The following is a 72,089-nucleotide window of genomic DNA, read 5'->3' as shown; positions in this document are numbered from 1 at the left end:
TGCCAGTCCTGGGCCTCGGACTCAGGGCCTGAGCACTGTCCCTGGCTTCTTTTTTTGCTCAAGGCTAGCGCTCTGCCACTTAGCCACTTCTTCAACGGCCACTTCTGGCCGTTTTCTGTATATGTGGTGCTGGGGAATTGAACCCAGGGCCTCATGTATATGAGGCAAGCACTCTTGCCACTAGGCCATATCCCCAGCCCTCTCTGGAGTTTTTAATGAAGAACTTAATAAAGAGAGGGGTTGATTTAAGTCTCCTTGAGGCCAGGACTGTGGTAGAGGACATATAATAAGAAGAAGTACAAGTAACCTTACATTCTTGAAGTTTATTCTGGAGCAGCACTCCTCCCATGATTGTGTTTCTGAATCCTCTGGGATCACCAGCTAAGGTGTGTGAAACATGTGCTGCACTGTGCGAGGCCTGGGTGTGCAGCACACAGCGTGGACAATATTTGTGGAGAGGAGACCTGAATCCATCATGTCCCGAGCTCTCCAGTCCCAGAGTGACTACAATAGAGAAGCAACTGCAGGCTGAAACCTTAAAATTATAGCTAAGGTAAGCATTACCCACTTGTATGTTGTCTTAGGTGTTTTGTCACAGTAACAGAAAGCTAATTAAGATAATACAAAAAACCACATCTAACACAGTCATATTTTATAACACTTTGAACTACTATAATATGGCTTATTGTTTTTCTAATGATAGGAATCTTTTGATGACAGGTATCTTTTTTGTGCCCGTACTGGGGTTTGAACTCAGGGCTTCAGTGATGTTTCTTAGCTTTTCCCCTGAAGGTTAGTGTGTTATCACTTGAGCCACACTGGCTTGTTAGATAGTTAATTGGAAATAAGAGTCACTGACTTTGCTCCCCAGGCTGGCTTTGAACTGGGATTCTCAGATCTCAGCTTCCTGAGAAGCTAGGATTACTGGTGTGAGCCACCAGCACTTTGTATCTTCAGGAGTCTTACAGAAATGCTTCAAGCCTTGTAGAGTCCTCAAAAGATTAAAAACACCATCCCTTCCCAGTACAGCAACAAGTACTATGGTCATTTAATCTTTTTTTTGTAATTTATTTATTAATTAAACAAAATTTTTTTGACAAGGTGTTGTGCAAAAAGGGTACAGTTACATAGTAGGGCAGTGTGTACATTTCTTGTGATGTCTTACACCCTGTTTTTCTTTCCCTTCTCTAGGTCAGGTAGACATATATACAATACACAATGTACCAAGAACATATACAGTAGCCACGTGGCCTATGCCCAAGAAAATTCGCCTAGGGCTTTAAATGAAATGTCGACATTAGGCAGTATGTCGACAGTAGTCTTATATGAATGTACATACACAGCTTTTGAGCTATTGTGATCCACTGAGAGGTCAATTTTTGACCTTTATATGTTGAGTAGTTGTTTGGTTTTAGTTACATAACGTTGGGTCGCTGACCCAATCCTGTGGGAAATACAAGCAGTTTTTGGTTTCACAGACCTGTTCTCTACTGTCTCTCTGTCACCCCATCTTAACAGTCATATATCAGGGAGATCATGCCCCTTTGTTTTCTGTGTTCAAGGCTTGTCTCGCTCAACATTATTTGTTCAAGTTCTGACCATTTCCCTGCGAATAACAGTATTTCACCATTCCTAATCGCTATGTAGTATTCCATTGTGTATAGGTACCATATTTTTGGGATCCATTCATCTGTGGAGGGGCATCTGGGTTGTTTCCATATTTTGGCTATTGTGAATTGTGCAGTGATAAACATGGAAGTGCAGATGTCTTTTTGATATCTTGGGACCTGTTGTTCAGGATAGATGCCTAGGAGTGGTATGGCTGGGTCATTGGGTAGGTCTATGTTGAGCTTTTTGAGGAACCTCTATACTGTTCTCCAAAGTGGTTGTACTAATTTGCTCTCCCACCAACAATGGAGAAGGGTTCCTCTTTCCCCGCACCCCCTCCAGCATTTGTTGTTGCCTGAGTTCAGAGTATAGGCCATTCTAACTGGAGTGAGGTGGTATCTCAGGGTTGTTTTTATTTGCATTTCCTTTACTACCAGGGATGTTGAGCATTTCCTCATATGTTTCTTTGCCATTTTTATCTCTTCTCTTGTGAAATCTCTCTTTAGCTCCTTTGCCCATTTCCTAATTGGTTTATTGGGCTTGGAGGGACTTAGTTTTTTTGAGTTCTCTGTAGATGACAGATATTAGGCCTTTGTTGCTGTGCTGGTAAAGATCCTTTCCCATATGGTTGGCTGTCTTTCTATTTTGGTGGCTATGTCCTTAGCTGTGCAGAAACTTGTTAATTTGTAGTAGTCCCATTTGTTGAGTCTCTCCCCTATTTGTTGTGCCCCTGGGACTATATTCAGGAAGTTCCTTCCTGTGCTTATAACTTCTAGCGTCTTTCCTACTCTGTCCTTCAGTAGAGGTCCTTGATCCATTTTAAGTTGATCTTGGTGCATGGTGACAGGCTTGGGTCTACTTTGAGTTTTCTGCAAATGGCTGCCCAGTTCTCCCAGCACCAGTAGTTGAAGAGGCTATGTTTATTCCATTGTATGTCTTTAGCCCCTTTGTCGAATATCAGCTGACTGTAAGAGTGCAGTTTTACTTCTGGATCTTCAATTCTAATCCATTGGTCCTCTTGTCTGTTTTCATACCAATACCAGGCTGTTTTTGTTATGATGGCCCTATAGTAGAGCATGAAGTCTGGTATTGTGATACCTCCTGCACTGTTTTTTTTTTTTTTTCCCCTAGAATTGCTTTGGCTATTCTAGGTCTTTTGCTGTTCCATATGAATTTATGGATTGCTTTCTCTATTTCAGTGAAGAATGTAACTGGGATTTTGATAGGGATTGCATTGAATTTGTATAACAATTTGGGCAATATGGCCATTTTCACTATATTGATTCTGCCTACCCATGAGCATGGGAGGTCTTTCCATCTCCTTGTGTCTTCTTTGATTTCCCTTATTAGATTTTTATAGTTCTCATTAAATAGGTCCATCACGTCCTTGGTTTGGTTGATCCCTAGGTACTTTATTCTTTTTTTGGCTACTGTAAATGGAATTGTTTCCATAATTCCCTTTTCTGCTTGTACATTGCTGGTGTACAGAAAAGCTGCTGACTTTTGTGGATTGATTTTGTATCCTGCTACTTTGCCAAATTGGTTTATTAGGTGTAGAAGTTTGGGTACTGAGTTTTTTGGGTCCTTCAGATATAAGATCATGTCGTCTGCGAATAGGGATAACTTGATTTCTTCCTTGCCGATGTGGATCCCTTTGATGTCCTCCTCTTGCCTTATTGCTATGGCTAGGGATTCCAGCACTATGTTGAAAAGAAGTGGGGAGAGTGGGCATCCTTGTCTTGTTCCTGAGTTTAGGGGGAATGATTTAAGTCTCTCTCCATTTAATATGATGTTAGCAGTTGGTCTGCTGTATATAGCTTTTATTGTTTTGAGGAATGTTCCATCTATTCCTGTTCTCTCCAGAGCTTTTATTTATTTATTTTTTTATTTTTTTTTTTGGCCAGTCCTGGGCCTTGGACTCAGGGCCTGAGCACTGTCCCTGGCTTCTTCCCGCTCAAGGCTAGCACTCTGCCACTTGAGCCACAGCGCCGCTTCTGGCCGTTTTCTGCATATGTGGTGCTGGGGAATCGAACCTAGGGCCTCGTGTATCCGAGGCAGGCACTCTTGCCACTAGGCTATATCCCCAGCCCTCTCCAGAGCTTTTAATAAGTATGGATGTTGTATTTTGTCAAAGGCTTTTTGGGCATCGCCTGAGATAACAATGTGATTCTTGATTTTAGTTCTGTTGATGTGGTGAATTACATTGATTGATTTACAGATGTTGTGACTGTGGGATGAAGCCTACTTGGTCATGATGTATAATTTTCTTGATCAGTTTCTGGATCCTGTTAGCTAATATTTTATTGAGGAGCTTTGCATCTGTGTTCATTAGTGATATTGGTCTGTAGTTCTCTTTTTTTGTTGGGTCTTTGCCTGGTTTGGGAATGAGTATGATATTAGCTTCATAGAATGAGTTTGGGATTTCTCCCTCTGTTTCTATTTCATGAAAGAGTTTGAGGAGTATTGGTATTAGTTCCTCACTAAAGGTTTTATAGAATTCGTTGGTGAATCCATCTGGGCCTGGGCTTTTCTTTGTTGGGAGGTTCTTGATTACCCCCTGTATCTCGCTGTAAGTTATTGGTTTATTTACCTGATATATTTCTTCTTGGTTCAGTTTGAGCAGTTTATACTTCTCTAAGAATTGACCCATTTCTGTAAAATTATTGTTTTTTAGTGAGTAGAGCTTCTGGAAATAGTTCCTTATGATTATTTGAATATCGTGTGTACTTGTTGTAATTTTTCCGGTGGAGTCCCTGATTTTACGTATGTGAGTCTCTTCTCTTCTTTTTTTTTTGTAAGTCTTGCAAGACGTCTGTCAATTTTATTTATTTTCTCAAAGAACCAGCTTTTAGTCTTATTTATTTGTTGAATGGTCTTTCTATTTTCAATCAGATTTATCTCTTCTTTAATCTTTGTGATCTCTCTCCTCCTAGTCATTTTAGATTTGATCAATTCTTGTTTCTCCAGTTGTTTTAGTTTCATCGTGAGGTTATTCACCTGCTCTGCTTCCATTCTTTTAATGTGAGTGCTGAGGGCGATGATCTTGTCCCTCAGTACTGCCTTAGCTGTATCCCATAGGTTTCTTTGTGATGTATTTTCATTGTCATTGTGGCTTATGAATTCGTTGATTTCATTTTTGATTTGGTCTGTGGCCCAAGTGTTGGATAACAGTGTGGGGTTTAGCCTCCAAGAATGTGTATAGCCTCTGTGGTAATTGTTATTGAGGGTTACCTTTAATCCACTTTGGTCAGATATAATGCATGGGGTGACGTCAATACTTTTGTATTTGCTGAGGTTCTTTGTGTGGGCTATGACATGGTCTATTTTGGAGTATGATCCATGGGCTGCTGAGAAGAAGGTGTATTGGGTCTCTATAGGGTGGAAGATTCTGTATAGATCTGTCAGATCCATTTGGGATATGGTGTTACTTAGGTCCTCAGCTCCCTTGCTAATCCTCTGGGTGTTGGATCTGTCTCTTGGAGAGAGTGGGGTATTAAAGTCACCCACTATGATTGTGTTTGGGTGTATCTTGTTCTGTAGTTCTGTGAGAATTTGCTTGACATATGTAGGGCCTCTTTTGTTCGGTGAGTATACATTTATCACCATGATGTCTTGATTCTGGATTTTTCCTTGTATTAAAATGTAGTGATCGTCTTTGTCTTTTTGAGTTGATTTTAATGAGAAGTTCAGCTTGTCTGAGATCAGGATGGCTACTCCTGCCGTTTTGGTAGGTGCATTTGCTTGGAAGATCTTGCTCCATCCTTTCATTTGGAGCCTGTTTTTATCCCTTGCTGTAAGGTGGGTCTCTTGTAGACAACAGATGGCAACTTTTTGTTTGCGGATCCATTCTGCCAGTCTGCTCCTCTTTATCGGAGAGCTTATACCGTTTATATTCAAAGAGATCAAGGATATGAGTGTTTTTTCTCCTTCCATTTTCTTGTTGGGCTGTTTTTCCTATTTTTCTTTCCTTGTCTTTAGTGAGCTGCTCTTTCTGTTCGACTCTGGCTATTGTAGTTTCTTTTTCTTTCTGTTTCTGTCTGTGTGTCCTGTACGATTTCTGTTGGGTGGGAGTCCCCTCTTAGAATTCACTGTAGGGCTGGTTTTTTATTCACATACTCCCTTAGATCCTCTTTGCTATGGAAATATCTGGTTTTCCCCTCGAATATGAACTCCAGCTTCACTGAATATTTTATTCTAGGTTGGCACTTGTTGGCCTGTAGAACTTGGATGGTGTTCTTCCATTCTTTTCATGCGTGGTATGTTTGTGTGGAGAGGTCTGCTGTTATTCGGATCCTGTTCCCATTGTAATAGATTTCTTTCTTTGCTTTGGCTGCATTCAAAATTTGCTCTTTATTCCTGAGATCTGAAGTCTTGAATATTATGTGCCTTGGCATGACTTTTCTGGGGTCTGGTCTTCCAGGTGTCCTATAGGCTTCGGTTACCTGGATGGGGTCCCTTGTGAGATTGGGGAAGTTTTCTGCAATAACTTTATTGAAAATATATTGAAACCCTCTGCTCTGGTATTCGGCTCCTTCTTCTGTTCCAATTATGCGCAGATTATATCTCTTGTCTTTGTCCACTAGCTCCTGGATTAGTCTTCCCTGGAGCTTTACTGTTTCTTGGAGTGTGGTAATTTTCTGGTTCTTATCAGCTGCATCATCGTCCAAGAGAGAGACTCTGGATGCAATATGGTCAATTCTTTGTGCTGTGGATTCAATTGCGGAGTTTATGGATGTCAGAGAGCTATTTATAGTTACCAGACCAGCTCTGATCGTGGAAATTTCCTCCTTTAAAGAGTTGTATTTTAAATCTATTTTTTCATGCATTTCACTTCTCAGGATGTTAAGGTCTTCTTTAACGGAGGTTTGCCCTGTAGCCATTTTTGCTTCCATTTCTTTCTTGGCTTCCTGGATGTCCTTCAAGACTTCCACTCTAAAATCCTGGAATTGTTTTCTGATTTCGTTTTTGAGACTTTCCATCATTTCTGCTAACATAGCCTCAGTTGATTTTTTATTCTCCATCTCCTCTACAGTCGTGCTGCTTTTTGGAGCTGGCGAATTGGCTTGCCCTTTGATGAAATGTTTTATATTTCTTTGTGATTTGCACATCTGGAGATCTGTGGGTAGCTTTCCTGGTTTGGCTTTGTGCTGGTTCCCACTGGTCCGTCAGTGGGAGACTTGTGACCTGGCTCTGGGTTTGAGTTTGGTTGTTGAACCTTACTGCCCAATGGGTGAGTGTGACCTTCTCGGTTGTTGCCGGGGTGGTCACCCTCACTGCACTTGGGGGTCGGTAGGTTCTGTGTCTTTCTCTGTGGGACAGTGTCCTGCCACTGTGTTGTGCTGACCCTAGCGTGCCCCTGGTGGGGGTTTGCTGGTCGCTGATTCAGCGTGGCGTGGAGGCTTATCTCTTCTTTGGTTCTTTTTTCCACTCTGTATCTTGGTCAGAGGAACTCACCTCTCAGGCAGTTCGCCCTCCTGTGTAGACCGCTCCGGGGCCGGTGTTCTTGAGGGGTGGCCCACCCACTTATGTGAAATGCGCCAAACTGAGTGAGCGCTGCCGCTGGGGGGCTCTGCCCTCTTGTGCAGGTGCGCCTATCAGAGCAGGCATTGTCACCGGGGCCCCGCCCACCTATGCGATGTGCGCCCACCACAGTGGGTGCTGCCGCTGGGGCCCCTGCCCACCTGTGTGGGGTACGCCTACCAGAGCGGGCCTTGGGTTGTTGGGGTGTGCTTGTGCCCTCCCGTGAGTCCACTGTGGGGGGCGGTATGTGTGGGCCCCAGTGGGATCAAGTGTCTGGGCGCGGGTTGGTGCCCACAGACTGCGCATCCACTGCGAGGGGGGCTCATGATCGGGTCCAGGTGTCCCTGCTGTGCTGGTATTGCCCACCAGCGTGCCTGTGACTTTTGTTGAAAAAGTCCGTGAGGCCCAGGCACCTCCGGTGGGGCTTGCAATGCCTGCCGGTCCCCAGGCCCCTGTTGGGAAGGGGGCAGGGCTGGTGCGCTGGTTCAGGCTCCTCTGCTGCCTTGGCATTGCTCTGCTTCTCCCCTGCTAGCTCCTGTGTCTTCCCAGAGTCTGAAGGGACCTTTTGCGGCCTGATTTAGGGATTCTTTATTCCCTCGGGGTGGGGAGGGGGAGGGGGGAGATCTAGCTTCTTTGTAGGGTTTGGGACTCTGAGAGCTGGTCTCCCGTTGGGGGAGGGGGTAATGGGGAACTTACTAGTCCTGGATTGTGTGTGTGTGTCCCGCACTAATGCTGGCCTTTCAGGGTGGGGTGCTGGGTGGTCATTTGGTGGTGGCACCCCGGCTCCTGCTTGGTTCCCCCGCCGCTCATGTCCGATCCCGGCCGTGCGGTCCTGAACTTTCCGTCCCTGCCGCCATCTGTCTCATTTAATCTTGAATGACCAGAAAACCAGGCTGTTTTGTTTAGAGTTTTAATTCTTGACTAGTATTTTAAACCAAGGACCTGAGAAACATATGTGTCCAGAGCAAAGATTATGATTCTAAATGAAAAAAATTGTTCAAATACTTTAGAAAAGATCAACTATTCTAAATTTTCACACCTGCACACATCTTGTCCTTACAAGCATGCCAAGTGCGAACTCTCTCCCTTCTCTAGTGTTCTGGATCACCTTTATCCTCACCTGAGAGATGGTCTTTCAACCTGCTCTTTATCAAGCACAACAACTTCCAACATTCTTTCTAGGGAGCCAGAGAGGCAATTGCTCTTATCCCTCTGACATCCTTAAATAGTGAAGCAATGGTTTGCAATATCTGTGTGCATCAAAGTCAGTTCTAGCCAGGCACAAGGGCTCACGCCTATAATCCTAGATGCTCAGAAGGCTGAGATCTGAGGTCTGAGGTTTGAAGCTACCCTGGAAGAATAGTCCTTGAGACTTTCCGCTAATTAGCCACCAAAAAGCCAGAAGTGGAGATGTGGCTCAAGGAGTAGGGTGCCAAGAAAACCAAGTGAGAGTATGAGGCATTGACTTCAAGCCCCAGGACACACACACACACACACACACACACACACACACACACACACACACACACGATAATTCTACATTGGACATAGAAAACAGGCAGATACTTCCCACTTCCTGTTTATGGTTTCCAAATAAGAACAAGGAAATTTGACAAAACCCTTCTTGGGTTTTAAAGATAGACTTGTATACTTACTTCTCAGACTTTATTCTGTGTTGTGTGTTGGAGGAGGAAGGTGCACATGTGTGTGCCATGCTGAGGCCTGAACTCAGGTGCTAGGCATTGTCCCTGAGTTTTTTCACTCAAGGCTGCCACTCTGCCACTGTACTTTTGGCATTTTTCTGGTTAATTAGAGATGAGAGTCTCACAGATTTTCATGCGTAGGCTAGCTTCAAACATTAATCCTCAGATCTCAACCTCCTGAACAGGTAAGATTACAGGTGTGAGCTACCAGAGACGGGCTTCAAACTTTGTTCTTGGCTGTGTGCCTGGCTCCCATTCTCCTTGCTAAGCAGTGACCTTTAATGCTGGGCTCCAATTTCAGCTTGCAGCACACTGGCTGTCCATAGTCAGTTCTAGTCAGTGCTAGACTGTGGAGTGCATTAATGGACATTGGCCGCCACTGTGTGCATCTCAGGAGTCCCAGGACCAGCTGTAACCTCACTGTATGCAACACCACCAAAGGTTGGTATGCTGAGTCCTGGGAAGGCTCTCCACTCAGGGTTTGCTCTGGGTTTGGATTTAGTGTGTGACTGAAGACATCCAGTCACATCATCCAGCCATTTTCTCATTTCTCAGTTTGGTACAGATTGGACTAATAGAAGCTACCCCATATGATGGCAGACAAAGGCAGCCTCTGAACCTGCAGGAGGAAGAAGCCCTAATGAGATAGAGAGAAATTATTCTTTAGCAGGCCTATAATTGGTATTTTGAATATTTGATTGTTATAAGCAAGTCTGTTTAAATAAAAAGTTTTATTTATTTATCTATTTCTATTTTTTTGCAGCACTGCAGAGTGAACTGCAGGCCTCGAACTTGCAAGGCAGGTACTGTACCACTTGAGCCACACCACACCTCCAGCCCTTTTTGCATTGGTTATTTCAGAGGCAGTTTTCTGTTTCAAGCTCCGGCAAGCACGGGCTGCTTTCCTCCTATTCTCCTATTTGTGCTTGCCCACGCTGATGGGGACAACAGATGTGCCTTCCTATGCCCAGCATTGTGCTTCTCTTGTAGCTGTGCACCCAAACCGAGAGAGGGTGGACTTGAATCTTGATTTCCCCAATCTTGGCATCCTAGGTAGCTAGGATTTCAGACTTGAGTCACCACACCCGATTTCACTTCCATAGTTCTGACAGAAAAGTGGAGCTTACTGACAGGTCAAGTCACCCTGGGTATAGTTTATACATAGTTTATCATTAAGCTGCCCATGCCAGGCAATCATTGGCAGATCTGACTTAGGAGTTCCTTTTATGAGGACATCAATACATTTTTAATTTAAAAATGGATAAACTGAAGCTATAAGTCCTCTTTCACTGAAAGGAAACTTTACTATGAGTTTAAATTTTGAAGAAAAGTGCTACTCTTTCCTGGTTGTTGAACTGTTATTGTTCTTTATTTCTTTGTCGCTGTTTGTTCCTAGATGTTATTCCTGGATTGTTTTCTCTGTCTTTTAAGATCTCTTTTTTCCCCTCTCTCTTCTTTTTTTTTTTTTTTTTTTGCCAGTCCTGGGCCTTGGACTCAGGGCCTGAGCACTGTCCCTGGCTTCTTCCCGCTCAAGGCTAGCACTCTGCCACTTGAGCCACAGCGCCGCTTCTGGCCATTTTCTGTATATGTGGTGCTGGGGAATCGAACCTAGGGCCTCATGTATCCGAGGCAGGCACTCTTGCCACTAGGCTATATCCCCAGCCCCACTCCCTCTCTCTTCTTTTAAGATCCAAGACTAAGACTCAAATTTGATACTTTCACTTGCATTTGGTATTTTCAATTCATTGGCTAGTGCTCAACCAACTGAACCATGTCTCCAACCCTTGAATTGAATTGTTTTCTCTAAGCAATGAGTCAGTAAGTTTACCACCCAGGTTTAAAGTACCACCCGTTGGTTTAAAGTAGTTAGCTCACTGGAGGAAAGGCTGATTTAAAAGATGATGAAACCCAACTAGAATGGAAAGAAGGCATTTTATGGTAAAGTGAGGCTCTCAAACCTCCCTTTCCTAGAATTATCCTTCAATACAGTTAACCTGTGACATGGAGGTGCCTTCCGTTAGGATGGCTGTAGTATGTTTTCATCACCCACTGCCTTCTGGGTGGGGCATATGTGATTATTTAGCCAATGAAATGTGATTGGAGGTGATTACTCCAGTTCTGAATTGAAGCTTCAAGAGTCATAGCTAAGATATGAATAACCCAAATGCCCCTCGGTAGATGAATGGATCAAGAAAATGTGGTATACATACACAATGCAATTCTGTGTTTCCATCAGAAAGAATGACATCATCTCATTTGTAAGGAAATGGAAAGACTTGGGAAAAGTCCTATTAAGTAAGCCAGATCCAAAGAAACATAGGATCCATGGTTTCCCTCATTTATAATAATTAGAATGCCTAGGATAGTGCTAGCAGAGGATCACAATAGCTCTATAGCGATGTACATGTGACAGTATAAAATGATGCTAATCAAAATGAACTCCAAGATCCAACAAGAGGGAGGTTATTCTTTGTTTCTTTTTCTTTTTCTTTTTTGCCAGTCCTGGGGCTTGAACTCAGGGCCTGGGCACTGTCCTTGACCTTCTTTTTCTCAAGGCTAGCATTCTACCACCCAACTTTCTGTTTATGTGGTACTGAGGTATCAAACCCAAGACTTCATGCATGCTAAGCAAGCACTCCATCACTAAGCCACATTCCCAGCCCCTTGTTTTTGTTTTCATTTTAATGTACTGGATGAAGTTATTCCCTTTTTTTTTTTTGCTTTGCTTCCCCCCCCCCACCTTTGGTTTATCCCGTGTTGTCACTGTTGTTTGCTTTTTTAAAAAAAAATTTTTATTTTGGTACCCTGTGTTTTGTATATGTTTATCTGATTTGGGGAATGGAAGGGGAATAACAAAATGGTGAGACAAAGGACAAAGTCATACTCACAGGACACTGTTGGAAATGACCTTTACAACTTGCAGGGGGAGGAGTGGGGGAAGAAGGGAAGCAGATGACAACGAGGGAGAGGGTAACACTGGAAAGAAATGCACTCATGACCTTACTTATGTAACTGAAACCCCTCTGACATCACCCTTACAATAAAATAAAATTATTAAAAAATAGATAAGCCAGGAGCTGATGGCTCATGCCTGTAATCCTAGCAACTCAGGAGGCTGAGATCTGAGGATCATGGTTCAAAGCCAGGCTGGGCAGGAAAGTCTATGAGACTCTCATCTCCAATTAACCACCATAAAGCCAGACTGGTGCTGTGGCTCAGGTGGTAGAGCTCTAGCCTTGAGCTGAAGAGCTCAGAGACAGTGCCCAGGCCCAGAGTTCAAGCCCTAAGACCGACAAAAAAGGAAGAAGGAGGGAAGGAAGGAAGGAAGAAAGGAAGGAAGGAAGGAAGGGAGGGAGGGAGGGAGGGAGGGAGGGAGGAAGGGAGGGAGGGAAGGAGGGAGGGAAGGAAGGATAAGAAAAAGAAAAAAGCAGAGAAAGCAAAAGTTAAAAAGTCACTTCAATATTCTTTGTGTCCTTCTGCCCTCTGGCGTTCAAATATAAGAAGTGCATGCTCCTGGTAGCTACTGACTGAAGAAGGCAAGAGACTGTTATAGCAGGTGTGTGGTACCAAACCCAGCCCAGAAGAAATCAGCCTAACCACAATGGACTTGCAAATCAATTTTTGTTTTGTGGGATTTTTTTTTTTTGCCAGTCCTGGGCCTTGGACTCAGGGCGTGAGCACTGTCCCTGGCTTCTTCCCGCTCAAGGCTAGCACTCTGCCACTCCAGCCACAGCACCGCTTCTGGCGGTTTTCTGTATATGTGGTGCTGGGGAATCGAACCTAGGGCCTCGTGTATCCGAGGCAGGCAATCTTGCCACTAGGCTATATCCCCAGCCCTTTGTGGGATTTTTGATACACGGTCTTGCCTAGAAGCTGAGGCTGGTCTTGAACTTGAGATCATCCCACATCAGCCTCTGGAGCTAGCTTTACATGGGTGACTTCAATGCCTGGCTCAAAAGTAGATTCTTGATTAGAAAGTCAGCTGGGTGCCAGTGGATCATAACTGTGATCCTAGTTACTTAGGAGGCTGAGATCTTAGGATCGGGGTTAAAAGCCAGCCAGTTTGGCTTTGAGACACTCACATGGTAGAGCATTAGCCTTGAGCAAAAGAAGCTCAGGGGCAGTGCCCAGGCCCTAAGTTCAAACCCCAGGACCAGCACACATATATAAATAAAAGTCAAAAGGAAACTGGGTACTGATGGCTCATACCTGTAATCCAGCCTACTCAAAAGATTGAGATCTGAAGATCACAGTTCAAACCAGCCTGGTTAGAAAAGTTATCACCAATTAGCTATCTACAATTATCTACTGAAAAGCCAGAAGTGGAGCTGTGGCTCACATTGAAGAGCGCCAGCCCGCAAAAAGGGAGCACATGTGCTCGCTGGCACGAGGAGGGAGATGGTCTCAAAGCTACCCCTTCTGGTTCCGGACCCAGAAGGAGATAGGTGTGGCTCATTTCCACACTGCCCCAGGGCTGGAGGAAGGGCGGCGTCTCGGGAGTACTCTCATCACCCTTCCCCCCTTAAGGCCAAGATGAATCCCCAACAATCAGGCATATGGGGACTCTAAAATTACTAGGTTAAAGTATGGTGGGAAATAAGACTTTTGGCCAAGAAGTCTCAGCCAAAACACCTAAGAAGTACAATGGAAAACTTAACTAGTGAACTGTGCAGCTATTTGGTAGCTGCCACTTGAGCCAAGTGCTCAGCTCTGACAGCAGTAAGGGGACATGGTGATGTCACAGATTTTCCTGTAACAGGCCCTGAAATGGAGGATATTTCACTTTGCAGGTGTTCTTGTAAAATCTCATGAACAAAATAGGAACCCATGGAGAAATCAGCAATTCCAAACTGAGGAAGAGTTTGCAAAATGTGTCGCCAGTGGTTTTGTAAAGATGACCTGCTGAAGTACCCTTCCAGATTGGAGGAGACCAAGGAGACAAGACTCCACATTACAGTATGGGACCCTGGGTTATACCTGAACTATGAAATGTACATCATTGGGAGGGTAGAACATCTCAAGGCTGGAGAAATTGCAACAGTCCTTAAATAATTTTCTTTTCCCTCTGAAGTCCACGTTTATCAGGTTGGGTTTGAATCTACGTAGCCCAGCATGAGTGGCGATGCTCAATGAGTACTGCCTTGGTCTTTCATTCTCTCCCTAGACTTCTGCTAGACAGGCTTTCATGGTCAAGATTTCACTTATAAAATAAATTATTATTATTTTGGTTTCAGTACTGGCCCTGGGTCTTGAACTCAGCACCTGGGCACTGTCTTTGAGCTTTTTTGCTCAAGGTTGACATTCTACCACCTTAGTTATAGCTCCACTGCAGCTTTTTGGTAGTTAATTGGACATAAAAACTTTACAGACTTTCCTGTCCCAGCTGGCTTTGAACCTCAATCCTCAGATCTCAACTTCCTGAATAACTAGGATTGCAGGCATAAGGCATCAGGGGGCTTGGCATAAAATAAGCTTTAAAACAAAAGTTGATATACAGTGAACCCCAAATTAATCACATACTGTGATCAACCAGGAAACTCTTTTCTAAAATAGGCAATGAGTGTAATTTATTTATTGTGAAGTCAGCTATTCCCTTTTCCTGTTGATGATATCAACAGGAAAAGTTGAAAACTGAAAAGCTTGGGAGTGACTTCAGAAGTTTTCTTAAATACAACTTAGTGCATATTCAAAAGAAAAAGGAATTTGCATGGCTCAATTATCCCCTCCACAACCCAGAGACAACAGACTGGCAAGAATTTACTACAGTTCTCAAGTTTACATAAAGAAACTTCATAGCGTTCCTGTGTTCTGTCTTATCACAGAGTTGATCCAGGCACTTCCTAGAATGATATGAAGTTGAGCGCAACGTCAAAGGTATTTGCTACCCCTGACCAAGCCCAATTCATTCCTGACCCATCCAGAATTCCAGAGTTAGTCCTTAGGGTGCCTTAGGCTCCTCAAGGTTAGAAGACTTCCCAGACCTTCCTTGTTTTTGATGACTTTTGACAGTGCTGCTTGGGTATTGTGTAGAATGGCACTAAGTTGAGATATGTGTGCTATGCTTCTCATGGTTAGACTGGGGCTACAGGCCTCAACAGGAAAGCCATGGAGGTAAAGGGCTATTTCATCACCTCCCAGCAAAAAGACACACTATCAGTGGGATTTGCCACTGATACCGCCAGGAAGGCTTAATCTCCTCCCTCCTATTGGCTGACTGATTGTTTCCATTAAGTATTTAGGCCATTAAAAAAGGTACTGATTTTTCTGGTATAAAACTTTTGGTTAAAATCTAATTGCACTTAAAAAATACTTACCTGGTTCAACTTTAACCATTGGAAATCCTTCTGGTCAGTTTATTCTAGTCTGTCCCCTGACAGACCTTTATCATTAGTGTGTATGCTGTCTCACCATCACCACCCAGGAATATGATTGCTTGAATCCACTCTATGCACACAGTGACCTCAAATTTTCCACTTGTGGCCTTTCACTTGTGGCAGCAATGTCAACTGAAGTGCAGCATTGACAGACAACTTCTATTGTTCTGAGTGTCACAGATGTGAGTCTTGTCCGGGTTACCTGTTGGCACCTACTCCCTACCCCCTTCAGTAAGGGTGTGTCATGCATTTATGATTTCTCTGATTGTTTGCTTAGAGCTATGTTCTGTCCTGCGATCACCAGCTTCTGTTGGAAGTTTGAACATAGTCTTTATTAAGCCCCATGTTATCTACTCAATACCTGTGCCCATGTCTGAGCCAGTGTAAGTCTCCTGTATGTTCCTATCAGCATAATTACCAATATAACGTCATATCAGCGAAATCACATCACCTGCAGCCTTCTCAGATTGGCTTGTTTCACTTAGTTGTGTACATTTCAGATTTATACAGGTCTTTTTGTGGCTTAGTAGATCATTTGTTTTTTGGGCTTCAGTAATACTCCATTCTCTCTCAGAATGGCTTTTATATGAATTTAATCACTGTTGCACTTCATGACCACTTTCAGATTTTGGTGATTATAAAGCTGCTATTTTTAGATATATAAATTCATATAACATATAATAATTAATCATGAACATATATTTATACATTAAAACTATAGTATGCATACATAAATATATATTATATGCACTGTAATATATATAATTTATACAAATTGTATACATAGTATAATATATAAATTATATATGCATTGTATTATAATGTATATGATGCAAACATTATATAACATATATAATATCTATTTATGCATATATGACATATAATTTATATAGTATGTAATATATTAGAATTTGTAAATTATAATATATAACTTTATATAATAGTTATATATAATAGATTTTCCATAACTATATATTTTATGATATATTTGCTTAATCTAATTATGGATACATAAAATATAATTCAAATATGTTTAACATAAAAATACACAAATTAACTGTGAGTACATAGCTCCTGCCTATAATTCTAGGTACTCAGGAAGCTGAGATGTGAGGACTGGGGTTCCAAGCCAGCCTGGACATGAAAGATCCTGAGACTCTCCAATTAATTGTTTAAAAATCTGGAAATGGTGCTGTGGCCCAAAGTGGTAAAGTGTAAGTTAAACACAAAAGCTCAGGGACAGTACCCAGGTTCCAAATTTAAGCCTTAGAACCAGCACAATAAATAAATAAATGGGGCTGGGGATATGACCTAGTGGCAAGAGCGCTTGCCTCCTATACATGAAGCCCTGGGTTCGATTCCCCAGCACCACATATACAGAAAATGGCCAGAAGTGGTGCTGTGGCTCAAGTGGCAGAGTGCTAGCCTTGAGCAAAAAAGAAGCCAGGGACAGTGCTCAGGCCCTGAGTCCAAGGCCCAGGACTGGCAAAAATAAATAAATAAATAAATAAATAAATAAGTGAACAAATAAATATGTAATAAATATGCATTCTACAATTTTCTCTTTAGGTCATGTGGCTTAAACTCTGGGCTTGGGAGCTGTCCCTGTGCTCTTCAGCTCAAGGCTAGCATTCTACCACTTGAGCCACAGCTCCACTTCCGTTTTTCTGGTGGTTTATTGCAGATAGTAGTCTAACAGACTTTCCTGCCCAGACTGGCTTTGAACGGCAATCCTCAGATCTCTGCCTCCGTGAGCCACTGGTGCTGGCATAAAAATTTAAAGTTCTTTCTGAGACAGTATCTTGCTATGTAGCCTGGAGCTGGCCTGGAGCTCCCAGTTTCTCTTGCTTTAGCCTTCAATTTCGAAATCTGAAGTGATTGAGTCTATGGCTGTGGGACATGCAAATATGGAAGGCTCCTGCACATATATACACATACGTTTATTTCTCTCAATGTAAATAATGCATGTTCTAAGTAAATATCAAAAGGAGAATACTGGGATCCCTTCCCTCAGAAAAAAATCATGGAGCAAATCAGAGAGAAAAGAGAAAAGTAAGAGTACAAAATATAAGGTTCCACAGAGTGGCATTGTTGAGGATTAATTTCGTTGGTTGGATTTAACACCATTGGCCAGGGAACGCCTTGGGGTTTGGAGCACCTTCATTACCAGCTCTTAGAAGTGTGATTTGGTAGAAAGACCAGAGCTGTGAGGGTAACAGGCAGAACTGTGAGGAATGGCAAGGGCATTGGAGGTCAGAAGCAAATGTTCCTGTGGGATTGCAAAATGAAATAAGCCATTATTAGCAATGTACTGCTTTTCTGTTATTAATTCACTACCTCCACCTACTGGTGAGTAAGTTTCCAATGTAATACTGCCGGCACAGCAAGGGAGGGGCAAGCTTACCCGGCAGCAGCACCTCCTCAGCCTGTGGGGACACATCCCAAGATCTTCCTGGATGCATAAAATCAGATTGTACTGGACCCCGTATGGTTTTTTTCGTAATCACATACACCTATGATAAACTTAGGCATAGTAAGAGAATAATAATAACTAATAGTGTAATAGAACAGTTATAACAATGAGGTTTTATTTTTATTTTTATTTTGGTCACGGGGCTTGAACTCAGGGCTTGGGCACTGTCCCTGAGCTCTTTTGGGCAAGGCTAGCACTCTCCCACTTTGAGCCACAGCTCCACTTCTGGGTTTTGAGTGATTAATTGGAGATAAGAATCTCAGAGGAACTTTCCTGCCTGGGCTGGCTGCAATCCTCAGATCTCAGCCTCCAGTGTAGCTATGATTTTAGGTGTACATCATGGGTGCACAGCTCAATCTGAATTTGGATGTAATGAAAGTTATGGAAACTGTCTGTCTGTCAGTCATCTATCTAGAATGCCTCAGCCCTTTGGCACACATATGCCCCCATGCTCAGTTTTGCATTTTCCATTATGCAAACACCCTTCTTTTTGTGATGATATGAGATGACACAATGCCTACAAGGTAAAGTAAGGCTCCATGTTTTCTGGCATATTATATTGCTTTCAGTAGGGCTTTTTGTTTCTTTGGGTTTTTTTTTAGTGGTACTGGGGTTTGAACTCAGGGACTTTTATTTGTTAGGCTGGCACTGTACTACTTGAATAACTCTACTACCTCTTTGGGGGGTTGGTTATTTCTGAGATAGGTTTTGGGTTTTTGCCCAGGCCGGCCTGGATTGTAATCCTCCTATTGGTGTTGTGAAGACAGACATGCATCACTACACACGGCCACTGATTAAGATGGAGTCTTGAGAATGTTTTTGTCCAGGCTTTTCTTGAGGCATGATCTTCTGATCTTTACCCCTCAGTGGTAGCTGGGACTATAGGCTGGAGCTACTATGCTCAGCTTACAACACATTTTTCTGTTCATATTTTCTATGCACAGATTTGATGCTTTTATCATCTTTTTTTTTTTGAATCATGATGTAGATATGTAGTTCTGGCTGGCCTCAAATTCACAATCCTCCTGCCTCAGCCTTTTAGCATACATATGCCACCATGCTTGGCTTTGAATTTCCTGTGTTAACCAGGCATTTATCACATACTGAAGCTGTCCTTTCACAGTTTGAAATAAGAGCCTAAAACTAGCATAAGCATTCTGTTTCCTTCTTTACAATTTCATGGATACAAAATTTATTCTCACTGTGGGCATTAACAACTTCAGCATACCATTTTTAAGAGACATTATATTGTTAGGAATCCTCACTATTTCACCAAATGAAAACACTTTATGGCTCTCCTTGGCAAATCTAAATTGGTAGGATCACACCCCTTGCACTTGGAGGTCTTGTTAAGTAAATTAGACATAACACCATGATGTTGCAATGGTTATAACTAGTGACCAACATCAATAGAGTGTATGCTGAGTGGAACACAACAGGAGGATTGGCGATTTCATCAGTCAGCTAGAAAAGCTCTTAATTTAGAACAAGCATTGTTTATTTCTGGAATTTTCCATTTAATATTTCAGACTGCTGCTGACCAAGGCTAACTGAAACCTAGGACAGCAAACTATGCACAGGGAGAGAGTACTGCATATTGGCACTCGTGTGTGTGCTGGTACTGGGGCTTGAATGGAAGGCCTTTCACTTTCACTTGCCTTTTTCTTTCAAGACTGGCTCTTTGCCCTTGAGTCACACCTTTACTTCTGGCTTTCTGCTGGTTAGATAGAGATAAGAGACTCACAAACTTTTCTGCCTGGCCTAGCTTCAAAATGAGATCTTCAGATCTCAGCCTTTTGAATAGCTAGGATTACAGGTATGAGCTACTCACACTTGGCAAGGATAATGATTTTTCTTACCCACATTTTTACTGAGATCTCATCAGTGTGCTGAGGGCAATGGAAAGAAAGCACCCTGTCTTGAGGTTAGAAAATGAGTTTAAGAAGTATCCTATACAAAGAAGTTAACTGCTACTCTGTTTAAATGAAATGTGAGGTCCAGAGTGGAATTTGATGAGACTGATTTTTCTAGTCACTGGCTGAAGGGTTTATGACGTATGGTCAATTCTGAAAGAACCTACAAAAGGCAAGAAAGCTTTGGATGCATCTAAAAAGTAAGTCCATAGGCCCAAGGAGACAGAGAATTTTTATTTATTTATTTATTTATTTTGCTTCAGACTGTGGTGTTTCCTACAGGCTGGTTTGAGTTCAGCCTTTGAAGAAGCTTTACTTTTCTGAGATGTATGAGAGGCTATGGAAGGATAGGAACATCTCCCCTCTTGATTTTTTTTCAAGTTTTTATTATCAAACTGATGTACAGAGAGGTTACAGTTTCATACGTTAGGCATTGGATACATTGTACTGTTTGTTACCTCGTCCCTCATTACCCCCTCGCTCCTCCCCCTTTCCCTTTCCCCCCATGAGGTGTTCAGTTCACTTACACCAACCAATTTTGCAAGTATTGCTTTTGTAGTTGTCTTTTTTTACCCTGTGTCTCTCGATTTTGGTATTCCCTTTCAATTTCCTAGTTCTAATACCAGTTTAGACGGTTTCCAACATACTCAGATAAGATTACAGAGATAGTGTAGATACAACCACAGGAAGGTGATACGAGAACATCATCAATAGTAGAAGCTACTAGGGCTGGGAATATGGCCTAGTGGCAAGAGAGCCTGTCTCATATACATGAAGCCCTGGGTTCAATTCCCCAGTACCATATATATGGAAAACAGCCAGAAGTGACGCTGTGGCTCAAGTGGCAGAGTACTAGCCTTGAGCAAAAGGAAGCCAGGGACAGTGCTCATGCCCTGAGTCCAAGGCCCAGGACTGGCAAAAAAAAAAAAAAAAAAAAAGTAGAATCTACAGATACACATGGGACGTTGAAAGTAGTTACAACTGTGATATAACAATCGTTTCCATAAAATGGAGTTCATTTCACTTAGCATCATCTTATGCATTCATAAGGGTATAGCTATTGGGCTCTTGTGATCCTCTGCTGTGACTTGCCTAAACCTGTGCTAATTATTCCCTATGAGGGAGACCATAGAGTCCATGTTTCTTTGGGTCTGGCTCACTTCACTTAGTATAATTTTTTCCAAGTCCTTCCATTTCCTTAAGAATGGGGCAATGTCATTCTTTCTGATAGAGGCATAAAATTCCATTGTGTATACGTATCACATTTTCCTGATCCATTCGTCTACTGAGGGGCATCTGGGTTGGTTCCAGATCCTAGCTATGACAAATTGCCCTTTGATTTGTTTGTTTTGTTTCTTGCCAGTCTTGGGGCTTGAACTCAAGGCCGGAGCACTGTCCCTGGCTTCTTTTTGCTCAAGGCTAGCACTCTACCACTTGAGCCACACCACTACTTCCAGCTTTTTCTATACATGTGGTGCTGAGGAATTGAACCCAGAGTTTCATGAATATGAGACGAGCACTTTACCACTAGGCCATATTCCCAGCCCTATCTCCCCTCTTGAAAGAAAACATTTTTTTTTCCTTTTTTTCAGTGGGGTAGGGCTGGCCAGAGCTCTCTATGACCACTTTAAAAGTGAAAGATCTGGCTGGGCAGCTCATGCCTATAATCCTAGCTACTTGGGAAACTGACATCTGAGGATCATAGTTTGAAGCGAGCCCAGGGAGTAAAAGTGCATGAGACTTTTATCTCCAATTCAGCACCCAAAATGCCAGAAGTGGAGCTGTGGCTCAAGTGGTAGAGTGCTAGCCTTGAGCAAAAAGGCTCAGGGATGGTGTCCAGGCCCCAATGTGGCTGGGTGTGGAGGCTCAAGCCTCTAATCCTAGAGAAGCAGAAATAGAGGATTTCCGTTGGAGAGCAGGCTTCACTATTCTACCATTGGGTATTGTGAACAGTGCTTCAATAAACATGGACACAGATACTTCTCAGATATATTGATTTACTCTCCATATCAGAATTGTCAAGATGGCCAAAGACTAGCTGCCATCCGGTTCACTACTGCCTTATCTTGCATATCCTATGCAAAACCTATTCAGAGCTGCCGGTCACCTGCTAGTGATGGGTTCATATTCTTATTTCTTTGGGTAAATCTGCACCTTCACCTTTATTTTACTTCCTGTACTGGGGAGATTTGTGCTTGCTAGGCAGACATTCTGCCACTTGGAGCAATTCTCCAGCCCCTTTTGCATTAGTTATTTTTGAGGTAGGGTCTTGATTTCTGGCCAGCCTTCCTGGGCTGCAGTCTTACTACTTAGGCTTCTTTATGTCACTGGGCACAGTAGGCACACACCACTGTGCCCGGCAATTGTGCACATTCTGCAGCTGGGAAGACATTTGCATGCCACTGTACTGCAGCTATTGGTTTGAATGGACTCTCACAGACTTCTGGGAAATAATACATACCATAAAGAAAAATAAAATCATATATTTATAGGAAAATGGATGCAACTGGAGGATATCATATTGAGCCAGACAACTCATCGTATTGAGCCAGGTGTTTTGCACTTAAGGCCTCATACTTGCTAGGAAGGTTGTGCTGTTTATTTTGAGATAGGTTCTCCTTTATGTCTGGCCACATGCCTGGACCAGGATCCTATTTTAGGCTTCGTGTTGGAGTTAGGATGACAGGCATGAACCACACACATAGCTTTTTCCACTGAAATGGAAGTTGGGAGGCCCGCTATGATCCTCCTGATCTCAATGTACCAAGTAACTAGTGTTATGGGCATGTACCACAGCACATGGTTTATTAAATATTTTAAATTAAATTCCAGTCTTTTGCTTTTTTGAGTTATTCTTAATCACTTGGAAAGTTTATGTGTTCTCAGCATAGGAAAAACTTCCGAAAGTTTATGATGATTAAACATTTACCTAAGACTGTAACTATTTGTGTTTTTTTTAGTCTTTGTTTCCTGAGTATCTCAGTTCAAAAATATGGATAGAATGAGCTATGAAGTACTTGCTGTTGGAGTTATAAATATTATCCTTTTCCTCTCACTTCCTTTGAGCATGCTCGTAGTGAATTCACAGTCTTAATACTGATGTAAAGGTATCTAAGCATAAGCATTTAAGAGGGGAAGTGCACGGACATTTCTAAATTAAGCTTTTTAATAATTTTGACATAATTTAGAATTATCTTTAAAACTCCCTCTTACATTCAGAGTGGCCACTTTGTACAACGTAACATCTCTGAATGAATGCAATTCTATCAGCCAGCTTTTTCTTGCTACCATGAAATGCCTGAGGCTGGGTACTGATGAGATGAATAAAGACTTATGTTTGTCTTATAGTTCTGATGGCCAAGTGTACAATCATGTGGCCCCATTTGAGCCTGTTGTGAAGGGGGCACCTCATGGTGGGAGCATGTGTTAGAGCACAAGCTCATATCTATAGTCAGGAAAGAGACAGAGACCAAGAAAGATTGAGAGAAACTGAGAGACAGATTGAGAGACTCAGAGATTTAGAAGGAGATTTAGAGAGAAAAGGAAAAAAGAAAGAGATTTGCATTTATTTTACGGTCAGTGATGTAGAGCACTTTTTCGTATGTCTCTTGGCCATTCTCATTTCCTCATCAGAGAAGTCTCTTTTTAAGTCTTTAGCCCACTTGTTGAGGGGGCTATTGGTTCTTTGAGGTTTTGTTTTGGAGGAATTTAATTTTTTTAGTTCACCATATATTTTAGATATGAGGCCTTTGTCCGTTGTATGGCCAGTAAAGATCTTTTCCCAATCTGTGGGCTTTCTGTTTATCTTGCAAGCTATGTCCTTTGCCCTGCAGAAGCTCTTCAGTTTGATGTGGTCCCATTTGTCCAACCTTTCTTTGATTTGTAGCATGTCTGGGCCTTTATTAAGGAAGTCTCATCCTGTGCCAAGGAGCCCAAGTGTTTCTCCTACTCCTTCTTGCAGTGTTTTCAGGGTATTTGTTTTTATTTCAACATTGAGATTCCACCTCACCCCAGTAAGAATGTCCATTATCAAGAAAACTAACAATAACAAATGTTGGAAGGGATGTGGCCAAAAGGGAACCCTACTTCATTGTTGGTGGGAATGTAAACTGGTTCAGCCACTCTGGAAAGCAGTATGGAGATTCCTCAGAAGGCTAAACATAGAGCTCTTCTATGACCCAGCAGCCCCACTTTTGGGCATCTACCCAAAAGACCACAAACAAGAACACACTAAAGCCACCAGCACAACAATGTTCATCGCAGCACAGTTTGCCATAGCTAAAATATGGAACCAACTCAGATGCCCCACAGTAGACGAATGGATCAGGAAAATGTGGTACATATACACAATGGAATTTTATGCCTCAGTCAGAAAGAATGACATTGCCCCATTTGTAAGAAAATGGAAGGACTTGGAAAAATTATTCTAAGTGAAGTGAGCCAGACCCAAAGAAACATGGACTCAATGGTTTCCCTCATAGGGAATAATTATCACAGGTTTAGGCTAGTCACAGCAGAGGATCACAAGAGCCCAATAGCTATACCCTTATGAATGCATAAGATGATGCTAAGTGAAATGAACTCCATGATATGGAAATGACTGTTATATCACTGTTCTAATTACTTTCAACATGCCATGTGAAACCCTAGCTTCTTTTCTTGATGGTGTTCTTGTATCCCCTTCCTGTGGTTGTTCCCGCACCATCACTGTATCTCATCTCAGTACATTGGAAACTGTATATACAGGTATTAGAACTAGGAAAGTGAAAGGGAATATCAAAATCGAGAGACAAAGGATAAAAAGACAAACGACTCCATAAGCAATCCTTGCAAAACCATTTGGTGTAAACCAACTGAACAACTTGGGGGGGGGGGAGAGGAAAAAGGGGAGGGGGAGGGGGGAATGAGGGATGAGGTAACAAACAGTACAAGAAATGTATCCAATGCCTAACGTATGAAACTGTAACCTCTCTGTACATCACTTTGACAATAAATAATTATTATTTAAACAAATAAAAGGCTGAGAGAGAGAGAGAGAAGAAAGAAGCAAGCAAGAGAAAGAGAGAGAAGAAAGAAGCAAGCAAGCAGGGAGGGAAGGAGGAATCTGTGGAGAATGTTGGAATCGTAGGGTCCCTGTGATTCATCCCGTGATTCAAGGACCACAGCCCTTGGAGGGCCACAGCACCACCAATGCTGCCACCCTCAGGCTCAGGCTGTTCGATATCGACCTTTGGGTGACAGTCTAAAAGCAGTAGCATCAAAAACTGACTTTCTTTTCTTTTCTTTTTTGAGATCACAAATGGATATTATTTTGCTTTATTTTTATTTAGTTTTGTTGTAAAGATGATGTACAGAGGGATTATAGTTACATACATTAGGTGATGCATTTTTGAAGATTTCCTTTTGAGCATTTTGAATATTTCCTTTTAAACAGTGTCACCTCTTCCCTTGTTTACTCCCAGTTTTCCCCCTCCCAACCCCCCTTCTCCACTAGGTGTTTAGTTCATTTTCAACATAGTGCCTAGTGAGTATCACTGTTGCATTAGTTTATCCATTGTCCCACTATTTCCATCTTCCATTTCACCCTCCCCCAAAGATAAACTTACATACAAGACAAAAAATACAGAAATAAAAAACACCAACAAAGAGGGAAAGCAAAACAAACAAAAAACCAAAAAGTAAAATAACAAAACCTCTTGTTTCTATTTCTCAGAGTTGTTTTTGACAAAAATCATTCTATATGATCACATGCATATAGCTATTGTGCCTTTTCGATCTTCTCCTAAGAATATCCTCCTTTGGTCTCACTGTGTAAATATTCACACAGATTTTCTGTGAAGCCCAGGGTGATGACTCCCTTGGCAGAGAATCAGCCCAGAATCAACAACCAGCATAGATCATCTAATGAGAATGAACACACACACGTGTGCACACATGCGCGCGCGTGCGCTACACACACACACACAAACACACACACACACCCTCTCCTTACCTGGCTCTATTTAAATTGCAAGTATGAATAAGGAGAAAAATGACTGTTTAGTCTCTTTGAACCTAAATATATTTATGTATAAAATATTTTTTCTAAAATAATTACAAATACAAGACTATTAGGCTCAGGTTATTGTGAAATTGCATGTATGCTATAAAAGGAAATAAATAAATAAGTTTATTCATTTAAATCATGAAAGAAGTTCCCTTTTCTTTCCTTTATTCTACTACTTAAGTGTTTAAACAACATATACACACACAATTAAAAACTCCTGAAGCTGATAGCTAAAAAAGGAACATAATTGGAAGGGAATACCAAAATCGAGAGACACAGGGTAAAAAAAGACAAACAACTACAAAAGCAATACTTAAAAACTGTTTGATGAAAATGAACTGGACAACTTAACAACCCGTGGGGGGGGAGGGGGAAGGGAAAGAGGGAGGGGGAGGGGGGGGGAATGAGGAACGAGGTAACAAACAGTACAAGAAATGTACCCAATGTCTAATGTATGAAACTGTAACCTCTCTGTAATTCAGTTTGATAATAAAAAAATATATAAAAAATTTAGGGCTGGGGATATAGCCTAGTGGCAAGAGTGCCTGCCTCGGATACATGAGGCCCTAGGTTCGATTCCCCAGCACCACATATACAGAAAATGGCCAGAAGCGGCGCTGTGGCTCAAGTGGCAGAGTGCTAGCCTTGAGCGGGAAGAAGCCAGGGACAGTGCTCAGGCCCTAAGTCCAAGGCCCAGGACTGGCCAAAAAAATAAAAAAATTAAAAAAATTAAAAATTAAAATTGTATTTGAAAAAAAATTTTTCAGAAGACAATTAGAAAACTTGAAGTTAAACATGAAGCAGCTACATGAACTCATTTTTTTTAATGTAGGCCTTGGCTACCCTGTTGTGTTTTTTTTTTTCATGTGCCACAATCAATATTCATATCCACTAAAATCTCCTAGGAAGTAGCCAATTCAGATAAGAGATACCTGAACTACTTTTTTGCTTCTGAAAGAAGAAAGGTTGTTTTCATAAATGTGTGGACTGGTAGAGAAAATGGAGAGAGTTTATAAGGCTCCATTTAACCCAGCTGGGCTTGAACATGGTGTTTGTCAGCTTTCTGTTACCATGACAGGATACTTGAAATAACTTAAAAAGAGGAATGGTGTATTAATGGCTCATTCTTTTGGAAGTTTCAGTCCTTGGTAGCTGGTCCATAGCTTTTAGGCCTATTAGCAAGGCATTAAATCATGGCGGCCAGAATATGACAGAAAGAAGAGAAGGGATCATAGTTCTAATAGCTTCTTCAAGAGCACACTCTTACTGACTCAACTACCTTTCACCAGGCTCCACTCTCCTGCCAATATTGCCATAGATTCTAGACTAATTCTTCAATAGATCAGCCTTTGGAGGCTTTCAAGGTCCAAACTGTAATAAACATAAAAAAGAGGCTCGAACTCAGAGCCTGTGCACTGAGTCCCAGTACTGGGACCAAAGAAAAGAAGTAGTGCTAGGGATGTAGCTCAGTGGTACAGCACTTGCTGAGCATGTAAAAGTCTGGGGATTCAAGTCCCAGCATGACAAAAGTGGAGGAGGATATTTAAGTCACATTTATAAAAATGTCATATATTGCTCAGTTCACATTATTTGTGTATTAAAGTAAGTGTAGGCCAATAGGTCAGTAAATATTTAGTGACAATCTTGAATCGAAGTGTGTGTGTGCACGTGTGTGTTTGTGCAAAATTCAATGACTACAAGCATAAAAAGCTGTATGATCATTTAAAAGATGTGTGGAAGATTGCACTTAAAAGAGAAAGGAGAGCTGGGTGCTGGTGGTTCATGTCTGTAATCCTAGCTACTCAGGAGGCTGAGATCTGAGCATCACAGTTCAAAGTCAGCCCAGGCAGGAAAGTCCATGAGACCTTATCTCCAATTAATCACCAAAAAACCCAGAAGTGGTACTGTGGCTCAAAGTGGTAGAGCACTAGCCTTGAGCAAAGGAGTTCAGGATAGTGCCTATGCCAAGACTAGCACAGAGAGAGAAAGAGAGAGAAAGAGAGAGAGAGAGAGAGAGAGAGGGAGAGAGAGAGAGAGAGAGAGAGAGAGAGAGAGAGAGAGAATCAGCATGAACTGTTATACACTAAGTTCTAGGGGAGACAGGTATGTTAAGGTTTTCTAACTATGAACTTCCAGAACAGGGTTTTATAACCTGAGAAGTTCCCCCAGGTTTTTATGTCATTGTCCTGCTGCTCAAAATTATGATCAAATCAAGTTCTGAAATTTCTAAATGACAGCCCCAAATTAATAATGCAAGCAGATCTGAAACAGGACTTCATCCGCTTGTTCAGGAAATTGACCTTTGTTATCCAAAAAAGTACATGATACATATTGACAGAGATGATGATTTTCAAATTTTTAATAATTTCGGGATGGGCTAAAGTTCAGTGGTAGGGCATTTGCCTTGCATATGAGAGGCCCTGGATTCAAATGCAAGCACAGTAAGAAACAAAACAAAAAACTGGGGAAGATGTAATATAACAATGGTTTTTTAAAAAGACATTTATCTTAAGTTTTTGAAATGTTTGAGAAAATGACTGTTGCAAAAATCAACTCATGTTGGGGTGTGGCTCAAGTAGTAGAGTTCTCAGCTGTAAGTTCAAATCGTAGTGCAAAAAATGCATTTGAAAAGTATCAATTCATATGTTATAGACCAGCAATGTCTCAGAGGGTGTCAATGTCTCTTTGGGCTTTGGATTGAGAGTTGACCTTGAGTGAAGAGATGTTGTAGGTTCCGGCACCACCAGCCACGGTCGTTCCTTCCTTTCTTTCTTCCTTCCTTCCTTCCTTCCTTCCTTCCTTCCTTCCTTCCTTCCTTCCTTCCTTCTCTTGGTCATGGGGCTTGAACTCAGGGCCTGGTCACTGTCTCAGAGCTTTTGTGCTAAAGACTCATGCTCTACCACTATGAGCCACAGCTCCACTAACTGGTTTTCTAGGGTTAATTGAAGAGTTTCACAGACTTTCCTGCCAGGCTGGCTTTGAACTGTGATCCTCAGATTTCAGTCTCTTGAGTAGTTGGAATTATGTACATGAGCCCCCAGGGCCTGGCCTCTACCATGGTGTTCACCCAGAGCCACAGTCTGAGATCCCAGATCTTATCCCTTTGTTTTGTCTACCACAGAGGGTCAGCAATAGTTGATGGGTTGGCTGGAACCACTTTTCTCCTCTGGTATGATTTGCCATGTTGTACAAACTAGATCTGAGTCCAGAGGGTGCTGGTGTTAAATATTTTGAAAAACTTTGTTTATTCAAATTCGTAGGTAACCTGTAGAGAAAGCAAGTGTCTGGGTGTGGTGGTCCATGCCTATAATCCCAGCACTCCAAGAGGCTAAGATAGGAGGATGGTAAATTCTAGGCCAGCCTTGGCTATAAAGCTATAGAAAAGTACCCCCCCCCCAAAAAAAAAAGAAGGAAAAGTGAAAAATGTGAAATGCCTGATGTCAAGGCTTTAAAAAGTTGAATTATTTAAAGCACTGGTTACTACTAAGTCTGTTTTATAGATACCTTCTGTACACATGAACTAGTCAGTAAATGTTACTGAGTTTGTATCTACACGAACACTTCAAGCAGACCCTTCCCAAACCTAGCAAGTGGTAGGCAGGCTGCATTTAGTGGCAGCAACACAGAAAGATATACATAAACCAGAAAAAAGTCTCAAAGCCAATTGTTGCTCAGCTTTGGGCAGCTTGTGCGTCTGTGGTAGAAACATTGTGGTGGGAGGCTGGGGTCATGAAGCATGAGTGTCACTTGGGCTTTGTCTGTGTTCCCACAGGGGCAGGTCCACTGTGCATGGCCTGAAATTTGCATTTAAGTAATTATTGCTGAGTGCATAATAGGGATTTTCTTTCTTTGTTTTTTTTTTTTTTTTTGTGCCAGTCTTGGGGACTCAACTCATGTCCCTGAGTTTTTTTGCTCAAGGCTAGCATTCTACAACTTGAGCCACAGTGCCACTTCCAGCTTATTCTGTTTATGTGCTACTGAGGAATCGAACCCAGGGCTTCGTGCATACTAGGCAAGCACTCTACCACTAAGCCACATTCCCAGCCCAGGGAATTTTAAAGATCACTTGCTCCAGAACTACCCAGAATACCCTGAAATATAGAATCTTGAACTCTTCCTATGGAACTAGATCTCTAGGAGTGTGGAAATCAGCTGTCTCCCCCCCGCCCCCCAACCTCCTGGGCTCAAGTGATCCCCTGACTCTGTTCCTGGGGCAGCAGAGCTATGGGAGGGAGCCACTAAGCAAGGCTCTGCTACCTGCCTTCTTCATACACCTCCTTTTTGAGGAGCAATGGGAAAGTCACTGAAGTTCAGTTGCTTCCCTTTGCAAGAGAGAATACTGAGGCTAGGTGACTTGTTCAGGCTCATACGGTGAAAGCCTCAGCAAAAATAGTCTTAATGGCAAATTTTGAGTTCACGGGTTTCTTTCTGCTTGCAATGCAGACAAAAAACAGGTAATAATTCAGTTTCCAAGCTTGTTTTCCCCAACAACATTATTATCTCTTCTCTAATGGGATTCTATTCTGCATTTTCCCTTTGGCTTCTCAGAGTAGTCCCAACTGTATCTTGAACTAGACATTGATATTCATACCAGTGTTAGTAAACTTATGTTTTCTTGTTTCACATGAATAGACCTGTGAGAAGTTCCTTCCACCAAACTATGGCCTTCTGATACTCAATCTAGAATTCTCTGAGGCTTTCTCTGTCTTCTAAGAGGAAGTCATTTTTCAATCATTACTGTGTTGGCTCAGGAAATGCTAAAATTTTGCATTTCCTTAATAGTAAAGGATCCTTAGTCTTCAAGGAATCATGACTTGCTTTCTGGAAAGAGCTTCATTCAGGGACATGATTTCTTAAGGCTCCTATAAAGTTTGCCTTGTTGCCTCAATTCCCAGGATTTGTCCAGCATAGATAAACTCTTCAAATGGGTGAGGATTATTTTTCTACCGCGACAGTAGGGATCTGCTTAAGGAACTCGACACTGAGCTGTGCTTAGGTGATGGTGGCCTCCCTGGCCATCCTCGCTCCTTCCCTCCATCTTTGTCACTTTGTACATGACTGTACTTGAGAAGCTAATATGCAGTGGGAACCGGTGGCTCATACCTGTATGCTTAGCTACTCAGGAGGCTGACATCTGGGGGTCACAGTTCAAAACCAGCCCAGGCAGAAAAGTCCATGAAACTTATCTCCAATTAACCACCAAAGAACCGGAAGTGGAGCTGTGGCTCAAGTGGTAGAGCCAGCCTTGATCCAGAAAGCTCAGGGGCAGCACCCGGCCCTGAGTTCAAGCCCTAGGACAGCTCTCTGTCTCTCTGTGTCTCTGTCTCTGTCTCTGTCTCTCTCTCTCTCTCTCTCTCTCTCTCTCTCTCTCTCTCTCTCACACACACACACACACACACACACACCAACATGTTTAGCAAGCAATATTGAGGCAAGTATTTCAGCACTTCTCAGCTGTCTGTTTTCTGGGGACGCACAGGTCCGCGCAGGTGATGACACCATTATGAGCCCCAGTGGGACGTTCCAGAGGAACCCCAGCGAGGCTGGGAGGGGAGAGGCTCTGTGGTCCTCAGTTCAGAACCCTTGCATGGGGAGAGACCCCACCCCTCCAGCAGCTTGGCGCTCCCGATGGTCAGCACTCTGGGGAGAGCAGGGATCTTGGCACAAGAAGGTGGAGCCCGCCCCTTCGAAGCAGCCCGCGGCTTGGGGGACCCCGCGCCCCTAACTTCCCTGGGCCCCTGGGTGCGGCAGGTTCTGTGGCTCCCGATCCCCTCAGGTTATGCTGGAGGGAGACCGGCTGTGCGACATGACAGGGTCCCTCTACCCAGCCCCTAGGGACAAGGCCGCCCGCGCAGTGACCCTGGAGGCGGGAGGGGGCGTCGGTGGGGACCCGCGGCGGGGAGGGGGTTGGGGGAGAGTGCGCACATTTCCCCGTCCTGCGCTCGGGGACACGCCCTCATCCAGGGGGACCCCGCGTTCCCAGGCCCCGCCCTGCGTCCCCGCCCAGCGCCCCGGGACGCTAGTCCAGAGCGGCTGCAGCCCTCGGCCCTCGGAACGTCCACGAGGGCAGCTGGGCAGCGACGGTCGGGACCCCGCTCCTGCGCTGCGGACGCCCGGGTCCGGGTCCGCACCCTCGTGCCTGCTGCTCCCCGCTCCAAACACAAGGACATGCGGCCGGCTAAGCCGGGCGCCCCGCTGCCCGCTCTCCTGCTGCTGGCGCTGGCTCTGTCCCCGCACGGGAGTCAGGGACGGCCCCGGGGACGCAGGGCCCCGCGGGGCGCCGAGCCCAAGCCGCTCTTCTTCCTCCCCGCGGCGCCCCGCGCGGCTCCCGGCGGCGCTGCCCGCAGCGCAGGTAAGTCCTCCAGTTCCCAGCCCTTTGATTGCCTGAGCCCAGGCCGGGGCAGGTGGGGCGGGGTGGGGGGGGGGGAGAGGGGGATCAGCCTTGGAGCTGGGCCAGACCCTGGGCAGGCCCCCCGCCCCCCGAAGGAAGGAGTGCATTTATTAGTACACCTTGATTGAGAAATAGTAACATCCAGCAGGCCAGAACCCAACTTTGTCCCAGTCAGGAGTGGAGTGGGAAGCCTTGGAAATGAACTTACAGAGTGATGGAAAGACCTAGCGTCCATTCCCCTAACAGCGTGGTGGAGGACTATGCGCCTCTCAGCAGCACTTCACTTGTGTATCTTCCCAGGGCTGTTTTGGTTTGGTTTGTCGTTTTTGGTGCCAGTACTAGTGGCAATTGAACTCAGGGCCTGGGCACTTTTTCAAAGCTAGCCCTCTACCACTTAAGCCACAGCTCTATTTAGGCTTTTTTTGCTGGTTAATTGGAGATAAGAGTCTCAATCGTTCCTGCCCAGGCTGTCTTGGAGCCTTAATCCTCAACCCTCAGCCTTTGGAGTAGGGAGGATTACAGGTATAAGACACCACTGCCCAGGTATCCAGGTTTTGAGCATTTCTTAACTTGATTGCCATCAGAGATACCTGACCACAGGTAGGAAGGCCCTTTCCCTCTCTTTAAACAGAATGACTCTAGGGAATGAGCGACTGAAATGCCAGTTTCAGTTGGCTGCTGGGGCTGACAGCTTGCACCTTTCCAGGGCTAGAAGCACCAAATGGTGTTGCTGGTGGGCCCCAAGTCAGGTCTGGACACCCAGAATCCTGCTGCACAGATGCCTGCAAGGCATCTGAGAGGAAGAAGGAGGGAGGAAGAGTTGCCACTGTTAAAAGACCAGGAAACTCCCAAAGGCAGAGAAGAAGTCCTATGACTTAAGAAGAAAAGGACAAATCCCAGAGACAAGAGGCTTCCTGGGGTGGCTGGACTGTGGGTGGCAGGAAGGTGCTAGGCACTGGGAGGAAATCAGGTCGTGAACAAAGAGGAAAGAAGCTGATCAAAATGTGCAAGTCTGACAAACAAGCCAGGTGGAGCTATGGCAAGGGCTAGGAGCACGGGGCTAGGAGCACAGTCTTCAGGACTACTTGGTAGCCTGCACCCAGCTCTGTGTGAGGTCCAAGCCCAGGGGTACCTCAAGCTGCCCTGCAGCTTCCCCTGGTTGTCGGGCCATGAAGGCTAGAGTTTCTGTGCTCCTCCTTCACTTTTATTTGTTTATATTTTGTGCTGTTACTGGGGTTTGAACTCAGCACTTCATACTCTTGCTTTTTTTCAAAACTGGTGCTCTTCCACTTGAACCACACTTCTGCCTCAGCCTTTTGCTGGTTAATTGGAGGTAAGAGTCTCACAGATACTCTTACCCAGCCTGGCTTCGAGCTGAGATCCACAGATCTCAGCTTCCTCGGTAGCGAGGATAACAGGTGTAAACCACCAGTGTCCAGCTTCTACTTCACTTTGAAGAAAGTAAATAGGGATTTGTTTGTACCACTTCTCATTCATTCTCGTTCACTCCACAAACTTCCATTGATACCATCTTTACAAGTTAGTCAGCTTGCGGAGGGTTGAGGCCACTCAAGGCAGCCAGTCATATGCCTTCTCCATAGACTAATTCAGGGAAGACTAATTCAGGGAAAGGCAATGGGGAAGTCTTGGGAGGCAGCGCAGCAGGAAGCTTGGTGGATGGAAGACCTGGCTGGAGCCTTTCATTCCACCCATAGGTGAAGAGCTCTCGGGAAGGAGGATGGGTAGAGACTGTGACCACAGCAAGGAGATGCCATGACAGTGTCCCACTGATCACAAACTGTGAAATTATTGTTAACCCAAATATTCCTGCCAGAGGAGGCAGTGCCACTTTGGAATGTCCAAGGAGCAGGAGGGAAGTGTTGAATTACACAAACATTTAAGGTAACACATTGTTACTTTACCACACCTCCTGCTTCATTTAAGGTAACCAGAGAGAACATTTCCAAGTTAAAAGTGGTTTGCAGGCTGGGAATGGGGCCTAGTGGTAGAGTGCTTGTCTAGCATGCATGAAGCCCTGGGTTTGATTCCTCAGCACCACATAAACAGAAAAAGCCAGAAGTGGCTCTGTGGCTCAAGTGGTAGAGGCTAGCCTTGAGCAAAAAGAAGCCAGGGACAGTGCTCAGGCCCTGAGTTCAAGTCCCAGGCCTGGCAAAAAAAAGTGGTTTGTAATATATAAAGTTTAGAAAACAAGATAGCCTGGCTGTGAGTCACTCTTAGTATTGATTGCTTTCTAGCACCATTTGAGGCGATGCCCTCTTGAGATCCTATACTTTATTCACAAGGGAGAGAAGGACGGCTCATCCCATCTGAAGCCTTCTGTGAATGGAACATTTGATATGTATAAGGGACAAGTGGGGACATGATTATAGAGAAGATGAGGACTCATCTGTGATGTTCTCATGGGACACTAAGGGGGTGAGAGGGGCCATAGCTCTATCAGAAAGAAATATCTTCCTGGTCCTAGAAGCCAAGGATGGGCCTGGAATATTGCCCCCAGAATTCTGCAGTTCAGTGATCACTGTCACCCAAGCCTCAGGATGAGTTTTGGGTCTGACACTCTTGCTGCTCCCATCAGTAGAAACTCCAAGTAGACTCAGTTTCTCCTACTATTCCCTCACAAGTCCAGTCACTTCTGACACCAGATGGGTGTGGCTCTCCCTGCCCCCATCAAGCAAGTGATTCATTCTGCAGCAGACACCAGCTGCATGGCCTTGAATTCAATTCCGCTTGGCTACTGTGTAAGATCCAGTAATTCAGTTCCGTTCTGATACTGTGCAAGACTGCGTAAAATCCCATAGGCTGAGGGCTCCATTGCCCCTTCCCACTTCAAATGCCCATGAAAAGTCAGGTTAGCTGGGTGCCAGTGGCTCGTGCATGCAATCATAGTTACTCGAGAGGCTGAGGTCTGAGGATTAAAGTTCAAAGCCAGTTTGGGCAGAAAATTCCATGAGATTTTCCTGCCTGGGTTGGCTTCGAACTAGGATCTTCAGACTTCAGCCTCTTGAGTAGCCACGATTACAAGTAAGAATCACTGGTGCACTGATATTCTTAATTAGTTTGGGGAGCCAGACCCTCCCAAATCATAGATGTTCTGTGGCTTCTCTTGATTTTCCAGCATAATCTGAACTCTTCTTGAAAGCAGGACATCCATGTCCCTTTGTGACTGCCCAACTCCCTTTTCAGGGGCCACATTGAGGGCATCCCCAGAAGCCAGAGGCTTGTGTGTGTCCTCATAACCGACTAGGCTCTTGTAGGAAAGAGAAACTGTTTTCCTCTGCTCTTATACCCCACCAATCCACGCAGAAGACTTCCATGATCTTGAAGGTGTGGGGATATCTCTCCACCAGCCAGCAAGCAATGTGAGGCAGGGCCACCAGCTAGAACCTCCAGTTCTGACCTCCAGTTCTGAACCCGGGTCAGAGGCAGAGTCTGCAGGCTGAAAACCTTCCTGTCCTGAAGAATGCTTCCTCTTCACACTTAGCCACAAGTCCAGGCCTCTGAAATTTGGACTTAGCAATGAGAGTAAAGTCAAAGTAGTCAGGAACAAAGAAGAATAAATTTACTGGGGCAGACTAGGACTGCAAGATAGCATGGTGGTGGTATGGATTATCCATTCAAGCATCTTGCGCACTTCTGCCAAGGGTTGACATAATGGCAACTGCATTTACAGATTGAAACGGCAAGTGATGGAAACTACATCGCTGGTTAGTCAGATATTATGACTGGTGTGGCAGAAACGAAGCTGCCTTGGAAGAAAGGGACGGGCTGAGGCTAGAGTTTCGGTTGGTCAGAGGAGGCCATTGATAATAAGTTCAGCAGAGAGGTTAACAGTGTCTCGGGAAAGTATGGTTTAGTCTGTCCAAAGGTTTGGGGTGTGTGCGGGGGGGGGGGGGGCACTTCTGCAGCCCATAGCAAAGATTCAGCTGTGGACCTATCTGACATCTGATTGACCATGGCCTCTGGACTCCATTTTATGTGCTTGGATCCCATGCTATTCCACCTTTATTTTCTATCTTAACTACTAGCTATGGAGCCTGGTCTTTATGACCATCTTTTCAAGATTGTTTTATTTGCCAGAGCAATTCACAGAATTTAGGGAAACACTATGTTATCTTAGGGAAAACATTCATTTGTTTAGCATTAACTTTATGATTGATTTTATTAATGCTGTGGCTTGAACTCAGGGCCTCACCCTTGTTTGCCTGTTTCTCATAAGGAATATTGCAAAGAACATAGGTGAAGAGAGGGGTGGAGGGAGGGGCATGGAGCTTGCCTGCCCTCTCAGAGATAAGCTACTCTCTAGGAGCCTCTACGTGGACAGTGCTCAAGAAGCTTCCAGAAGCCTGTGCTTTGGGTTTTCATGGAGGCTTTAGTACAGAGACAGGATTGATTAAACAACCTTCCACTGGGGATGAACTGACCTCTGATACTTTCTCTCTCCTTAGCCTGGCCCTTTAATCTTGCCTTGCTGTTTGTGGTGATGAATACTCATCCTGAAGCTGCTAGGTCTCCATTAACTCCCTGGTCTACCAAAAGACAGGATGATTTGGGCAACTGGAAAGACTTAGGAGCTGAGTGTCTGGATGCACATAGAACAGAAGTAATTTTCTCAGCATCACAGTCCTCTTTCTTGAGACATCTCTGTGGTTATTTGCAAACATCCCACAGGAGTGGCAAAACTCTCAGAAGCCCCAGATATACTTGAATCCTGCTGGGAATTGCAAAATGATGGGGTTTTATTTGTGCAATTCAAATTCCTTCTACTATTTGTTTGTTATAGTTCTCTCTGCGCATTTAGTCATATTTGGCAACAAACAATTTCTTCCATCTAAATAAAGGAAATAATTTTTGCTTCTGGATATATCATATGGAAGAAGGCATATATTTTTGTTTTGTTTTGTATCAGATTTCGGCTATGTAGTTCAGTCTGATCCTCCTGCCTCAGCCTCCCACATTCTGGGATTATAGGCATGTGACACTACAGGGGATTTAGTGGGTTCTTTTCATGAGTATGTGTGATACTGGACCCAGCCCACAGCCTCACACATGTTGGGCAAGTGTAGTAGCACTGAGTCATATCTCCAGCCCCACGGAGTCTTTTAGTAAAATTTTATTTTTTATTGTATACATTCAAGATTTGAGACCTGATGCTTTACTATATACATCAATATAAGCTAAATATCACAACTGTTAGTTAAACATATTCATCACCTTCAATTTCAATACTTAACATTTTCTTTTCAGAGTTGCCTGAAGCTATTTGTTTTACTGGAAACTGGGAGCATGGGAAGAGGTCTAGCTGCAGAGGTTACACATGAGATTTTGCCATATGTATTTGGCAGGTTCTTTCTGTCCTTTTGTCTTGGTAGCTGGTGCTGCAAATCATAATCACTCACTGTAATTGAGTAACCAGAGCTCACTTATATGAATAAACTTCTGTCCATTCCTGGGGATTCTGGTAGTAACTGTTGCCTGCTTGCAGGAGCCATTTGTTTAGCTGCAAAGCAGAGAGCATCTGTATAGGAAGTTGACAGTGGTACCCAGTGTAGCTGCCCCTTTCTTCAATGGCATACTCTTAGAGCATCACTTTATAATTAGATATCCTAGGAAAACCAAGACTTAAAAAATTCCTCTGATAAGTTGGACACCATTTATATGTTGCTCACATTTATAATCCTACCTTTTCAAGAGGCTGAGATTGGAGGACTATGGTTTGAAGCCAGGCCAGGCAAGAACATCTGTGAAACTCTTATCTCCAATTAATCACTAAAAAGCCAGAGTGCTTTTGTGGCTCAAGTGGTAGATCACCAACCTGGAGTCAAAAAAGCTAAGCAAGAGCCCAGGGCCCTGATTTCAAGCTCCAATTATGGCATAGACACATACACAGAGACACAGACACACAGACACACACACAATATCTTCATGGCGTGAATTTTTTCTGATTTCTAAGGTCTTTGTTGCTGCATGGGAGGACAGACAAATGGGTGCAGGTGGTATTTCTCTCATGATTGACTGCAGGAAACACCAGAGCAGTAGGAAGTCCAGAACCTGTTTTATATTCAGAGCTCTCAGTTACCTACTATCAACTGAAGTCTGAAAATACAAAATGGAAAGTTCCAGAACTAAGCCATCAGTTTTAAAGTGTGTGTCATTCTGAGCATTATGAATAAACTTCCTGCTGATGGAGCTGTCCTGTCCAGGGTGTCAATCATCTATTTGTCAGAGCTTCTGTGTTGTGTTTGCTACCTGCCAGTTAATCAGCCAGGGTCCGTGAGATGGCCCGCAGTTGTGTGCTGCGGTGGTGTAGTGCTTGACTTTAATCAGCTCTCACTTTCCTTCATCATGACCTAGCTCTATTTGTCCATTAGTTATTGTTCTTACTCTTCTAGGTGCCTAAATTAAAACATAAATGTTATCATGAGTATATATGATTGGAAAACTCAGCACACAAAACCTGAGTAGTGTGTGTGGTTTGAACACATCTCCCTTGGAGGGAGCTTAATGGGTTCCAAGTTTAGAGATTTGTTGCAACTTTAATTTTAAATCTGTCAATATGAACTACCAGAAAATCAAAGATTATAACATTTATCTTATTTGAAAGTTTAGTCCTTTGCATGTTAAAGTAAAATCTATTAATATATTATTTAGTTGGTGTCTTTTTTTTTATTAGATTATCTCAGTAATGAAGTTTTCTCCCCTTGAGCATGGGGAGTATTTATCCTCATAATGGAACTCATTTGTTTGATGTTATATTATTATGTGTGTTTAGATGTAAGTACCTTTAAGTGTGGGCCTGAGTATTATTACTCCATTTTTAATATTCTACATCCTACTAGTCACTGCATAAAGTCAATATTTAAGAAATATGTTTTCTAATTTATTGTTATTGTAGAGTTGGTGGAAATAAATTTATATGACTTGAATTTAAAATTTTTTAACTTATTACAAAGATGATGCACTGAGTGGTTATAGTTATATAAGTCAGGTAATAAGTACATTTCTTTTTGAACAATGTCACCCCTTCCTTCTCTCTCCCCCATATTTTTTTCCTCCCATCCCCACCCACAATTGTACCATTCATTTTCAGTGGAATGTCTGGTGAGTGTCACTGCTGCATTTGTTAACCCTCCATTTCTGTGACCATCCCTTTACTCCCAAAGATAGATAAACGCACAAACAAAATAAAAAGAAAACAAAAACGACAACAAAAAATACCTCTTGTTTCCATTTCCTGGAGTTCATTTTGATAAATATTATTTAATTGATCAGAGGCACATAGGAATTGAGCCTTTGTGTTCTTCTCCCGAGAGTATCCTCCTCTGGTCTCACTGCAAGGAGTGCTATTTTGAAAAGAAACTTTGAGACGATTTAAGAAATTTTAACTTTGGAAGTTAAAGAGCTTGAATTTTTATTTGTCCCCAAGGCTAAACCATAATAATATTGTTTGTAACATTTTAAGTACAAAGAAGTGTAAGCTAATTTCTTAACCTTTAGTTTGTTTAGATGGTACAGCATTTGCAGCTCTTAATACTTTCCTGAGCCTGGTTCTTTTTTATTTTCTTCTGATATTGGTTATTGAACTCAGAACCTGGGCACTGTCTCTTTGCTTTTTTACTCAAGACCAGAGTCCTACCACTTGAGCTACAGCTCCACAGCTGGCTTTTTGCTGGTTAATTGGAGATAAGAGTCTCTATGGGCTTTCCTTCTCCATCTGGCTTTGAACCTTGATCCTCAGATCTGATCCTCCTGAGTAGGTAGGATTACAGATGTGAGCCACCAGCACCCAGCTGAGGCTTCTAGGACAAATGCACATTCAGGTAGTTGTTGGACTTGACTCTAGGTATGACAGCTCTGTGAATGCAGTGCATGAGTCTGCTTCCCAGCAAGCACTTTGGCATTTCTCATGTACTTCCAGTTTTTGGAACCATCTGTCTTGTTGTTGGGTAACATGAGGAGGAGACAGTATATCAGGATCTTCTGGAAACTTTCTTCCAGACCGTGACCACCAATCCAGCTGGAATGAGCACAACCTGCCCTCACTAGATCTGTGTATTCCAATGTGTTTTGAAAGATGTCTATGGAGCAGCTTCCTTGTCCCACCAGCTTCATAAACATGACCATTAAGTCCCTTCTTATAGCACTAGGAAGCCTTGCAGAAAAAAGGGGCCTGTGGAAACCAGCCGTATCTGAGTTCTTCCCTTTTTCTGTAATTTGGCATTTATTCAACTCTCGTAGGACACTAGCTTTTTCAGGGACCCATTGGGGAGATTTGTTTCAGTCCCTTCTGGTGGTCAACCTCCCTCCACACCTAGGAGACACAGCATGGGGAAGACAAGGCTGGCTGGAATCCAGTATGAAAGAGTGGTAGAAGGAGGAGAAAGAGACAAAGAGGTGTGGGGAAGGCTGACTGCTAAGGTGCCACGAGGACAGATGACACACAGGTTACTGAGAGGAAAGGCACACTGTCATTCAATGCACAAGTAAATGTCAAGGCTGAGGTGTGGGTCAGTGGTAGAGGACTTACCCAGTATATATGAGGCCCTGGATTTCATCTCCAGCAACACACGCACACATTGACATGCAGTCACTGAGGCATACATTTAGTAAGATTGAAGATTACTCATTAAGTAACTTTTAAAAGGTTTTTTTTTTAAAAGCTACTAACCTAAAATTGAAGTGTTCTTTGTGGATAGTGCACCAATTTGGAGCACTTTAAACATCTGTTAATGTGTGTGTGTGTGTGTGTGTGTGTGTGTGCATGCATGCTCTGTTCCTGGAGCTTGAACTCAGGGCATTGTTGCTGTCTTCGAGCTTTTGTGCTTAAGGCTAGACCCCGTTTTAGCTTTTTTTTTTTTTTTTTTTTTTTTTTTGGTGGTTAATTGGAGATAAGATCTCACAGGCTTTCCTGCCTGGGCTGGCTTTGAACCATACACTCAGACCTCAGCTTCCTGAGCAGTTAGCAGTTAGTATTACAGGCTAGAGTCACTGGTATATGGCTGTCTGTTAATTTTTTTTTAATTTAATATATATGATCATTCAGCTTTGCTTGAATTCTACAGAATCTGCTATTTCAGTTCACTTTAAGACTCTTTATGCCTATTTCACATGGTGTAGACTCTATTATCTTGTGGACCGAAGATAAAAACATGTAGGCAACTTAAAGACAATATTGTCAACGTTACCACATAGTAATTACTTGTAATAGGACAGTAGAATAAAAAGAATTGAAAATTTAAGCTCAAGCTACCTGAAGGTTTAGGGAAGAGTTTATCAGTAGTATCAAATTGGCTTCAATCATTTCTGCAACATATCTCTCTAAAGACACAAAATGTGGGTTCTGCTAGACATGGTAGTGCATACCTGTAATCACAGCACACAGGAGACAAGCAGGAGGATCAGCAATGCAGAAATATTTAGTGAGACTATTTACTGAGACTGTCTCAAAATGGAAAAAAAAGGAAGGACAAAAGGAAGGAAAGAAAGGAGGGAAAGAGGGAGGGAGGAAAAAAGGAAGAAAGAAAGGAAGGAAAGAAAGAAGGATGACAGAATGAACAAAAGAAAGAGAAGGAAGGAACGGAGGGATGGGGAAGGAAAGCAGGGATAATGAAGAAACAATGAAAGAACACAAGAATGAACAGGAAGGAAGGAGGGAAGGGAAGAGAAGGGAAAGAGGAGAAAGGGAGGGAGTATAAATCATGCATTTGTGGAGGTGTGGACCCAGCACAGGGTACTTCTCTGTCTCTTAGAGTCAGTAAATTATATAGGTCAAAAGTTATCATCAGGGGCTGGGAAAATGACCTAATGGTAGAGTGCTTGCCTCACATACATGAAGCCCTAGGTTCGATTCCTCAGCACCACATATATAGAAAAGGCCAGAAGTGGCGCTGTGGCTCAAGTGGTAGAATGCTATCCTTGAGCAGAAAGAAGCCAGGGACAGTGCTCAGGACTTGAGTTCAAACCCCAGGACTGGCAAAAAACCAAAATGGTTATCATCGTAAAGTATTAAAACATTACTGAAAATCTCTTACTGTTTGAAACAATTTATTCCTCTTTGTAAGCCATATAGTCAATTAGCTTAATACTTTTACACAAGATTATAAAGGTGGATAAAAGCTTTCTTGTCACCTTTACTCTTGTATTTCTGTAAGAGAATATAAAACAAGATATAAAATAAGATTAAGTTAATATTCTTTCCCAGCATCTGCCACCGCCATGTTTTATAATATACCTGGGTTTGTTTTAAGCAAGAGGAGACATACAGGTGAGGAAATGGTTGCCATGAGACAACATGAAGAGACAAAAAGAGAGGCCCTAGGCCAGGCAGGAAGCAGAGGGAAAGAAGGAAAATGTGGATAGGAGCATGTCCCAGAAAGGCTCCAAGATGTCAAAGCATCACAAAATGGAGAAAATAAAACATCGTGATTACTAACCCACAAAACAAAATCTGACCTCCTCCATCCACGTCACTGTGTCCTGCTGCAGCCTCAGATCTGCTCCTGCCTATGGCAGGGCCTGGACCCTGTCTGATTGTGGTGGCAGCGAGAAGTTTTTATCTTCCTTGGCCTCCAGGAAGCCTGGAGGCTGGCCACCCTTTCTTGGCCCTTCCCTGAGTCCTCAGCTTCCGTTGCCTCCTTCTCTGACTTGTCCTTCCTCACCTCCGCCTTGGCACCTAGGGACTCGTTCCTAGTCACGAATGTTTCACAATTTTCAAGCTTGAACATTTGCACTATTGCTGTTGTGAAACTAATCCTAACTGTATCTCCTTCCTTTTCTTCCTCCACTAGTTTTGTTTTTCTCCAGAACTGTGGTTTGAACTCAGGACTTTGTACTTGTTAGATACAGGTGCTTCACTGCTGAGCCCCTCCTCTAGTCCTTTTTGGCACGGGTTATTTTGAGGTAGGGCCATGCTTCCTGCCTGGATATGTACCTGGACCACAATCTTCTCCTATTTTAGGCTTCCCATGGTAGCTAGAATGACAACTTCTTTTTTTCTGAAATGGAATCTCACAGACATTTCTGACCCAGTTGGCCCAGAATCATGAGCCTCCTAATCTCAGCCACCCAAGTAGATAGAATTACAGGCATGAGCCACTGGCGCCTGTCTCCACCGTGTGTTTTAAATTCACATAAATTTAAATTCACATATTTGCTGAGTATCTCCACTCGAAGAATCTCAGGCTCAACATGAGATTCTCTTTCCCCACATGAACCTGTACTCTTACATTCAATCTTGCTCTTTGTCTTTTATTTCTGGCTTCAGTAGACAGTTTTTTGCTTTTTGGACACTGTGCTAGGTAGTCTGAATTTACTGGTTCAACAGTTCTGTAGGGTCTTCTGGTGGTTGGGTTTATTAGAATTTTATGGTATTTTATTATATTGGACTTGGAAAAGACTTGGGAGATCACTCAGTTTGTCTACCTCAGTTACTAGGAGAAACCCAAGGCATCATTGAAGTTGCTTGGCTTGGCTTGAATAGAAATTTTATTTTATTTTATTTTTTTCCCAATTATTTTTTTTATTTTCAGACTGATGTTCAGAGAGATTACAGTTTCATATGTTAGGCATTGGATACATTTATTGAATAGAAATTTTATTCAGATAGAAAAGTGCAAATATAACAGGCCTTAGGCGAGGACACTGCCCACCTGGGTAAAAGTGTCACTGTTGGGTATAGTATTTCACGAGTAGGTCTGAGTATTTGAAATTGGATCATTTAAAAGTAGTTTCTGTGGGCTTTCTTTTTTTTTTTTTTTTTTTTCTTTTGGCCAGTCCTGGGCCTTGGACTCAGGGCCTGAGCACTGTCCCTGGCTTCTTCCCGCTCAAGGCTAGCACTCTGCCACTTGAGCCACAGCGCCGCTTCTGGCCGTTTTCTGTGTATGTGGTGCTGGGGAATCGAACCTAGGGCCTCGTGTATCCGAGGCAGGCACTCTTGCCACTAGGCTATATCCCCAGCCCCCCTGTGGTCTTTCTAATACCTGACATGTTACAGATACTACCCACTGTAAAAACACATTCTACAGCCAAGGCCAAGTGTGGGATCAACTCCTGTAATCACAGCTAATCTAGGAGGTGGAGGTAAGGAAGATTATAGGAGGCAAGTATGGAAAAAAGTGAAGCCTATCTGAAAAGAAGCTGAAGCAAAAAGGGTTGAGGGCATAACTCAACCCTTACTTACAGAGCCTGAGTTTAAACCCCTTTACCAACAAGCAAATTATACATGTATATGATATTTCTATGTATATCCCCACACACATATACACACACGTTTACAGCTACAGAGAAGATTTAAAAAGAACACAATCAATGTGTTATAAATCAGGTCTTTCACTAGTGCCATATTCTTCCTTACTCTGTGAACTGCGAGAGCCTAGAAACAGCCACATTTCAGTGGGAAGAAACACCCCTTATCAATTGAAAAAAAAAGCAGGGCTGCTTGGAAAAATCCCTGATACAATGGCCAGGACTGCAAATAACACATTAGACTTGGGACATCTGGTATAAATATAAAGTGAAAAAGAAATAAACATACAAAATAATATCCAAACTTTTACGGTGCATTATAGGGAGACAAGAACCAACTAAAAGAGTTCCTGATGGCCAAAACTGGAATAATTTGAGCAAAAAAAATGGCATTTTACCTGAGTGGTCTTCATCCCACAAGCCCATAACTTCGGTCTAACCATGTGCAAGGTATTAGATAAATCTCAAATGAGAGACATTCTACCAAATACTTGGCCTGAAAATTTGAGAAACATACAGCCTTAAGAAGCCTTAAGCAACTAATACTAATGCTGATAGTAAGAGAAATTGGGTAGTGGTACATCTCTCTCGGCCTGTCTCTGTCTCTCAGTACTGAGGATTGAACCTAGGGTTTCCACTTGCTGGGCCACTAGGCATGCCTTCTACCTCTTGAGCCAGGATCTCAGTCCGAAAAATGTGTCACTCAAATCCTATTGAGATAATTAAAACATTGTTTTCAATAGTAGTATTTGCAGATCTATGTTTTAAAGCTATTTGTGATGAAAAAAAGAATTATTTAAATAAGTTGTAATTCATTTTTCAAAGCTATCTAGAAAACCAATAACTGAAACACTGCTACTGAAACAATTTGACCCAATGTAAGTGACTGGAATGAGTGGTGCTTCAACACATCTTCTATCTGGGGAAGTTTTTCCATTGGAATGCTTCTTGTCCAATACAGATCCAATATTGGCCAATATGTATCCAATATTGGCCAGCTTGACCAGCTGGCTTCCAGGGGTTTGTGATAGAATCTCACACTATAAAATGTTTACCTATGTAAGAATTGCCCACTTAGTACCATTTGTAAATGAACCATTTTCTATTATCTTGGTTAAAATAAAAATAACATAGAACAAATAATTGTGAAAGTAGATAACTTTTATATGGCAAAATAAAAATATCCCATTTATTTTAGGAGACTTTGAACTGAATTGTGTTCTGCTAATAAAGATACATTCTTGCTCCACCCTCAGGGCCTCAGAAGATGACCTTATTAGGAAATAGGAGATTCTATTGCAGATGAATGTAATTTGGCTAAAATGAGGTCAGCGTGTAATAGTGAGGGCTCTTAGTTCAATATGAATGGAATCCTTCGAAGAAGACAGCCAGTTGAACATCAGAGATACAAGAGACTGCCATGTGATGACAAAAGCTGACCCTAGAATGATGCCAAAGAGGCTGGAATGACAGAGGAGGAGCCTCCCTGGAGCTGCACACACAGAATGCCCTGCTCACATCCCACTGTCCAGAATGCTTCAGCCTCCAAAATGATGAGACAATGCCTTTCTGTTGATACAAGGCATCCTGTTGGTGGAATTTTGTCATGGCAGCCCAAGGAGAGAAACATAACAATGTTTCCTTGGTATCCATGGGGGACTGATTCTAGAACCCTCTGCGAATACCAAACTGAACAGATGCTCAAGTCCTCCATATGAAATGGTGTAGGATTTGCTTATAACCTATATATAACCTCCGATCTACTTTAAATTACCTCTGGATTATTTATAAAACTGACTACATTGTAAGTGTAACTATGGAGAGCCGACTACATATTGTCATTTCTTAAGATTAAACACATCTGCACTTTTTTTTTGCACATAAAGTTTGAGCAAGTGATTACAACTACTCAATTCTGCCTCTATAGCTGAAAAGTAACCATGAAGAAAATCTGTGTCTTATCTTCAATTAACCACCAAAAAGCCAGAAGTGGAGCTGTATCTCTCTCTCTCTAATATCTCTCTCTCTCTCCCTCCCTCCCTATCTGTTTATCTATGTAAGAATAGCTATGTATCCTGGGTCTGGGATTCAAATCTAAGAAGCTCCTAAAAAAACTCTGGTAACTGTTGATCAGTATAACAAAGTTCAAGTAGCAAAAATTTGGAAGATAGGGAACAACCAGTGTGTTGTGTCATATCTTATTATCTAGTGCGTAGTTTGCAGCCTACATAGCATTAAACTATTTTGTATTGTAACATAAAGGTGTTCACTGTTACATGGGAAGGGTGCTTGGGCCTCTGCACTCTGGCCTTGACCCTCCCCATCCTGTCCTGAGCTCAGTTGGGGATGCTACCTCTCGAGGGGGGAGGGGGCCTTAACCTGCTTCCTTAGCTGACAGAGCCCAGTCACCACTACTTCATCTCCCTGAACTCATTTCTGTCGATGCAGAGGCTCAGATTCACTTATGGAAATATGATAAATGTTCGCTTTCCTGGTGTGTTTATATAGTGTTTGACACCTACACGAGTCAGTCTGTAGTTAAAAAAAAAAACAAAAAAAAAAAACCTTTGTAGGTATAAATGAAAGCCAAGTATTTTATTTAAGGTTAAGTTTTCTCTTCTCATGAGTTGCATCTGCTCTTGATTACATTTTATAGATTGCTTTTTTATTTTTGGATGGCCTATTTTTAGAGAATACCAGTTAAAGTCTGAGAGGGAGCTTGATTTTTAAATTTTATTTTACTTAAAGCTCAAAGCCTTTGAAGTGGGAGAGTCTAGTGCCCTGAAGTGCATTTCAATTTACTTGCTCTGGCTGCTGCTGGGGAAAAAGGATTAAAAGGCAGAGAAGACTGGTAAGGAGTGGGTTGTCAAGTACAAGCACAGAAGTAGGAGGGCTTGGAGGAACCTGGGTTAGGTGCGTAAGTTCAAGGCTCTGAGATAAATGTTTGGAAATAGAATAATGCCAAGTGAACTCATGGGTTGGGGGGAATGCTGAGAAATGATTGGGGACCTAAGTGAAGAGGCAGGAGTGACTGTGGTTAGTTATGTGCTATTTATGACAGGTGGGTGACCTGGAGAGGTCTTGGGGAGCCATGAAATCAGACACTCACTTGTGATTGTGCATTGCCGAGAGGATTGTAGGCGCTCCAGTAGAAACAAGCAGCAAGTTCTGTTGGTGCTTTGGGCCCCAGGGATTAAGCAGGGATGGAGGCAGGTATTTGGCTTAGCTACATAAACTGTCATTATGCCATTAGTTTAATGTTTGTAATTATAGCCTATTAAGGACAAATTTCAATGGTGAAAATGTATCTGAAAATGTAAAATCTTTTTTAATCTTCTTTACAGAAATACTACCAAGAGATCTGAACCTAAAAGACAAATTCATAAAGCATTTCACAGGTAAGCATATGATATGTCAATGATTGAGTTAATTAAGAAGACTGTATTTCAGAATAAGAAGTGAGATATTGGAGAGGGGAAGATAAATGTATAGGAGAGTCTCACTGTTCAGCTGGGGAATTAGACAAATGCTATTAAGTAGTAGGAGTTGTAAATTAAGCCAGAGCTTGATAGAAGAATAAGTAAAAGTTTAGGGATACGCAGAAGTGAATGACTTGGGGAAGAGCCAGCAGGGAAGAGCTGCAGATGACATGATATTTAAGTTCACTTTAAAGGGTGAATAAGGTTTCTCGGGATGAGAGGGGCACTCTGGTTAGGAAGAATCCACATGGAAGGTATGAAGACTCATGGTATGGTTTGAGGAAAGATACACAGATCGTGTAAATGTATTGTGAGTGAATTTTGAGAGAGATATGTTTTGCCATGGAGCAGATAGAAGGCTGGACCGGCAGGTTGGCAATCATTTGTGAACACTCTTAAATGGAATGCTGAGATGTTTAGACTGTGTTCTCAGCCAGTGAGGGCATCAGAAGTTGTCTCCAGAGGGGAGAGATAGGTTTTACATAGGCCATGCCTTAAGTTCTGATGAAACACTCTCTCATGATACTGCTCTTTGTATCAGCTTGAATAGTTTCACTTTATTAAGTATTTAACTTTTTTTATACCAGTACTGGGATTTGAATATAGAGTCTCATTTTCTTCTTTGGCTTTTTTATGCTCAAGTCTGGTACTCTACTATTTGAGCCATATCTCCATTTTCATCTTTTTTACTGGTTAATTGGAGATAAGGGTATCTCAAATTTGTCTACCTGGGCTGTTTTTGAATCTCGATTCTCAGAACTCAGCCTCCTAAGTAACTAGGATTACAGATTTGAGCCACCAGCTTCTGGTCTGAATCATTTTAAGCCACCATGTGCCTCAAATCCTATCATTACAAACATCTTATCGCTCATATTAACTCTTGTGATCATCTCTCTGTTCATAATAATCTTTTTTTTTTGACCAGTCCTGGGCCTTGAACTCAGGGCCTGAGCACTGTCCCTGGTTTCTTTTTGCTCAAGACTAGCACTCTACCACTTGAGCCACAGCACCACTTCTGGCTGTTTTCTATATATGTGGTGCTGAGGAATCGAACCCAGGGTTTCATGTATATGAGGCAAGCACTCTTGTCACTAGGCCATATTATTCTCAGAATAACCTTGACTGCACATGCTGAACTTAGTGCCTGGACACTGTCCATGAGATTTTGTGTGCAGTGATACCCCAAGCTCCACAACTTGAGCTACTACTCCACTTCTGCCTTTTTGGTGACAAGTCTTAAGGACTTTCCTGCCCTGGCTGGCTTTGGAAAATGGTCTTCAGATTGGCCCTTCCTGAGTAGTTAGGATTACAGGCATGAACCGCCACACCAGTCCCAGGCTGGACTACCTTTTATCATTTCACATCTCAGAACTATAATGTGGGAAATATGTGGTTTCTTTTATTTTTTTCCACTTAATCAAATCCAAGGGCCATATTTATTAACTGAAATCTACAGCATGGAGAAGGAAGAGGATGCTAGGCACTAGTGACACAATGGAGGACTTTCCTATCTTTTCCATGACCTTAAAAAATGTATACTCCAAGACAGGTGCTGGTGGTCCTAGCTACTCAGGCTGGGATCTGAGGGTCATGGTTTGAAGCCAGCCCAGAGAGGAAAGTCCATGAGACTTACCTCCAATCAACCACAAAAAACTGGAAGTGGAGCTTTGGCTCAAGTTGCAGAGCATTAGCCTTGAGCACAAAAACTCAGAGACAGGACCCAGGCCCAGAGTTCAAGCCCCAGGAATAGCAAAAATAAATAAATAGAATCCAGATAGAAGGAGGAAAGTTTTGCCTATTTCTTTGACACATTTGAGTCACACATCACTCTAAATGAAATAAATTGTTTTGTATATAAGCATTGCTTCCCATGAACTGAAAACCAGGAACAGAAAGTAAAGCCCAATGATCTATAGTTTTTATTCTTTATGTCTCCCCCCCGCCACCCCAGTCTGGGGCATGCCCCTTCCAGTTAGTCTAAAAGAGTTCTACTGGAAATGAAGGTTCCATGATGTGAGAGGTTGAGAATGTGGAGTGAATTTAGGTTGTTTTTCATAGCTCAGAACCTCCCACAGAGTCAGGGTGAGGGAAGAACTCACGGACAAGTTCTTTTAAGGGCAGGAAGAATGTAAACTACAGTTATATTATCTCCATCCATAAAGTGCTGGTAATTTGTTTGGAAAACATGCCTGTGTTTATAATAAGCATTTTTCCCTTTCCCCTAGGGCCAGTCACATTTTCAGCTGAATGTAGTAAACACTTCCATCGTCTTTACCACAACACCAGAGACTGCTCAACGCCTGCCTGTAAGTCAGCTGGGCAGCTTTTAGAAAAATCCTTACCCAACAATAAAACTTCAACTCTCTTGGGGTGGGATGTAATAGACTAAACACCTCATTAGATGTTATTTCTAACACTGACAAGTACTTAAGGTTTTTGTGCACTGTTGAAGTCATAAGGAATGAGATTCCGTTTTGGTTGGGAATATACCCAAATCCTAAAATAGCTGGATTTCCTCAAAGATCAAGATGTCAGTATTGAAACCTTTTATCATTATTCAAATTCCTTGACATAAATAAAGCATGCTCTCTCATAGAAGTGGGAAAAAATAAGGTGACTACTATTGGTTCTAAGTCAATATTTTCTCTTGTTTTTTAAAAAATATTTTATTTAAATTTTTATTTTCTTGTGCCAGTCCTAGGACTTACTTAGGACCTAGGTGCTGTCCCTGAAGTTTGTTTTTTTTCCACACAAGGCTAGATCTTTACCACTTGAACCCACAGCTTCAGCTTAGGATTTTTGGTGGTTAATTGGAAATAAAAGCCTCACAGATTTGTCTGTCCAGGCTGACTTCAAACCACAATTCTCACAACTCAGCTTCCTGAGTAACTAGGATTAGAGGTATGAGCTTCCAACACTTGGCTAAATTAATTTTTTGAATTATTTTGTTATTTTTAAGTAGTTGTACAAAGGAGTTGCCATACAACAAATTGGCTTGGTGTAAAATGCATCTTGATCAATGTCACCTATTTCATAATTTTCCCCCATCCCTCCAACCAAAACTCTCCCCCTCAATTTTCCTAGTTTCATAGGATATATACATATGTATATATGCATATTGATTACTATAATTGCATGCGCCTCACCTTCCTAAGATACTTCAAGTAAGTATTTTGTATAATGAGTGCAGGATATTCTTGAATAGTTGTGGCACATACAAACATATGTACATGCATACATACATATATTACTGTAATATATTTTTTGGATCTTTAAGTTACTGAAGTCAATAATAATTCCCAATATAATGCTGAAGAATTATCACTTAAAATGCCCCAATTCTGGTTACATGTGGTAACTTAGTTGACTGTTTTTAAATTACTTTGTAAGCCTAAACTTTTCTTTCAAAAGAAATACAATTTTAACATTTATTACCTAGGTTGTTCATCTTGAGAAATATTTAATTTTACTCATAATATCACATTTGTTACTTTTTTCCCCCCCTCAAAACAACTTGCAGAAAATGGAGATGTGACTCAAGTAGTAGAACAGTAACTTTGAGAAAAAGCCAAGGAAGATTTCAAGGCCCAAGATTTCAAGGCTCTAGTACACACACACACACACACACACACACACACACACACACACACACACACACACACACACAGAGTAACTGGCATTTAACAACTAGGGAAAATAAAGCATATTATATTTCAAACAACATCACTCAGGATTAGCACACTGTGGTGGAGTACATGCATTCTTTAGAACCAAATTCTTTATTCACTATAAGCAACATTTTGAAGCTATTTTCTTATCCCTAAAGTGAGGGCAACAGAGTCACATTTGACAATGTTATACTGGGAATTATTGAGCTAGTCCATGGTAAGCAATGAATATATTAGGTGTTTATTAACTTGCAGATGTTAGTATATGAATTAGTGACAATAATTAATGTTATCTCCTCCACATTTATAATAATTATTAAATTTGTCTTTAAATGATTTTCCTAGATTACAAAAGATGTGCTAGATTGCTAACAAGATTAGCATTGAGTCCACTATGCTCACAGACCTAAAAAACCGACCCTGTGAGTATACATTCATTTATTTTTCTTATCCTGTTTAATAGTTTGACCTCCTCCTCCTCCTGTTCCTCCTCCTCCTCCTCCTCCTCCTCCTCCTCCTGTTCCTCCTCCTCCTCCTCCTCCTCCTCCTCCTGTTCCTCCTCCTCCTCCTCCTCCTGTTCCTCCTCTTCCTGTTCCTCCTCTTCCACTTCCTCCTCCTCCTCCTCCTCCTCCTCCTCCTCCTCCTCCTGTTCCTCCTCCTCCTCCTCCTCCTGTTCCTCCTCCTCCTCCTCCTCCTGTTCCTCCTCTTCCTGTTCCTCCTCTTCCACTTCCTCCTCCTCATCTATTTTGCTGGTGCTAGAGACAGGTCCCAGGTCCTCCTCCTCCTCCTCCTCCTCCTCCTCCTCCTCCTCCTCCTCCTCCTCCTCCTCCTGTTCCTCCTCCTCCTCCTCCTCCTGTTCCTCCTCTTCCTGTTCCTCCTCTTCCACTTCCTCCTCCTCATCTATTTTGCTGGTGCTAGAGACAGGTCCCAGGTCCTCCTCCTCCTCCTCCTCCTCCTCCTCCTCCTCCTCCTCCTCCTCCTCCTCCTCCTCCTCCTCCTCCTCCTCCTCCTCCTCCTGTTCCTCCTCCTCCTCCTCCTGTTCCTCCTCCTCCTCCTCCTCCTGTTCCTCCTCTTCCTGTTCCTCCTCTTCCACTTCCTCCTCCTCCTCCTCCTCCTCCTCCTCCTGTTCCTCCTCCTCCTCCTCCTCCTGTTCCTCCTCTTCCTGTTCCTCCTCTTCCACTTCCTCCTCCTCCTCCTCCTCCTCCTCCTCCTCCTCCTCCTCCTGTTCCTCCTCCTCCTCCTCCTCCTCCTGTTCCTCCTCTTCCTGTTCCTCCTCTTCCACTTCCTCCTCCTCATCTATTTTGCTGGTGCTAGAGACAGGTCCCAGGTCGTCGTCGTCGTCGTCGTCGTCGTCGTCGTCGTCGTCGTCGTCCTCCTCCTCCTCCTCCTCCTCCTCCTCCTCCTCCTCCTCCTCCTGTTCCTCCTCCTCCTCCTCCTCCTGTTCCTCCTCTTCCTGTTCCTCCTCTTCCTGTTCCTCCTCTTCCACTTCCTCCTCCTCATCTATTTTGCTGGTCCTAGAGACAGGTCCCAGGGCATTTACATACTGGGGAAGTACTGAGCTGTACCACTGACCTCTAGCCCTAAGAGTCTGTCTTAAGAAAATAGCAATGCCTATTGAACTTAGTTTGTGAGGTTTTCAACTCTGTGTTTAGACTACCAAGTCTGAATGTACTGACTGCTTAAAATGCCTTCTACCATGACTGCAGTAAAATGCGTAGCTTTAGGGGTGGCCTTACTAACCCTGGACAATTTAAAAAGATGTTCAGCAAGCTTTGGCCTTATTTCTGCAGACAAAAAATAGATTAAAAAACCTACATTACAGGTCTATATTTTCTTGATGACTTAAATGACAAAATAAAATAAGACTAGGATGAAGTTTTGATTTACATAGTATAAGAAAGAGGTAGAAGACAGCAGAAATGTAGAAGAAAAAACAGTAATCATGTACTCATTATCTGCAGTAGCATATTAATTAATAAAGTATAGTGAAATAATCAGAATTTTTATTCTGGCTTATTATTCTAGAAGCCTGAGGGGATAAAATACTTATATAATTGTAAAAAATTAGTAAAAATCAGCCAGGCACCAATGGCTCACACCTGTAATCCTAGCTACTTATGAGGCTGAGACCTGAGGATTGGGATTCAAAGCCAGTCCAGGGAGGAAAGTCTGTGAGATTCTTGCATCCAATTAACCACCAGAAAGCCTAAAGTGGAGCTGTGGCTTAAGTGGTGGGGTGCTATTCTTGAGTAAAACAGCTTAGGGACAGTGCCCAGGCCCTGAGTTCAAGAACACACACACACACACACACACACACACACACACACACACACACACTAAAAAAAAAGAAAGAAAAAGGAGGGGCGGGGTGGAGCTGGGAATGTGGCTTAGTGGTAAAGTGCTTGCCCAGCATACATGAAGCCCTGGGTTCGATTTCTCAGTGCCACATATACAGAAAAAGCCGGAAGTGGTGCTGTGGCTCAAGAGGTAAAGTGCTACCCTTGAGTAAAAAGAAGCCAGGGACAGTGCTCAGGACCCGAGTTCAAGTCTCAGGTCTGGCAAAAAATAAAACAAAGCACCATAATGCTATTTCCAAACATAGAATATACATAAAGTATAGAGAGATGTTAATTTCTTGGCAAATATTTATCTGAATCAGCAGTTCTTTCAGTACCATGGACAAGTCTTTTTAAGGAAATGGTTCCGCAGGTTGTCAAGATGGGGCAGGTTGTGAAGATGGTAGGGGAAGTCATGTAGTCCTGCATCCAGAAAATCCATGATCATACAGTGGCCAGTGTAATACAATCATTCCAAACTATCTCTCTCTCTCTCTCTCTCTCTCTCTCTCTCTCTCTCTCTCTAGTTATCTGTTGGTTTATTTTGTTGGTTGTGGGGCTTGAACGCTGGGCTGTCCCTGAGCTCTTCAGCTCAATGCTAGCACTCTTCCACTTGAGCCACAGCTGGTTAATTAGGTAAGAGTCTCACGGACTGTCCTGCCTGAGCTGGCTTTGAACCATAATCCTCAGATCTCAGCCTCCTGAGTAGCTAGGATTACAGGTATGAGCCACCAGCACCTGGCAATGATCCCAAACTATTCCATAGAGTTTTCTTTAAGCCACTTTACAAGTTTGTTGTGATTACTGAGAGAATTCTGACTTCATTTTCTGAATAATGTTAGGATGCTCTGATGAATTCTTCTGAATGCTGAAGTTAATGAAGTTAAATAGTAATTCTAAACATAATATTTAAGTGTTACCATTTAAAATGTCACACTGTGATTATGAAATGGTAATTTAGTTGGCTCTAATTTTGTTGTTGTTGCTATTTTTATTGTGGAGGCTAGCATTATAAATTTGTAATAAATGATAGTTAATTATGAATATTTATAGCAACTAAATTTTAAATTTTCCCTTGTGTTAGATTAAGAAAATGAGCTAGATTGTGTCAGTATTCTGTAGCAAGATGCTTGAGTCAATTATTTCCAGTTGCAAAGCTTCTGTGTAATGCAAAGCACAAATAAATGAAGGATACTCGTTTGATGATTGAAATGACCTAAATCAAGCCATATGTATCCCTTTCTTTAAAAATTTTTTATGTAAATGAGTAGATTTATATAAAATCCTTCAATTCACATAAAATTAGAAACACTCCCTCCTCCCATTGTATCATAAGTACGTGAATAGGGACATAGCTTAGTGGTTAGAGCATTCGCTTACTATGCATAAGACTCTGAGTTAGATCCTCAACACCACCAAAAATAAAATGAAATATTGTACAAAAATCTACATTTAGAAATGGCTTAAGCTGTGGCTTAAGTGGTAGAGTGCTAGCTTTGAGCACAAAGAGTCTCAGGAATAGAGCTCAGACCCTGAGTTCAAGCCCTGCAACCAAGAAAAAGAAAATCTACATTCTCTTGGCAAGACAACCCTAAAAGGTAGTATATGTTGTGTGTGTGTCTGTGTCCATGTGTGTGTGTGTATATATATATATATGTATGTATGTATTTAAATATATATTTAAATTTTTTTTAGACCTTAGAGATTTGGCTTCTTCTTTAGGTTTCTATGATATTATCTCCTTCTAATTATTTATTTAACCAAATATTATAATCACAGCATTCCAGATTAAGTAATGTTTTAGGACATTTTTGAGATAACATCAAATTAACTTTTTGTCAGGGGTATGTTTAGATATGATAAAACTGCAACACAGAAATCATCATTTTGTATCTTTGAAAGGCCCCTCCATCTCCACCAACAGGCCAGTTTGCACTCTTGGGGTTAGATTGTATATCAAGAGTCCATGGAATCTTTCACTGAAACAATATAAAATTTAACTTCACACTGTTACTTTTCCATGTATTAAAAACCAGGTTATTAGTGTTTTTCTTTCTTTTTATTTCTCCCACAGACATTTCATTAAGGACAAGAATATATTTGAAGAACAAGTGCCTGTAATTGTACTAGATATAAAGCAAGGATGACCTTTGGAGTTCTGAATGTGAGCTTGAGTAAAATAAGAGTCTTCTCAGAAGTAGCAGATAAGCTGTATCCTACAATGTAATCTTTCTTGGTTTATCTTTGTGTATATAGTAATTTATAGATTTTAGTACAGAATTTAAATAACATTGCAAATAGAATATTTAAAATTATGCCATTTTACCTTATTTTTCTTAGGAACAGTATTTTTCTTCTATAATTAACATTCCATACTAAACATTTAATTATGTAAATTGTGTCTGAGGACCAGTAACAAATAACTTTTTGTATATGTTTTCATAATTTGTTTTGTAAATACTCATGTACAGTATCCACTTTTGTCTTATTTAATAATATTTAAAAACATTTATTAAGAACTTATTGGTTTTATTTACATTGATTTGAGATGTGAATTTTATTAAAATTGAAATATGAGACATTTGTGCTTTTTCCTTGAATGAAAAATATTTTGGGAGAGGTTATATTTTTGGAACATGATTACTATATATAATACATATATAACTGTATTTTCAACTGGTATCTAGGACAGTTTTGCCTTTGAAAGTTAGATTATATTGTACTACTCTTTTTTTTTTTAGTGATACAGGTGTTTGAACCCAGGGCCTTATGCTTTGGCCAGTTGAGCCATATATCCAGCCCTTTTCTTCTTTTATTATTTTTTGTTGGTCTTGTACTTCTTACCATGACTGGCCACTGAGTGCAATACTCCTACCTGAACATCCCAAATAATGGGGATTACGAAGCATCCAACCTCTTTGATGAGATGAAGTTCCAGGCTGACCTTAAACCATGATCCTCTAATCTCTGCCTCATGAGTAGCTGGGATTATAGGTGTGCACCACCATACCTGCTATCTTTTATTTTTAACCTAAAAATTATTTTTATTAGGTGATGTACAGAGTGGTTACGGTTACATAATAAGTCAGGTAAAGTACATTTCTTTTTGAACAATGTTACCCCTTTCCTCTCCATCTCATAGTTTTTCTTCCTATCCCCACCCACAAGTTGTATAGTTCATTTCTAGTGAGTACCACTGCTGCATTTGTTTACCTTTTGTCACTCCATTTCTATGTCTCCCCATATACTCCCAAAGATATAGAAATGAACAAACAAGGTAAAAAGAAAAGAAAACAAAAAATAGCAAAAAAGAATAAACCTCTTGTTTCCATTTCCTGGAGTTCATTCCAATAAATATTACTTTGTATGATCAGATGCACATAGGCCCTTTGCCTTTGTGTTCCTCTCCTAAGAATGTCCTCCATTGATCTCACTGTGTGTGACTACTTAGAGACATGTATGATTTATCATGTCCCCACATCTGCTACATTAAATGGAAAGAAATCCATTTAAGTTCTTGATCTGGGACTATATGTCAGAGTCAGAATACTGTATATGTTGCCTGGATGGTCTGTTTAAAATGTGACAAAACACCCAATCCATTGAATTAGAAAACATTTAACATTTTCCAGAATTTCATTCAATACAACAATGAAAAAATAAAAAACTTCAATGAAGTAGAGTAGACAAAGTAGTACTCTAAGCAGCACATAGACAGTGCAAACGTTGGCTTCTGATTATTTTCCCTGCTGGTGTGGGTGTCCTGAGACATGGCATGTCCAAGCACACATCAGCCCACTGATCCCGCCTCCTCTTCCCAGCACCTCTGCTGGTCACAGCGCGTAGGATGTGCACATGCGTGGACATAAGCACTCCTCCATCCCATCAGAAAAGCACTCATCAATGCCCGCTGACCTCAGAAACATTATGAAGCTGACATCTGAATTTTCATTTTTATTTATTTGGCCTGTGGGCAAAAATTTACAATAAATTATGTTTACAAAACAAACAAACAAACAGAAAACCCCTAGGGCAGGGAGATGAAGTCTTGAAATGCTGTTATGAAAGAAAAGACAGAAAAGGATGGTAGGTTTCCAGTTAGCTGTACTTACTACAGTAATTGTAATATTTTACCTCACTTGGAAAAAAAATGAAGCAGTTCTTGCATCTACCCACGTAGCAAGCAGAGAGCTATTATGTTATAGTGAAAAGACATAATAATAGTAATAATAATAATAATAATAATAATAATAATAATAAATAACTTATTGGTGAGATTTGGCAGAGATCCAGAAAATAGCCTTCGGGGAGCTTCATAATTAGTGCAGTTTCAGTAAAGTAAATAATCTCAGGCACAATTCTCTTAAATTAGATTTGTGTATGTACAAGTGTGTGCGTGCATGAATGTGTGTATGTGTGACATTTCTGGGGCTTTAACTCAGGCCTGAGCTTTTGTGCTCAAGGTTAATGTTCTACCACTGAGCCAGGGCTCCACTTCCAGCTTTTTTGGTTGGTTAATTAGAGATAAGAATCTCACAGACTTTCCTATTTGCACTGGCTTTGAACTGCAGTCCTCATATCTCAGCCTTCTGAGTAGCTAGGATTATAGGTGTGAGACACTGCTATCTGGCTGAAATTAGATTTTAAGCATTCTCATGGATGACGATTGTAATTCAACAATTTATTCTGTGAATATATAATTTTATTTTTTATTTTATTATGCTGGGTCTTGAACTCCACTCTTGCTTGGCTTTTTTGCTCATGGTTTGTGCTCTACCACTTAAGCCACAGCTTTACTTCTGACTTTTTTTAGGAAATTAGAGTCTTAGGGACTTTGTTGCCTAGGGGGCCTTCAAACCGCAATTCTCAGATCTCAGCCTTCCGAGTAGCTAGGATTATGTAAACCACCAGTGCCTGGATCTTCTATGCTATATATATTTAAAAGCCTACTCAAGACTGATTAAAAATGTCTTCAATCAAAATGATGTTTATTTCATTACATGAAAGTCATTTTTTCATTGTATTAATTATAGCATAGAAAGGTTGAAAGAATCATAAATAAACTCTCATCTCCATAGAGACAGTTTTCTCACATAGGAAAGTGAGAGGCAAGTGGGGAGCATTTTTTGTGGTTACTTAGTGAAGAAACATCTGAGAAGAGATCTCGTCATTGCTTAAGCAGCAAGGCAGGCAGCTAGCAATATTTTCTCCAGAATAGTTAGAGCAAAATCAACTAAGTGGGTGCTTCTTAACTAGGCACCTGAGAGACTTCAAAAGATAGCCCAGTTCCGCTTTGAGCTTTCTCTAATTATCTGAGAGTTCCAGTTACCTTTGTATTTTATAATTTTTGCTTGAAAGGTGAAGCTCCAGTTCCTAACGCTAGCCTTCCTGAGCTCATTGAGGACAGGAGCTGTGCTTTAATTTGGCGTGGAGGTCTGTTCATTTCCTGTTCAGAAAGATGACTTGATGAGAAAGCCTCATCCTATCTAAACTTGCTATGTCCACTCATTTCCTGACATAATTTGTTTCATAGCATTTATCAGACGGCAGTAATCACATTTTTATGTATCCTCCCACAATAAAAAAGGTCTTCAGAGAAGGCATTTTCTTCTGAAATATTTCTAGAGCCTAGAACAGTGTCTGGCTCTTAGTAGATGCTTGGTATAATAAATGAGTAGATTGTCTCATAATCCAATAAATGCAATGAAAGTACAGAAAAAGCAGAACCTGACTTAGGAAGTATTACAGGGCAATGCTTGAGTTACTCATCAAAAGTCTTTTGTGTTTTACATAAGGACATTGTTTACCTAGAAGGATAAAAATAGTTCTATTTCTATCCTTGTAACTGCTTTAATTCATCCAATGCATAGGCACAAATGGGTAATGAAACCGCTAGGCCATTAAACCTCAAAACCAGGAAACCCCACACCTGCAGGCCAGGCGATGACTGCAGCTACAGTGCATGGGCCATTGGGCTGAGGAGGTTCCTGGCTGGTCCGCAGATGAAACCGGCTTTCAGCTCTGGTCTGTGCTGCTATGTACGCACACAGGCTTTCCTTGCTGTAGAGCAATATAGCAGTTCCGCACTTGATTTTAAAAAGTAGCATTGAACCCTCTTTGGCTTATAGACTACTATTTCTTAATAGGCTGTGAATATTTGAAGCTGGAGTTTGCTTCAGTGTGACCCTCTTTCTTCCTCATTGTAGAACTGGGTTTCTTCTTTGTTCCCTTCCCTATGGATGCTTATTAATAGGCTTTCAATTTTTTCCTGGTTTTGGCTTATGGAAATTTCTCTGGGGATCCTGGAGAAATTGTTGTGTAGCCCGCAGTGAGTTCCATCCCCGTGTCTTTCACAGACCCTCAAGGAGCCTACTCACTTTGAAGTAGAAGTGCAAGTCTTCAGCCTCTGCCCAGTGATGAGTTGGGGCGTTAGAAATATGGCTCCATTTGTGTCATCAGAGAACTGCCCCTATTGCACATATCAGATCTCAGTATTAAAAATACACATTTGAGTGAGTGACTAGTTCCTTTCATTCAACCTTCTGTCTCAACTTAATAGAGCAGCTAATTGTTTTTGCCTGACATGGATTTGTGAAATAGCAGCCCTGAAGACAATGGGTGATAATATCTCTAGTAGTTGTGATTGGGAGGATTCCTAGAATTGGAAGATTATCTTTCAATAATGTGGTTAATCTTGCCTTTTACTGTAAGAACGTATGCATGCAGGTTTCTTCAGTTTGTATTATGACAAAACCAAAGTTGTTAAAAACAACAAACAGCCAGGTACCAGAGGCTCACTCCTATAATTCTTGCTAGTCAGGAGGCTCAGAGATGAGAACTTGAGTTTGAAGCTAGCTCAGGAAGGAAATCCATGAGACTCTTATCTCCAATTAAACACCTGCCCCCCACCTCCCAAAGCTAGAAATGGAGATGTGGCTCAACTAGTAGAATGGGTAGAATGCTAGCTCTGAGCAAAAAAGCTTAGGGACAGCACCCAGGATCCAGTTCAAATCACAGGACTGACAGAAAAAATTAACAAAATAAATTGTAGACCAAAGTAAATAAATGAAAGAGAGAAAATACCTTGAACTTCATGATCACTGTGAATAGCCATGAAATCACCAGAGAGTACGTATCTAGAACATTTCATCAATGACATATTCTGGCTTTACTCAGAGATACCAATCCACTTCATCAAGCAACCTGATTAATCTAAGACATCTGCCACAACTTCATCTTACCTCAAGGAAAATCTATCTTCAGTACTTTTAGGCTATTTGGGGGTCACTAGAAATATAAAAACACAGGAGAGAAAATAGGCTTTGTCTTGGGAGTGAATTTTTCCAAGGTGAGACAGAATTGAAGAGCTTCCTAGACAGTGTGTGTGAATGGATCATTAGTACTAGATTGTGAAGTCATCCAGGTGAGCACTTCACCTCTAGCCAGTGCTGTGCTACTAGCCTGTCCCTTTGAAGGTGAGCAGAACACATAACTTGCACACACATGTGTGTACATATGAAGTTGTCTTGATTCTCTATATCTGTGAGTTGTACTTCCTTGGATACAATTAAGTAATTATTGAAGATATTCAGAACAAATTACATAGCTCTGTGGTCGATGGAGCATAAGACCTTGGGTTCAATTCATAGAAACACACAAAAATAAAACAATGCACTTAGAGAAAAAGTTATCTATACTTAACATATATAGACATCTCTCTCTCCTTCCCTCTCTCTACTTCTTCCTCCCTCTCTGTCTCTCCCTCTTTATTTTTCTTTTTCCTTCCTCCCTCTTTCCTTCCTCCTTCCCTCCTTCCATCCTTCCTTCCTTTCCCTTTCCCTCCCTCCCTTCCTTCCTTCCTTTCCCTTTCCCTCCCTCCCTCCCTTCCTTCCTTCCTTCCTTCTCTCCTTCCTTCCTTCCTTCCTTCCTTCCTTCCTTCCTTCCTTCCTTCCTTCCTTCTCTCCTTCCTTCCTTCCTTCCTTCCTTCCTTCCTTCCTTCCTTCCTTCCTTCTCTCTTTCCTTCCTTCCCTCCCTCCCTCCCTCCCTCCCTCCCTCCCTCCCTCCCTCCCTTCCTTCCTTCCTTCCCTTCTTCCTTCCATGCTGGATTTGAACTCAGGGCTTTTTACTCTCATTCAGCTTGCTTGTTAATGGCTGTCACTCTACCATTTGAGCCACACCTCTAATCTGGCTTGGAAAACATAGAAAGACCAACCATGCTCATGGATTGACAAAGTATTTTGAAATGACTATACTACCAAACACAATGACAATGCAATTTCCATACAACTTGCAATGTCATTAAAAAATAGAAATAGCAATAATAAATACAGAAGCACAAAAACCTCCAAATGGTCAAAAACAACCATGAGCAAAAAGAAGCAAGGGTAGAGGTACCTGTGTTCAAACCATCCTATGGAACAACAGTAAGAAAACCACATGGTGCTGGCCAAATATAGAGCTTAAGACCAAAGGAATAGAGTAAAGGACCTAGAAATAAGTCTACACAACGAGTCATCTGATTCTTGACAAGAGTCAAGAACATACATTGAAGAAAAATCATATTCTTCCACTAATGGTGATTGAAAATTTGTGTCTTTATGTAGGAAGACTGAAACTAAATCTCTATCTCTCACCTTGTATAAATCAACTAAAAATGGGTAAAAGTCCTTTATCTAAGACTTGACATGTAAATTTTTTTTTTTTTTTTTTTTTTTGGCCAGTCCTGGGCCTTGGACTCAGGGCCTGAGCACTGTCCCTGGCTTCTTCCCGCTCAAGGCTAGCACTCTGCCACTTGAGCCACAGCGCCACTTCTGGCCGTTTTCTGTATATGTGGTGCTGGGGAATCGAACCTAGGGCCTCGTGTATCCGAGGCAGGCACTCTTGCCACTAGGCTATATCCCCAGCCCCTTGACATGTAAAATTTTTAAGGTAAAATATTTGGAGACCTAGGCACAGGCAAGAGCTTTCCAAATGAGACTGCAATAGCTCAGGGAATAAGAGCAAGAAGTAACAAGATTACATCCAATTAAAAGGCCTCTGCACATCAAAGGAAATACTCACCAGAATAAAGAGACAGTCTACAGAATGGGAGAAAAATCTTTATCAGCTATTCAACTTACACAGGATTAATACACCAAATATATAAAGAGCTCAAAAAATTAAACATCAAAAGAACAAATAATCCAATTAGCAAACGGGAACATGATCCATGTTCAAAAGAAATACTAACGCCAGTGAACACATTAGCTTTTCAAAAATCCCTAGCTGAAAAGGAAATGAAAATCACAAATGCAAATCAAAAATGATACTGAGATTTTGTCTCACCCTAGTGGGTATGGTAACCATCAGGAATACAAACAACAGCTGGGCACTGGTGGTTCAATACCTGCAATCCTAGCTCCTCAGGTTCTGAGGATCACAGTTCAAAGCCAGCCTGGGAAGGAAAGTTCATGGTACTCTCATCTCTACGTAACCACCCAAAAGTGGGAAGTGGAGCTGTGTTTCAAGTGGTAGAGTATTGGTCTTGAGCAAAACAGCTTAGAGACAGCTCCCAGACCTAGAGTTCAAACTCCAGGACTGGCACAAAAGATAAAATTTTTTTTAAAAAAAGAGTACAACTACAAGCTACTCAGGAGGCTGAGGTCTCAGGATCTCAGTTTGATGCCAGCCAGGCAAGAAAGTCAGTGAGACTCTTAGCTCCAATTAACCACCAGAAAACCAGAAATGACACTGTGGTTCAAAGTGGTAGAGTGCTAGCCTTGAATGAAAAAAAGCTCAGGGAGAGTGCCCTGGTCCTGAGTTCAAGCCCCACATCCAACACAAAACAAAAACAAACAACATGAATACAACAACAAATGCTGGCAAGAATGTGGCAAAAGAGACTCTTCCACTGCTGGTATGAAAGTAAATTAGTACTTCCATGTCATGAAAGAAATCAATATAGAGCATCTTTAAAAAACCTGAAATAGCCTACCACGTGATCCTGCTTTACAACTCGTGTGTGTGTGTGTGTGTGTGTGTGTGTGTGTGTGCATGTGAGAGTGTAGGTAAAGGAATGTCAAATCTGCACACCCGTATTATTGCAGTCCTGTTTACAATAAGCCAAGCTATGGAATCAGCCAAGGTGCCTATGAACCAATGAATGGATAAAAGAAATGTGGTATATACCCACCATCAAGCATTATTTAGCCTTAAAGATGAAATTATGTGGTTAGTAGAAAAAATGGGCACAACTCAGAAAGATAAATCGGTACCACACTTTCTCCCATGAGCAGAATCTAGCTTTAAAAAGAAAAAAATTAGGCTGGATGAGAAAATGTGATCAAAATGAATTAAACTTACATATAAAAAGTGCATGATGAAGCTATTTAAAAAGTTTTTAAGATATATTTAAGGGAGGACTGGATTGGGGAGGGGTTATAGAAAAGATCTAGAGGGGATGAATATGCTCAAAGTATATTATATGAATATATGGGACTATCACAAGGAAAGATTTCACTTTCTCTTAATGTATGCTAAGAAAATAATTTTGAAATAAATAAGTAAAGAACGAAGTGCTTAGCTCAGTGTCTGGAGCACATAAGCATCTGTAGCTTGGGCTTCTCGTTACAGAGTCATGGACTCAGTCAGTATGAACACAAAGGTTGTCCTGGATATGGTGGTGCATTCCTGTAATCCTCAAACTTAGATGAGAGAGGTAGGACGATTCTGAGTTCAAGTTCATCCTGGACTACATAGTGAGATATATTTTTAAAAAATCCAAGTGGGAAAAGAAGAAAGGTTGAAATGCATCTGAATTAGACTTGGAATTTTTCCAATAATCAATGTGTACACTGTGCTCCTAGAAAAAAAATACAAAAATGAGTATTCTTTTGGAAGTAGGACCAGCTGTCCATTTAAAATTGAGCATAAACCTGTTTTTCATGGATTGCAGAAAATTCAGCTGAGTACTTCTGCCCCCTGGTGGATTCTAATATCAAAGCTCATAAAGCAACTTCTAGTGGTTGCAATAAAATATCTCATATCCATAGTGTAAAATTTTTTAATCAAATATATTTGCAAGTGATTAACTAATATAAACAACTTAATTTGGATTAAGAAAAATGAGATGTTTCCTAGGTATGAGTTAGTATAACTCACAGGTTTAAACTTTGGCCTGGGGAGGGACCAGAATAAGGTAACTGTAAGTCTAAGAACAGAGATGTAATCTCATAAAATGAAATGATTCCCTTCTCTGTGTTCCCATTCCAAAGTGAAAGGAGTCGTGTGTGTGTGTGTGTGTGTGTGTGTGTGTGTGTGTGTGTGTGTGTGTGTTGCTGGGCACCAAACCCAAGGCCTTGTGCATGCCGGGCAAGAGCTCTAGCACTGAGCTATAATTCCTCCAGCCCAAGCATAGGTTTGTGATGGAGAGACTCAGACTCTCACAGATTAAATCATGTGCTGGCATCAAGGAGCATGTTTTTACACTTGTCTTAGATAGGACATTCGATTCCAGCAGTCTGTCAAAGCTTCTTGCTTCTTTGTTGTGTTTGTTTTCTGTTTTTGTGTTTTGTTTTGTTTGTTTGTTTGTTTTGCCAGTCTGAGGGCTTCAATTCAGGGTCTGGGCACTGGCCCTGAGCCTCTTTGTCCTCAAGACTAGTGCTCTACTACTTGAGCCACTGCACCACTTCAAGCTTTTTCCGAGTAGTTTATTGTAGATAAGAGTCTAGCATACTTAGATTGCCAGCGTGTGCCACTGGCACCAGGTTTAACTTCTTGTTACTTGACAGAGAAAATACATGTTTTGAGACAACTTCTTCCTAGGTTGCTAAGGCTGGCATAAAACCCCTGGACTGAAACAATTCTCTTGCATCAAACTGAGGCTAAGGAACAAGTCCCCATGCTCAGCTTCTGGGAAACACTGAGAGCCTCTTTACTCCTTTTGCTTGCATTACATGCCAGGAAGAGAGGCTGCACTGGGGGAAAGAGAAGTCCGTTTCTGCTTACTTTACTCATTCCTCTATGTGGCTGATTCATCATCTCCCTACAACAGGGCACTTCTCCAGTTGCTGTGAAGAATTAGAGATTCCTGCCATGTCATTTGGAATTATGTCATTGTTATTAAAATAGCAGCTTCCAAAATTAGAAATTTTTGTTCAGCAGCTTTAAAGCATTTGTAGAATGAATTGAAATATCAGACTATCAATGAATGAATGAACTTCTCTCATTGTGTTCTAATGGAAACTAATTTCTGGTGTTTGAGTTAAATCACAGGCAATCACTGCTTGTGACTGTATATATCAAGTATGAAACATTACACTGAGCAACTTGTTTTCCACATCTTTAGCTTCATAAGAGCTCAATGAAGAGATCTTAGTATTCAGTTGTACTTTGTACTTAAGATAGCTAGACTGCCCGGTGCCGGAGGCTCATGCCTGTACTCTGAGCTATTCAGAAGGCTCCAATCTGAGAATTGTCATTCAAAGGAAGCCCAGGCAAGAAAGTACATGAGACCCTTATCTCCAATTGAGCAACAAAAAAAGTTGTAAGTAGAGCTCTGGCTCCAGTGATAGAATATTAGCTTTGAGCAGATAAACTCAGGGAGGCCCTCAGTTCAAATCCTAGGCCCAACACACACACACACACACACACACACACACACACACACACACACACACACACACACTGATAACCAGACTGAAGCAAAGAGATTAAAAAAACAACAGTATTGAGGCTATAACCCAAGGCCTCGTGCTTTTAGTTGGCTTTTAGGCTTAGGGTTGGCCCTCTGATGCTTGAGCCACAGCTCTATGTCCAGCTTCTTGCCAGTTAGTGAGAGATAAAAGTGTCTCAGATTTGTCTGCTTGGGCTGCTTTCAACTAGGATTACAGGCACGAGCCACTAGCACCTGGTAGGCTGAATGACGTTCTACAGCATACCTGGCCTCTACTTCTCAAGCCTGTCAAAGTTATAAAGGAGAAGGGAAGACACTGAGGAGACAAGGTGACAAGATACAAGATACTGAACTGGATCCTGGAGAAACTGGAGGAATCCAAACAAAGTTGGGAATTAAGTCAGTAGTGATAGAATAATATCACTCTTATAGTTTGACACAAATGATGATGTCAGACTGTAATGCTGGACGGACCCATGTGGAGTGTGTACAGGGAGTGTATATATCTTTGTAATTTTTCTACACATCTCAAATTACTGTAAAATAAAAAAGATTGTTTTGGAAAGTCTGTTCTTGCTGAAGTTGAATTTATAATCAGGAGATGGTAAAATAAGAAAACCACATAGCATTAGCCTATTCATTATTTAAGAAAAAAATACATTGAAAACGGGGTTCAATTATGAGATTATAAACACCGAAAGTTATTTGGCTCTGTAATACTCTGTAATAATGGCTACAGTTCTTCCTTTGTGCCATACCCTGGTACACTGTTGGCTGAACAGAGCACCAACCACCATCATGACATGGGAATCTACAGACAAAGTATGTGTCTACGAACAACCTATGGTGAAAGAAATACCCAGTATTAAGAGCCTCCCATGGCCCTTGTCACTCAGAAGATACTGTTTAATGTTTTGCATGTCTAAGTCAAGTGCTCACAGCCAGCTGTCTAATCTGGTTTAGGAACCCAATAGCTTGCTCCACACTGGCTTTGCACAGGTCATGAGGCCCACATCAGGACCAAGAGCAGGCTTCCGGAGACTATGTTCAGCAGAGAATTCATCTTTGTGACCTCCTTGCTGTTGGAAATGGTATCCTTGCAGTACACGGCATGTCTCCCTTCTTGTTTGTAGCCACACAGGACTCCTTTAAGCCCTCAATTCCACCCAGTGCCACGCCTGTCTGCCCCAGTGTATCTACTTCAGATCAGTTCAGTAACAACTAAAACTTCAAATTTTCTTTACCCCTCATCACTCACCAAGATACCACCAAGATTTTATGTCATTGGTATGTCTCAGACTCACACCTAAGGTCTTCTGCATGCTTTCATTTTTCCTGGTCAGGACTTTAACTCTTTTCTTTCCACTACTTTTACTCAACTTTCTTCCTCACTGTTGTCAATTTACCAACTCCAGCCATGCCTCCAGTCCTCCTTTTTTAGTGCCAGCCCCAGAGCTTGAACTCAGGATCTGGGTGCTCTCTCTGAGCTTTTTGGCTCTACACTAGAGCTCTACAAGTTGAATCATGGCTCTACTTCCAGCTTTGTTTGTGTGTATAATTGGAGATAACAGCCTCAATGATTTTCCTGCCTGGGCTGTTTTTGAACTGTGATCCTTAGATCTCGTTTTCTTGAATAGCTAGGAGTACAGGCATGAGCCACTGGTGACTGGCACCAGTCTCCTTTTTGCTAGCTACTTTTGAGATAGAGTCTGGAGGGCTTTTCGGACCAGGCTGGCCTCACACAGCAATTCTCCATACTAGCGAGAATTATAGGTCTAAGCCACTGGCATCTGGCTAATTTTAACTCTTTCAAATGTACCGCAGGCTTCTCTCTGTTCTGGCTGGTCCATGGACTTTTCTTTCACTTAGTCTTGCCCCCAACTCCTCTACAATACCTGTGCACCACTTGACTCATTTAAACCCAGCTGGAGGAGTTCCTGCTATTTGAGACAATTCAGTTCAGTTCAACTTATGTCATTATTACAGTCAGAAAACTGGGATTAACAACTTGGCTGCTTATTATCTGTATAAAGCTGAGGAAATTATAGAAATCTCTTTGGTCACCAGACATTGGTGGCTCACACCTCTAATCCTAACTACTCAAGAGGTTGAGATGTGAGGATCAAGATTCAAAGCCAGCCCAGGCAGGAAAGTCCATAGACTCTTATTTTCAATTAACCAGTAAAATGCTAGAAGTGGAGGTGTGGATCAAATGGTAGAGTGCCAGCCTTGACTGAAGAAAGCAAAGCATGAGCACAGGGCCTTGTATTCAAGTCCCAGTACTGTCCAGTACTGGCATGCACACATGTACATGAATATATGCACACATACACACACAGTTACCAAACTTGCACTGTTCTTATTTTTCATTATGTGTAGACTGTGCTTACAGGGGTTTGGCAATAGATACCTCAGAGATAGGTCTGTCTGTCACACAGGACTGCATTAAATCCATGCAACATCACCTGGGATATTGACCTCTATGACCTGGTGAAGGGGGTGCCTGCTAGGTCTCCCTCCACGGCACAATGTGATCTTTCTTCTTCCCTACTGTCTTACTTGGAAACAAGTCATTATATTGAACTGGTCCTCAAGAGATGGGGGTAAAGATTAAGGCCACCTGCAGCACACAGGAATAGTTACATAGATGATCTTGAATCCTCCTGTAAAATGACTCTGGAGAGAAGACTTTTTCATTCCACTTTGGAATGCTTGAGAAATATTATGTTTGAAGAACACAAAGCCTTAAACATGTCCTATAGATCATGGTTGAATTGATACTTTAGTTTCCTCTTCAAGACAGGATTGAGAAAATTAATAATAATTGCTATAGAAGTGTGTCTCCACCTGGGCTTCATGAAGTGCTATCAGGCAGACATGGTCACTGACTTTTGATGTTTCAATTTAGCAATATTTTAAACTTTGTGATGGCGCAAAAACAGTACACACTCCATAGAGACTGTACAGTCCTACAAAATTTGGATGTGAAATTTGATTGTTCCCTCAGTGGAAACATACTTCTATAGAAGTTATTATGACTTATTTTCTCAATCACCGCATCATTTACTTATATTCTTGTATTAAAGTAGTTGGCCCCTATGACTGTGTTTGGATGAGATCAGAACACACTCCCCCTTGCTTTTGGAAGGCACAGCATTGTACCTGGCATGCAGTGGGTGCTTAATAGGTCTATGTTAAATGGTGAAAAGTTTTTATTTTTATTTTGTACCAGGGCTACGGCTTGAACTCAGGGTCTGGGTGCTATCCCTCATCTTTTTTGTTCAAGGCTGGCACTACCACTGGAACCACTGCTCTACTTCTGGCTTTTAGGTGCTTGGTTGGAGATAAGAATCACATGAATTGTTCTGTCTGGGCTGACTTTAAATCTTGCACCTCAGATCTTAGCTCCCCTGAGTAAGGATTCAAGGTGTGAGCCATTAGTGCCTGGCAAGTAAAACTTTTTTTTCATTTGCCAGTCCTAGAGCTTGAACGCTCAGCTTGTACACTGTCTCTGAGCTCCTTTTTGCTCAAGGCACCATTTCCAGACTTTTCTGTGATTAATTAGAGGTAAGAGTTTCATAGCCTTTCCTGGTCAGGCTGTCTTCAAATCAGAATCCTCAGATCTCAGTCTCCTGAGTAGTAAGGACTGCAGGCGTGTGCTAGTGGTGCCTAGCTTAAGTAAAACTTTTCAAAGGTCATAAGATCAATTTATTTCTAGTTTGTCATTTTATGACCTGAAGCAAATGCAGAAACTTTAAAATGCTATATCCTTAAATGTAGAAATGGAGTTTTAGAAATATTTGGAATTCAAGTGTTTTTTGGGGGGAGCAGTTATTGTTATTATAAAGGTGATGTACAGAGGGGTTACAGTTATATAAGTCAGGTGATAAGTACATTTCTTTTTGGACAGTGTCTCCCCTTTCCTCCCTTTCTCCCAGTTCCCCCCCCCCCATCTTCATCCCTTAAATTGTATAGCTCATCTTCAACATGGTGTCTAGTGAGTATCACTGTTGCATTTGTTTACCTTTTGTCCCACCATTTTTGTGTCCCCACTTACCCTCCCCCAAACAGTAAACTTACAAATAAGGCAAAAGGTACAGAAAAAAAAAAACACAGCGACAAATGGGGGAAAATCTTCTTGTCTCTTGTTTACATTTCTTGGAATTCATTTCAATAAACATCATTTTATATGATCACATGCCCATAGCTATTGAGCCTTTGTGATCCTTTCCTAAGAATATCCTCCTTTGGTTTCACTGTGTGTATTTCTAGAGTTCCATATAATTTATCATGTCTAAGTGCACTTTTTGTCTTTTACCATCTAGTGTGTTTGTTTTTAAATTTATAAGCACATTTTAGCTATGACAAATGAGGAAAACCATGCAACCTATGTTTCTTTGGGTCTGGTTTACTTCACTTAATATAACTTTTTCCAGGTCTTTCCATTTCCTTACAAAGGGTGTTTTTACAGAGTAACTGGCAGAGATTGTGCCTAATCTAACAATTAATAGACATTTCCTGGAGAGAGTGACTTCTGAGCAAGACACTTGGGTGACACTTTGGAAGATTAAGGTGACTAAGACATTCTTTCTGCCCCACAAAGGTTCAAGTTTCTCTCAACATCTTGCCCAGCAATGCACATGCTGAATCTTCTTCCTGACAGAGTCGTGCCACAGAATTCTCCAGGGTGCAGCTGGTGGGCTGTTTGCTCCTCCTCTCCAGTACCCCCTCTCCCAGGATATCTTGGTTCTTGGTGGTAGATTTTCATTTTATAAACTCCAGTATTTTCCAGTGACAGTCATCCTCACCTGAGCAACTACAAGGGGATGCACAAGGTCCACTGTGAAATGCTTCTTGTCACCACCCCTGGTCCTATGACATTATGTAGACCCGTTTCTTCTGGTGATCTTCATGTAGTACCTCCTATAGTCTTCTCATAAGAAAATACAGACTTCAGTTTTCCAGGTGTCTGCAAACACTTTGGGTCAGCAGGATTCTCAGTTCTTATGTGCTATAGGAATTTGTTAAAAGAGAAACTGAGGCACAATCCATATTAAAGAGTTTCAGCAAACAGGACTTAGCAGTGGATAGGTTAAGTGGTTTGGAGCACCACTAAAGTACAAAAGGAAAGCTTTTGTAATCTGCTGATGATCATTAGGAGTGAGGAGAGGGAGAGCATGAGGGGTTGTTGTTGAGTAGGTACAGATTTTCAGTTTAGGAATACAAATAGCTGGTGATGTCAGGCATCAGTGGTTCACACTTATAATCCTCAAGAGGCTGAGATCTGAGGATCACAGTTTGAAGTGAGACCAGGCAGAAAAGTTCTTGAGATTTTCATCTTCAATTTACCACCAAAAAAAAAAAAAACAGAAGTAGAGCTGTAGCTCAAGCAGTAGAGTGCTAGTAGCCTTGAGCAAAAATGCTTGGGGACAGTGCCTAGCCCCTGAGTTCAAGCACCAGGACCAGCACAAAAAATAAGTCAGTCAGTCAGTCAGTCAAACAATCAATCAGTCCAGACCAGGCAGAAAATTCCATTAGACTCTATACCCAATTAATGGGCAAAAAGCTACGCTGGAGGCATGGCCCAAGTAGTAGAATGCCAGCTCTGAGTAATAGAACCAACAAAGTGTTTAAATCTTCATACATAGGGGAAGAGATGTTGGGT

General features: G+C 41.9%; 1 protein-coding gene across 1 annotated transcript; it reads left to right on the top strand.

The window, feature by feature from the left end:
• The first annotated feature begins 31,805 nt into the window (after nucleotides 1-31,805).
• On the top strand, nucleotides 31,806-51,846 carry Alkal1 (ALK and LTK ligand 1). Its single transcript, XM_048359176.1, has 4 exons — nucleotides 31,806-31,989; nucleotides 47,634-47,687; nucleotides 49,994-50,074; nucleotides 51,782-51,846. The coding sequence occupies exons 1-4, from the start codon at nucleotides 31,806-31,808 to the stop codon at nucleotides 51,844-51,846; spliced, it is 384 nt and encodes a 127-aa protein (XP_048215133.1).
• The last annotated feature ends 20,243 nt before the right edge of the window (nucleotides 51,847-72,089 follow it).

The sequence above is a fragment of the Perognathus longimembris genome, chromosome 12 (genome assembly GCF_023159225.1).
Source record: "Perognathus longimembris pacificus isolate PPM17 chromosome 12, ASM2315922v1, whole genome shotgun sequence".
NCBI lineage: Eukaryota > Metazoa > Chordata > Mammalia > Rodentia > Heteromyidae > Perognathus > Perognathus longimembris.
The sequence above is the reverse complement of the archived record's forward strand: the minus strand, read 5'-3'. Positions and strand labels throughout refer to the sequence as shown.

Excerpts from the sequence above, each read along its gene's own strand:
- Alkal1 (XM_048359176.1), top strand. The coding sequence starts at position 31,806 with ATGCGGCCGGCTAAGCCGGGCGCCCCGCTGCCCGCTCTCCTGCTGCTG. Across the intron at positions 31,990-47,633 it reads CGGCGCTGCCCGCAGCGCAG|AAATACTACCAAGAGATCTG; the intron begins GTAAGTCCTCCA and ends TCTTCTTTACAG. Across the intron at positions 47,688-49,993 it reads ATTCATAAAGCATTTCACAG|GGCCAGTCACATTTTCAGCT; the intron begins GTAAGCATATGA and ends CCTTTCCCCTAG.